Below are 67,500 nucleotides of genomic sequence, written 5' to 3'. Positions count from 1 at the left end.
ATCACAACCTCCTGTTTTAGTCCCACCCACCACCTCAAAATATTCCTGCACCCCTTGCCTATAGCGCACACCTTCTGTCACATCTTCCTTCCACGCATACCAATACTCACTACCTTACTCTTTTTCGCACGCACACACACACACACACACACACACACACACACACACACACACACACACACACACACACACACCTCTTGCCAATTCTACCCACCACATACACCAACACCTATTGCTGATCCACACCCTACCTAGACTCTCTCCCACATTTATCAACCCGACACTTCCATTACGCCACTCCACCTTCTACGCACACCAACACCTTCTACCAACCTACACTTCTACCCGAAGGGTGTACCCCTTCCCACCTGTATCGACCCGCACCTAACCTTCACCATTAACTTAGATACATGTATTTCCCACCTTCACCTTCTCACCTCACCTCATCTCACCACCATCACTCCCTATTAACCCGTGCCACCACCCAAAGCCCTCCATTCTTTATCCACTGACGATGTTGTTCAGAACAACGAAACGTCTGGAGAAGTATCGTAAAAATTTCTATCGTTATTAAATGTTATCAAATATACCACTCTTTGGTCTAGAAAGAATACTTTTTGATATACCGTTCATATCTGAGCAGAACCCGGGGAGCGCGGGTACTCTCGGATCAAAAACAATGGTGCCTTGCCTCGAGACCGGCCTTGCGCTGGTATGGACTGCACACATGATATCAGAAGATCCGATTACGATCGACCAAGACCCAATGCAGAGCTGGATCAGGCGTTGCACACTCTGGGGGGTTATGTACTCTTGATAAAACAAATGACACGGTGATGTTTTTTGGTCTAGGTCATCTGAATCATGAATCATAGAATAATTATGGTCTTCGGGTCGTTCATAAATAACGAATTTTTCATTGAATAGGGAACAGAAAGATAACGAACCATGGAGGAATTGAAAAAGAAAATGTACAAATATGGGAAGGAGCTAGTAAAAAAAGTGAAATAATTAGATAATAAGGTGCATCTAGCTAATAGATTTGAACTTAGATGTTGATCCAAAGTAATCATGGATAAAAACAAAGGAAAAAATGTTACGAGTTATGATTAAACTGTTCACCAGCGTAAAAGAAACCTTTTGTGTACGTGCTTTTCCTTTCATTTTTTTTCTTTTCTGCCGTGGTTGGTCTCACTCTCTCCTCAATTCAATTGGCTGTCTTGATATGGACAATATCCCGTGCTGCGACCCACAGTTAATGGGGAACTCGTGGCCTGGCACGAGGGAAACATGGATGCAGTGAATGGAATTTTTGTCTTTGACCACATTGCGGGTCGCTCTGATCTACTTACCTCCTATCACTTTATGATCTGCATCTGTGGCTTGATCCTTGAGGGTGGTGGCGTTCCTGTCTTGATCCTTGAGGGTGGTGGCGTTCCTGTCTTGATCCTGGAGGGTGGTGGCGTTTCTGTCTTGATCCTTGAGGGTGGTGGCGTTCCTGTCTTGATCCTTGAGGGTGGTGGCGTTCCTGCGGATGCGGGCAACTTGGCCTCCAGCCAAGTCTCACGCCAACCGCAAATTTTTTTTACCGTTTGCCGGTATGCAAAATATCAGATTATGAGATTTTAAGGACATGTGTGATTTTGTCCATAGGGCCTACTTTGTTAGATAGGTTTGCATAGTCCAATATCATGCTCTAGTTCATGCAGATAGGCTTTCAGTATAGATCAACATCTCTACACAACAAATTTCAGAACTATCACCTGCTGCAATCTTTCATAGCATCCCCAATTTGTGTTCGCATAAAAGTCATCGTGAGCACGGTGAAATAACAATAATGTCGCTGTTTTGCAGCTTCTTGCGTGTCAAGTCACACCCTTGCTCCGGAGGAAAGAGAAAAGGTTATAGGGGGTATTTAGGCAAATTCCTGCTGTAGAAACTTTCAATTCGGAAATGTGGTATGTCATTCCAAAACAACATGAAAAAAGAAGAAGAAAAAGTCGCTCATGAGGGGCTCGAACCCATGAACCGCAGAAAATAATGTCTCCACTCATGATCTGCACAGAAGGATGCTGAGAAGACCAGTTTGTGACACCCAATCGAGCTACCTTAAAAATCCTTCCTTATGCAAAGTTGTGTATGACCCACTGCCCCCCCCCCCCCACCCCCGCCCTTCTACCTCATTACTTGTTTCTATTTCCCCCGTACTTGTACAAATTAGAAAATTTAAAAAAATTCTGAAGAACTGCGTCTATTTAAGTATATAAAAATAAGACCTCACGTCTGTGTGAAGGGTACAAGTTGGTCAATTGGTCTACTGTCCATGCGTGTTCTACGTCATAGTGAATGACTTCTATTCCCAACAATTCATCCTACACTACTCGACATAGTGCACCAGGTGTAAGAATAAATGCAAAAATAAATAAAATTCCGCCCGCGTTCCTGACCAGCCACCCACTGTTTTTGCATCAGGATGGAATTTTCCCGAAAATTACAGATGACCCTGGCATAACTGAAAAATACTGCTCTTCAGTTTACTAGTATATGAATATCTCTAAAGTTTAAGTTTATGACAGGATTTATGCCATTAGATACTGAACATAAATTCATAATGGAGTACAGTAAACAAAATAACATGCAAACTGGAACAGTAGCAGAGTTCCTTAAAGTACTGCTGGTGGAGCTGCCCTTGAAAAGAGTTGTTCATCAGGATCTTATAAAATACAGCAATACCAACTTGCATTGAGACAAGGGCAATGTGTTGTGTTCATTTTGTTTGCAGTGCCGGAACAGTGGGAAGACTTTCTACAAGCCTTGGCAAGTGGAAAAAGCTGACGGCCAGTTCCAGTCATTGTTAGCATTCCTGTAGTGTTACACCACGCATACACATGCATGCACATGTCAACACACCTATATACAATAATTATTATGCATGACTGTAAGAGGTAATAATCAGTATGCATTTCACACGATGTTTTTTTGATTTTTCATTGCTATTGGAGTGAGCATTCTGACAACACATAGTGCCTATCGTAAATGCATTTCCACTAATATCTGTGAAGGAGTTTTTTCGCTGTGCACTGTTACATTTTGCCTCCAAGTTTATTTGTTATCACAAATCTATACTGTCGTTGATAAAGGTTGCTGCACTCAGCTAGACCAGTTGGTTTTCCATTGGCCGAAGAGAGCATTCTTACAACACATAGTGCCTATCGTAGATGTATTTCCACTGAAATCTGTGAAGAAGTATATCCTCTGTGCACTGTTACATTTTGCCTCCAAGTACGTTAGTTTGTCATGAGAGGAATCTGTACTTTTGTTGATAAAATAATGTCGCTGCACTCAGCTAGAACAGTTGATTTCTAATAATTGATATTGGAGTGAGCATTCTTACAACACATACTAAGTAGTGCCTATAGTAGATGCATTTCCACTGATATCTGTGAAGGAGTATTTTCGCCATGCATTATTGCATTTTACCTCCAATTAATTTGTAGTCACAAATCTGTACTTTCGTTGATTAATGTCGCTGCACTCAGCTTGAACGCAGTTGGTTGTCCATTGATCGGAGAGAGCATTCTTACAGCACATAGTGCCTATCGTAGATGTATTTCCACTGAAATCTGTGAAGAAGTATATCCTCTGTGCGCTGTTACATTTTGCCCCCGAGTATGCTAGTTTGTCATCAGGAATCTGTACTTTTGTTGATAAAATAATGTCGCTGCATTCAGCTAGAACAGTTGATTTCTAATTGTTATTGGAGTGAGCATTCTTACAACACGTAGTGCCTATTTTTGCCTCCAAGTATGTTATTTTGCCTATCATAGATGTATTTCCATTGAAATCTGTGAAGAAGTATATCCTCTGTGCGCTGTTACATCTTACCTCCGAGTATGCTAGTTTGTCATCAGGAATCTGTACTTTTGTTGATAAAATAATGTCACTGCATGCAGCTAGAACAGTTGATTTCTAATTGATATTGGAGTGAGCATTCTTACAACACGTAGTGGCTATCGTAGATGCAATTCCACTGGTATCTGTGAAGCAGTAAATTCTCTTTGTACTGTGTGTGTATGTGTGTGTGTGTGTGTTCGTGTGTGTGTGTGTGTGTGTGTGTGTGTGTGTGTGTGTGTGTGTGTGTGTGTGTGTGTGCGTGCCCTCTCTGGAAGTGCTGTACATACGCAGTTTGAAGCCAGAGCTATGTCGACAAAAGAAGCATATCAAGGTGCTGTGGCTGTTCAAGTCGCAAGCGGACTGATAACTTTCTCACGTGTTCGTTCTGGTACTGCATTCCCTTCATGTGTGGTTTGCCACAATTCTCCACCGCTCCATACGTTCTTGTGGTAGTGTAAACTTGAGCTGGGTAAGAATGTCCTTGCTGATTCCGCACCCCAAGTGTAAATTCTGGCTTCATTTTCTTTATCGCTCACTTTCTTTTTCTTTTTCTTTTTCTCTTTCTCTCTCTGTCCGTCCATCTGTTCATCTGTATTTCTGTCTGTATGTATCTCTCTCTCTCTGTCTCTTTCTCCTTTGTCTACCGGCATATTTGAGCATGCCGACTATCTCTGGATAATACGATTACAAAAATACGACTCAGAGTGCTAAATGGGGTGCATTATTCCCTGCCCCGACTACTTCTGACAAAGCAGTCTGCAACGTTATTACAGTGTACATGGAAACAAATGCTGCATGAACTGATCACATGTACTCTGTCATAAACTTATGGGTTTTCTTACCTCCAGTTGGAGTCATTAATCATTTATCTCTGCCAGGGAAATATGTTTCCTACAGAACATATTGATCAAGTACACAGAAAATAACATAACTGGAACTGAATACAACTGGAAGAGACATACTCAACTATAGCAGCAGAATAATTGCATGGCCAGCGCCCTGGGGCCGCTATCCGTGCGACCTGATTTCCATGTCCACGACAGTAGTACCATGCAGCCTGGTAGTGCATTTGGAGCAGGAAAGTGAATGGTATCACTGCGGTGGTGAACACATGAGCTGATGACAACCATTGTCGTCTTGTTGGTTTGTGTTGTCTCCAGTTCATTGCAGGTTTGAACGAGGAATGAACGTCTACTCTTTCTTTCCAAAACTGGCTGGGCACACGCCAATGAGACGGAAGCTAGTGCGAAACCAGTCCTTGGAAGTTTTGTGGTGCTGCTGGACTTTCAATCATCATGTAAAGTATATTCCGGTTTCTGAGTCTTCGTGTGCGCCTGAAGAGCTACACTGTGTAGAAATGTTGGAAGTTTATCCTGCTCACGACACTGCACCAAGTACAAGCACTTCCTCGGCACTGCCTGAGCCCTGTTCTGTGTTTACTGTGACCAGGAGAAGCAACTAGACATTTGGAGCTTGAGCTGGAACGCTGGAACGCTGGTGCTCTCTTTCTCTCTCTCTCTCTCTCTCTCTCTCTCTCTCTCTCTCTCTCTCTCTCTCTCTATTCTCTCTCTCTCTCTCTCTCTCTCTCTCTCTCTCTCTCTCTCTCTCTCTCTCTCTCTCTCTCTCTCTCTCTCTCTCTCTCTCTCTCTCTCTCTCTCTCTCTCTCTCTCCGTCACGTTCTGCCACTGTCCGAAACCGGTGCATGTGCTAGCATGTCGAAGCGCATTGTGTCTGAGTCACGTACTCACTCTCCTGCTCCTCCCTCATATGCCCAAGACAGTATGACCAACTGTGAATACAGTTCATGCCCACATGTGAACTTGTGTAATTCTCTTGTAGTAAGCTGCCACGTGTGTACTTGCACGTGTTGTGTACATGTGTGTGTGTGTGTTTTTGTGTGCGCGTGTGTGTGTATCTATGGGACTGCGTTCTCCTATTCTCTCTCCGGTGCCTTCGAGGCCCACGCAACCCTTGTGGCAGTGGCTCGACAGCACAGGGCAGGTGTGTGTGCGCGCGTGCATGTGTATATGTGGGTGGGTGTGTGTGTACGCGCGCGCGCGCGTGTGCATGCGCATGTGTGGGTGTGCGCGCGTGCATGCAGATGTGTGTGTGGGGGTGTGCGCACACTGATGCTCAGCTCTCCAGAATTATGTCCGTGTGCGAAGCCAGTGTATGGTGGCAACATAGCCTTCCTTCATGTATATGTGTATGCGCAAACTATTTGGGATGCTTTACTGTTTTTGGTGGGATCCAGTTACATAGTTTTCTGTTCAATTATTTATGTTTATACAGCTGCTGTATTTGTAGTGCAACTTTATGTCTTTCTGCTGGTCAAATTGTCGTCTTGATGGTGTTCTAATACTGATATACATAGAAAATATTACCCTCAGAAAGTGTGCTCGTTGTGAAGTTGCCATTCTTTGGGCTCAAACCATTGCTCGTGTATAGGTAGATACATATCAGTAGGTTCGATTGGTGGCGAGAGGTCAGCCTAAATTGTTTGGGGCGGAATTCGGCACGAAATCCACGCTGAGTACTTTTTGACGACGAGTTGCGTCGGTCTTGAAAACTCTGGCGAGAAAGCGAGGAAAATGATGTCGCTTGGAGCTTTCCGCGAAACTGAGGGCAGCTAATGCCCGCACCTTCCCAAACATTGCCTCGGAACAAGACGATACCACCAGGGAAGCTCTTGTGAGCAAGGGATAAAATAGTCTCTTTTTGGCGATATTGAGCTGAGTTTCAAATTTCCCGGGCCTGGGGTCGGATTTGGAAAATAAAAGTGCAACTTTTAGGGCTCTTTTTCGGTGCTTGCGCTTCGCCTGTATTAGCACGGTCTTGGTGGAAATCAATGCGGCATGTATGATATCTAGCACGTATTTTTTCTTGCCCTGTATGGATGTATTGGTTGAAAAAATATAAGCACGGTCTCCAATATAAGCGCGGTCTCTAATATAAGCACAGGGTAGAGGGGTGTTCAAAAAATATAATCACGGCGCTTATAATAGAGAATATACGGTATTTTCGCACCATGCCACAATGACGTCACACATACATTGGTATGGGGCGTGGCTAAAATTGAAATATCTCAAGAACGCTTTCTCGTAGAGACTTCGGACCAAGACCATTCGACTCAGCGCCCGAAACTCTACAGGCTATCAAATTTTCATTTTTTCGTGGAGTTCCCCTTTAAAAACAAAAAAGTCCTGAGCGTGTTTCTAAGATTTAAAAACGCCAAGTGTTCTGCTTGCTGCCAGCTGGACCCTTTCTCTTCTTCTTTCTTTTGTAGTTGTGTGGTTATTGTGTGAGTGTATAATTATGCAGGAGTCCGCGGTCATGTGAGGGGGAGTGATAAATGGAAGTTTCCGGAGGAGGAAGGAGGAAACTGTAGTTATCACCAACCCTCACCGCACCCAGCTCACGACGCTACGGCGTGCGACCTGAGCTGGGCGCCCTGCCGTGCAGTATGGAACTGTCCTCAAGCCAGTCACGTATTTGGCAGCCCAGTGAGCTGTCTACCGGATCCCAGCGTTTAGAACCGCCAAATGCGGCAGGGCCAGTCTCAGGCTGGTCGCGTAGGCGGCAGGCCGGCGGGGTACGGCAACTCTGCATTCGCATTTGGATCACCGAAGTGATACAGGTGCTTCCACTGCACCCTGTGGCGCATCAGGGAGGCACCTGGGGCCCAGGCAGCCCGCCCGTAAGCGCACCACCGTATCAGGTATGCGCAGGTGGAGCAGCAGAGCAAGATGTGTGCCGGACACCCGGCGGTACCCACCATCATCCGGTCGACTTCATGGTTGTGCGACTTTACACAGCCGGCACTCATTACTTGCTATTGCTTGCAGAAGGCCAGGATTTTTTTGTTTTCGCTCTTTCCCTTCCTCCAGGCACGGCTTCATGTTAGAGCAGTAAATAGCAGTTAGGAACTCATCAAGCTGGACTCAGCGTGTCAAGTTTGGCATAATACAAGAAGCGCGCTATCCCTAAACAGTTGTGTGGTTATTGTGTTAGTGTATATGCAGGAGTCCGCGGTCACGAGGGGGGGGGGGAGGAGTGATAATAGGGAGGTTCTGCTATACGTGAAACGTAGAGAAATCACGTAGAGAGCAGGTGTCTGGGTTAGAGTCTACGGCTTCGCGTGTTTTGGCTCCAGATTTCTACGCAGAGATGGGGTTCTCTACGTTGTGGCACACGCAGAGAAAATGCTTACGGATTTACTGGGTATCGAACAACTGCATGCAGAAAACTGCCAAATATGGAAGGGAAATTCCCAGTACACATTCCACGTGACTTCTCTAGGTGAAGCGTAGAGCAGAACAGCATTTCTTTACGTTACGGGAACGCGAAGAAAGTTCGCGTGATTCTTTGCGTCGCGTTTGCAAAACGTAGAGCAGAACCTCCCCAGTTAAACTTTTATCTCCACGTAGATTATTTCCGTAGTTTTATCAAATTTGTTGGAAGATTTGATATGTGTGCGAACTAAACCCGAATCCTGCCAAGCAAAGTTCCACGTCACATCGCACGTGTAACTTAACCTCTAAAAATTACACACAACGTGAGATTTGCACCACGTTGTGAAAAAAGACAAAAAACGTGCACTCTCTAGTTACACCAAAAAGCGCGAAACAAGACTTGATTTTTTACGCAGCTCTTTTAGAGCATGGTAATCATCATGTGCGTGTTTTGAAAATTTGAAATACCCACGGTGAAACATTCAAAAATGCAAACGTGCCTGTCGTCGATTGCAGCTGTGTGAACCCACAGAGTCACTTTTCTCGTATGTCACTCCCTGTAAAACGTGCAAGTGCCTGTCGTGTGAATACCCCATGAGGGTTATACGCCGTGGTTGGTTATAAAAACCCTGCAATCACCACTCCAAAGTGATCAATAGGGAGGTTTCGCTCCACGGAATTACGTAAGAAAATAACGTAGAAACTGCACGTAATTTTCAAACGTGAAATTCAGAGCTGTTGGGTTTCGCTCTACGTGATTTCTCCACGACTGCTAAACATGCCTTGTTGCTTTGGAGACGTGTTGGCTGCATGTGCCCACCGCATGCACCACGAACCGAAACCGCGTTTTCCATCGTATTTTGCATGTGATGTACGGTGTGTGTAGATCTACCTTGTGTTTCGCGCGGCTTGAACTTTGCCATGGACAAGTCCTGAAAATGCAAAAAATATTTCAAAAAGTCCTACGGAGGCCGTAACGTAGGAAACAGCTTTCCAACGGAAATCCGTAGAGAGTTTTACTTATGAAAGCGGCCCTCGCTCCCCGGCGTGGACGACATACGGATTTTCATACGTAATTACGTAGAGCGAAACCTCCCTATTGGCTGCCCCAGCCATGTACGAGTTGCTTGGAATAAAACTAATGATAGGGAAACTCCCTATAAACCACAACACAACCGCTCACATAAATCTCGAAGTACTAGTACCCGATTTTTTTATAGCAAACTACTAGCAACAGACTTGGAGGCGAAATGTAATAGTGCATTGAGAATTATACTTATTCACAGATACCAGTGGAATTGAATCTACGATAGGCACCACGTGTTGTAAGAATGCTCACTCCAATATGGATGAAAATCAATTATTCTTGCTGAGTGCAACGATATTATTGTATCAACAAAAGTAAGACTCCTAATGACAAACTAACGTACTCGGAGGCAAAATGTAACAGCGCACAGAGCATATACTTCTTCACGGATTTCAGGGGAATTACATCTACGATAGGCACTATGTGCTGTAAGAATGCTCTCTCCGATCAATGGACAACCAACTGCGTTCTAGCTGAGTGCAGCGACATTAATCAACGAAAGTACAGATTGGCGATTACTAATTAACAGACTCGTGCATGCTTCAATTCAATCAATGCTAAGTTTCCTTATCAATATTTCCTACCAATATATCCTTAGGCCAAGATTAGCTTCATGCAAGTAGCATCAAAGTACAGAGAAGTACCAACACGAAATGAAATCAAGGCATCAGGTGACATCGTGTGAAATGCGTACTGATTATTACCTCTTACAGTCATGCATAATAATTGTGTATAGGTGTGTTGACATATGCATGCATGTGTATGCGTGGTGTAACACTACAGGAATGCTAACAATGACTGGAACTGGCCGTCAGCTTTTTCCACTTGCTAAGGCTTGTAGAAAGTCTTCCCACTGTTCCAGCGCTGCAAACAAAATGAACACAACACATTGCCCCTGTCTCAATGCAAGTTGGTATTGCTGTATTTTATAAGATCCTGATGAACAACTCTTTTCAAGGGCAGCTCCACCAGCAGTACTTTCAGGGACTGAGCTACTGTTCCAGTTTGCATGTTATTTTGTTTACTGTACTAAATTATGAATTTATGTTCAGTATCTAATGGCATAAATCCTGTCATAAACTTATACTGGAGAGATATTCATATACTAACAGTTAGTAAACTGAAGAGCAGTATTTTCCAGTTATGCTAGGGTCGCCCGTAATTTTCGGGAAAATTCCGTCCTGATGCAAAAACAGCGGGTGGCTGGTCAGGTACGCGGGCGGAATATTTTTTTCGCATTTATTCTTACACCTGGTGCACTATGTTCAGTAGTGTAGGATGGATTGTTGCAAATAGCAGTCTTTCACTATGACGTAGAACACGCATGGGCAGTAGATCAACTGACCAACTTGTACCCCACACACAGACGTGAGATCTTACTTTTATATACCGTATTTTTCCGGTTGTAAGTCGACCTTTTACGACTTAAAATAGACGGAGAAAGGGTGGGGGTCGACTTACAACCGGGATTCGACTTATAACCGGGAGCTATCTGTATCTTACAAAAAATGATCTGCACTGCATGCACAAGTGCACCATGTGTACACATTGTTGCCAGTTTATTGGCATTTTTTGAAGGATTGGGACGTTATACCCTCCATTACCAACCACACAACAAGCCGACCTGTTTGGGAGCTATTACGCGTTGTATTACCAGGAGATAGGCAACAATTGCCGCATACAATAATGCAATATTCTGGTCCAATGCCAGAGCTAGTATTGCAAGCACCGCTGTGCGTTAGTATGGCCAATGCCGACACTAACTGGGGCAACAATTGCCCGGTGAGAATTCAGACGTGTCAATACACGAGCATGCAGTAGGGATGCACTTGTGGGCGAATATAGGCGCACTTGGCTCAATGCCGGCCTGACCCACGATCCCTACTGTTGAATTCAGATGTGTCAATACACGAGCATGCAGTAGGGATGCACTTGTGGGCGAACGTAGGCGCACTTGGCTCAATGCCGGCCAGACCCAGGATCCCTACTGTTGAGTTCAGATGTGTCAATACACGAGCATGCAGTAGGGATGCACTTGTGGGCGAATGTAGGCGCACTTGGCTCAATGCCGGCCTGACCCACGATCCCTGCTGTTCTCCCTTACGGGATGGCTTAAATGATGCACTTGCGAGCGAATATAGGCGCACTTGGCTCAATGCCGGCCTGACTCACGATCTTTACTGTTCTCCCTTTCGGGATGGTTTTGAATGGAATGCTAGTGGGAGATAATGGGGTGGGTGGTGGTGATCAGAAACTGGCCGCGATAGTCAAACAATTTGACCGTCAGCACAGCAAAGCGAAGAGCAAGAAACAACAGCATGGCGAATTGGAGTAATGCGCATGCTCCGCACAGTACCGTGCGGAAACGCGGGAATTCGGAGTGCATGCATGTTATGCATGTACAAGTGTTGCTTATGGCAAGGATGTTGGTGTGTTGCTAACTCCACTGACCGTGCCATGCACGGAAACTTATAATTAAGTAATGTTGACATGTTGACATGATTTTTTGATGTGTTAGTAGCAGGAGGTGGTTTGTAGTGCTTCTTTGGGTGAACACTTTAAAACGCAGAATTGAGACCTCCGGATACGGGGGTCCACCTATAACCGGGGTCGACTTACAACCCGTAAAAATAAGGTACTTAAATGGACGCAGTTTGTTTAAAATTTTCTAATTGGTACAAGAACGGGGGAAATAGAAACAAGTAATGGGAAAGAGAGGAGGGGGGGCAGTGGGTCATACACAACTTTGCATAAGGACGGATTTTTAAGGTAGCTCAATTGGGTGTCACAAACTGGTCTTCTCTGCATCCTTCTGTGCAGATCATGAGTGGAGACATTATTACTTTCTGCGGCTCATGGGTTCGAGCCCGTCATGAGCGACTTTTTCTTCTTCTTTTTCCATGTTTTTTGGAATGACATACCACATTTCCGAATTGAAAGGAGGTTCTACAGCAGGAATTTGCCCAAATACCCCCTATAGCCTTTTCTCTTTCCTCCTGAGTAAGGGTGTGACTTGACACGCAATAAGCTGCAAAACAGCGACATTATTGTTATTTCACCATGCTCACAATGACTTTTATGCGAACACAAATTGGGGAAGCTATGGAAGATTGCAGCAGGTGATAGTTCTGATATTTGTTGTACAAAGTAGGCCCTATGGACAAAATCACACAACATGTCCTTAAAATCTCATAATCTGATATTTTTTATAGCGGCATACGGTAAAAAAATTCACGGTTCACTTGAGGCTTGGCTGGACGCCTAGTTGTTCGCATCCGCAGGAATGCCACCACCCTCAAGGATCAAAGCAGGAACACCACCACCCTCAAGGATCAAAGCAGGAACACCACCACCCTCAAGGATCAAGGCAGGAACACCACCACCCTCTAGGATCAAGGCACAGATGCAGCTCATAAAGCGATAGGAGGTAAGTAGATCAGAGCGACCCACAATGTGGTCAAAGACAAAAATTCCATTCACTGCATCCATGTTTCCCTCGTGCCAGGCCACGAGTTCCCAATTAACTGTGGGCCGCAGCACGGAATGAGGCAAAATTTCCTTGTCAGTTTTGTGCGATTTTGTAGCACTCGATGACTATATTTGATTTAATTTATTTTAATCATAACTCGTAACATTTTCTCCTTTGTTTTTATCCATGATTACTTTAACTCAACATCCGAGTTCAAATCTATTAGCTAGATGCACCTTATTATCTAATTATTTCACTTTTTTTACTATTTCCTTCCCATTTTCGTACATTTTCTTTTTCAGTTCCTCCGTTGTTCGTCATCTTTCTGTTCCCTATTCAATGAAAAATCCGTCATTTATGAACGACCCAAAGACCACATTCTATGATTCATGATTCAGATGACGTAGACTAAAAAACATCACCGCGTCATTGGTTTTATCAAGAGTACATAACCCCCCAGAGTGTGCAACGCCTGATCCAGCTCTGCATTGGGTCTTGGTCGATCGTAATTGGATCTTCTGATGTCATGCGTGCACTCCATACCAGCGCAAGGCCGGTCTCGAGGCAAGGCACCATTGTTTTTAATCCAAGAGTACCCGTGACTCCCCGGGTTCCGCTCAGATGCCTAGTGTACGGTATTATGACCCCAAGATCCGATTCCGCTCGACCAAGACCCTATGCAGAGCTGGACCAGGCGTTGCACACTCTGGGAGTAATGTACTCTTAGTTTTATGCAATATGGATGCACACACACACACTCTGGTTTATGCACTCTTGCTGTTGCCTGTTGGCTTGTCAAATCTATACTAGTGCATACTAACAGCATGACGGCGCATAGGAGTTTTCGGATCATTCTGCAAAGCAGATTATTACAAAAGTTATCTGAAATGATAAAGGTACACAGTTCCCTTATCAGTTCAGAAAACTTTTGTAATGGCCTCATCATCAACATAGTCCGGGAGCAAAGTTCAAAAAAGTTCTTCTAAATGGGACTTTGCTCGCACCTCTTAGAGGGGACACTTTGGAAGGTTCTGTGTGCGTGCGTGTGCACTGGCTCATATGTGTGTGTGTGTGTGTGTGTGTGTGTGTATGTGTGCGTGTGCGCTGGCTCATATATGTGTGTGTGTGTGTGTGTGTGTGTGTGTGCGTGTGTGTGTGTGTGTGCATGTGTGTGTATGTGCATGCGCACCCTGGCTCGCGTGGGCACGCTCGTGTGTGTGTGTGTGTGTGTGTGTATGTGTGTGTGTGCGTGCCCCTCTGGAAGCGCTGTACATACTCTTGTGTGTGTGTGTGTGTGTGTGTGTGTGTGTGTGTGTGTGTGTGTGTGTGTGTGTGTGTGTGTGCGTCGCCAGTTTCGGAGGCGACAGGACCTGGAGCGCCATTTGAAGCACTGCCTACCTCTCCCCTAACCTCTCTGACAGTACCTCCCTTTGGGGAGCGGCGTGGCCATTTCTGGCAGCTGTCAATAGTAGTAGTAGTAGTGTGTGCGTGTGTGTGTGTGCGCACGCGCGTGTGCGTGCCCTCTCTGGAAGCGCTGTACATACGCAGTTTGAAGCAAGAGCTAAGTCGACAAAAGAAGCATATCAAAGTGCTGTGTCTGTTCAAGTCGCAAGAGGACTGATAACTTCATCCCGTGTTCATTCTGGTACTGCAATCCCTTCATGTGTGGTTTGCCACAATTCTCCACCGCTCCATACGTTCTTGTGGTAGTGTGAACTTGAGCTGGGTAAGAATGTCCTTGCTGATTCTGCACCCCAAGTGTAAATTCTGGCTTCATTTTCTTTATCGCTCACTTTCTTTTTCTTTTTCTCTTTCTCGCTCTCTGTCCGTCCATCTGTTCATCTGTATTTCTGTCTGTATGTCTGTCTCTCTCTGTCTCTTTCTCCTTTGTCTGCCGGTATATATGAGCATGCCGACTATCTCTAGATAAATACAATTACAAATAACCGACGTAGAGTGGCAAATGGGGTGCATTATTCCCTGCCCCGACTACTTCTGACGAAGCAGTCTGCAACTTTATTACAGTATACATGGAAAACAAATGCTGCATGAACTGATCACATGTACTCTGTCATAAACTCATGGGTTTTCTTACCTCCAGTTGGAGTCATTAAGCATTCATCTCTGTCATAGAAATATGTTTCCTACAGAACATATTGATCAAGTACAAAGAAAATGACATAACTGGAACTGAATAAAACTGGAAGAGACATACTCAACTATAGCAGCAGAGTAATGGCATGCGAGTAACACAATTATCTGAAAACTACAATACATGTATAGCACAATAATAATGACACAGAGCGAGATGGTGGTTAAAGCATACCTGGCGGTTAACATATTCAAGCCTACACAACGCTCTCTAAGCTGAAAACTTTTAAAAAGGTATGAGAGTATGGCGATATAGATGTGTACCTGCAGGCACGACAGAGGCTTTAATTCCCGTAGCTATGCAGAAGACGTTACTTCAGTAACGTCTGGCGCTAGCCAGGGTCCACACAGCTTTAATTCCCGTAGCTATGCAGAAGACGTTACTCCAGTAACGGCTGGCGCTAGCCAGGGTCCACACAGCTTTAATTCCCGTAGCTATGCAGAAGACGTTACTCCAGTAACGGCTGGCGCTAGCCAAGGTCCACACAGCTTTAATTTGGTGTTTGTGTGTTTGTGTCACGCCTGGCGCTATCCCGTATCTGTCCCATACCGTACCGTACCATCAAACACAGCTGGCCACATACAGCTGGCCGCAATATTCAAATAGGGCTTTCAAACGCAAGATCATAACCTGAAGCAACTTGGAAGAATGAGTATGGATGCGAAGTGTATGAGGGAATGCATGTAGGGCGATAGTGCGGGTTCGAATCCCAGGTTATGCTTAAAAAATAGGAGAATTGAAAATTTTATAACATCCCTATGCTTTTTTTGCCTAGGTCATCAAGGCGGTAGACGGTGTCTTATTACCCTCGACTGTACCTGTCCCGTACCGTGCCATCAAAGACGGCTGGCCACAATGCATATTCAAATAGGGCTTTCAAATTCAAGATCATAACGTGAACCAACTTGGAAGAATTAGTATGCATGCGAAATGTATCGGGGGATGCGTGCAGGGCGATAGTGCGGGTTCGAATCCCAGGTTATGTCTTAAAAGAAGGAAACATTTATATGAATTTATAACATCCGTATGCTTTTTTTGTCTAGGTCATCAAGGCAAAAAAGCATAGCGTAGGACCCTGAGCTTCCAAGCTCTCTCGTTTCTTAATTCTTTATCATTGACTCTCAGAGGCAGGGGCACTATTCGAGACAGGGGCACTATTCGAGACAGGGGCACTTTTCGAGACAGGGGCACTATTCGAGACAGGGGCACTATTCGAGACTGGGGCACAATTCGAGACAGAGGCACTATTCGAGACAGGGGAACAATTCGAGACAGGAGCACGATTTCAGAGAGGTCACTCTTCGAGAGAGGGCTCTAAACAAAATTCGGCTAAGAAGGTGAGTGATGCGTGCAGATATGTCCCCACCATCGCAGATTCAGAAGTGCCGCCTGCACAAAAGACCACCGACCCTGCCCAAATCTGATAATTGACATTTAATGCTGCAAGGGTTAACCTTTATCCTCCCAACGTTCCCATGCTATAGAGACATAGTGAAGTAATGCAACTTGAACTTACCCAGATCCAGGAGACTGTTTCTTTACCAGAGTGAACACAATGCCTCCAATCAATGCGACCAGCAGCAAGGTGCCTATGACTAGGCCTGCCACTTGACCACCGGTTAAGCTTGACTTTCCATTAGGAATATCCACTTCTCCAGTCAAACAAAGTCAAATGAAGGACACCAGACCAGAACACACACACACACACACACACACACACACACACACACACACACACACACACACACACACAATAACATACCAGCACGCATACACACATGCAAACACACACACACACACACACACAATAACATACCAGCGCGCATACACACATGCAAACACACACATGCACACACAAACGCACACACACACACGCACACACACACACACACACACACACACACACACACACACACACACAAACACACACACACACACACACACACACACGTATGCATGGCAACAAATCAACATGCCTGGGTGAATACAAATTACGCAAACCCTTCTGCACATGGTCATTTCCAAAACTGCAACAGATTGACATCAATGGCAGGAGTGGGAGTATGTACTCTTGCAATTAGCATACCAATTTTCAGCTAACTTGTCGTATGGGTCATAAGTTAAGTAGTGCAGGAATAACGAGAGCTTGCCTAACATACTCTTTGAAAAACGAAAAAATTACAAGAAGGTGCGCATGATGTCAACGACCATCAGCAACATGCACAGCCTCATGGTGGCTGTCTTCCTCACCGTCCTGAAAATCATACATACAGTAGAGTACAGAACAACAAGGATAGTCAAGGCTTGTTTGCTGCTACTTCAAGTTTCACACTCTCGCAATCATCAGGTAACAGAGGGGGGGGGGGGGGGAGGGCTGATGATTGTGAGAGCATGACACTTGAAGTAGCACCAAACAAGCCTTGATTGTCCTTGTTGTTCTCTATTTCGCTCTGCCTCAGCGGTGTTGGGTACATCCTTCGCTGACACAGTACAGTAAAAAAGAAGATTTTGTAGAATCTTGCACTTGAAAACACCGCCATTCCGGCAACAGGCTCTCAGCTGTACCAAATAAATAACTTTTCAGCGCGAAATATTGGCAAAGTTATTTATTTGGTGCAGCTGAGAGCCTGTTGCCGAATTAGCGGTGTTTTCAAGTGCAAGAAATGCGCTGCAATGGAGTTTGGGAATTCTGAAGAAACGTTTTGTAGAATCTGGCCATTCATTACGTATAATGTTGTTGATATACTTGTACAATCACTTCTTCTCATTGCCTCTGCCTCCGCCGGGCCCCAAAGCACAACCGTCCTGCTCGCCATCATCATCATCATCATCATCATCATCATCATCATCATGTGACCAAGCCGCTTTTACGGGCAACAATATTATGAATATAAAACGCAAGGTATTGTAAGAGCAATTTTCTGAAAATAATGTTAAAACACGAAATATAAAAATGCATTATCACACCGTAGCCACTTTTATGGGCAAATTCCAATACAAGGCAATAAGAAAACGAGGATGAAGTTAACCTTTTAACCCAAAGAAAAGACAAGAGATTTCAACAATCGAACTACAAATATAAAAAACAAATCATCATCATCATCATCATCATCATCATCATCATCATCATCATCATCATTGGAAACGGCCTCTTGTACGGGCTTGAAACGGTGATAACCGAGATTATGTGCAAAAATCGTGATAGATATTCAGGTAAAATATGACATTTAACAGTTGAATGATTAGTACCAAATAGATATTCAAATGCTGATTATTTTACCAGATAGATATTGAATGACAGATGATGTTACTTTACCAAATAGTTATTTTAAAAAATGTGATGTTATCCATAGTGATATTGTTGAGAGGCATAGCATAAAAATTCACTATGCGGCCAAACGACACTGGGCCACAAAGGAATCCACCCGCCGTCTGTTATAAGACCCTCGGCAACCACGAAAGCACGTAATGGCCCACCTCAAGAGGCAAAACGACAGGCGGGTACGCAACATACCCATGACAACAGGATATTTGAGATCCTGGCTTCTCTCTACAAAGAGAGAGGCAAGAGACTTTAGGAATTGAGTTGTCTCAGGCCCGCTGAAACCATAAGTCGAGAACACCAGTGGGGTGAACGATCCTCGCTCGACATTCACAACGCAGCTGGCATATTGATTCTTTTTTGCCCGTTCATGGGACTTCAGCTGACTCAAGGCTTTTGATCGAGACAACACAGACGCTGCGGGATGGGTAATCCGCACATCAAAAAAAGCGTCTTGTTGCCACGACCAAAAGCCCCGAGCCCGCACGTCAAGACGAGCCTCAGTACTTCTGTTGAGCGAACGCCCTCCTGGTAGATCCTCACCACCGCACGGCAATAATCTAGGCTCGGTCTCGACGTCAACTACACCTGCCTCTCTCAGGAGACCGGCGACAAGGTCTCTCACCTCGTTGTGCCTGGCGATTGTGTACCCACCAGTACCGCAAGTGAGGGCGTGTGCGGGACTGAGATCCACTCCACACACGCATTTCTCCGGCAGTCCACTCAATCTGTGACCATACCGGATGCATAGAGCGTCCCGGAAATCTGATTTCTTTAAAATTGTTCCATGCTGCCAGCGGGGAGCCACCGTCAGCCACGATGATAGACCCTTCTCATTTGCGACTTCTATCAAAAACTGCTGCTCGGCAGTCAAGCATGGCTTGATATCGGCTTGGCGACGACACACATCCCCGATCCTGGCCGCACGCGTTGTTCTTGCAATGTGCCGTGCATCGCCCACTGCATCACGAACCGGATCATGTGTCAAGATTAATTGATCCGGATTCGCCAGCACACCAATATTTCCATCGGGCTGTGCGATTTTCTCCTGGGCTTCCATCTGTGGCACACAGGAAACGTCAGGAGGGCTTGTGTAATTGCCGGTCAGCAGCAGCTGTACCAGAGGCTTGGTCACTGCCCTTGACGCAATAAATTCAGCAGGTGCACTAGCCGCCAGAACGGGAATGGCAAGGCCACCATACCGGACGGGGAATGTCAACAGCTCTCTCTCAGGACTATCAGGACGGACACCATCGCCAAGTAGGGCCGGAAGCAGCCGTCAGGAGCTCTGGAGAACATGGCGAACAACGAATGTGATAGGTCCAGGAGCTCGACAAACCTTTAGTTAATACGCTATAGGCTGCCTGTGGCTGTGTGGTTGCCATTGAAGACAATGTATCCAATACCCGTCCCCACTTCTGGACACGCCGCTCCATAAAGGAAGAACAAAAATCCTCGCTGCCAATCACGCCTCCAAGATATCGGTTACCATCAGTTGTGATGACGACGCCAGAGCCCTGGAACTGTAGCCGAGCATCCTGTTCATACTGAGGCTTTACAAGGAGAACGGTTTTCTTGGGATTCGGGAAATACCCATAGCCTGGACCAATCTGACTGATATCATTCCAATATGACCATAGTGATGGTATCCTACCTCCGGCTGAATCGTCATCTGCATACCATCCCTGCTTTACTGATACGTTGGTATCCCGAAGTCGCCTGATCAACGGGACTGTCGCAAGAGCGTAAATAGCCATGGCCAACGGATCCCCCTGGCAGGTCCCTTCGCGGGACAGAATCTCACCACCTCCCGAGACAAAGAGGCGGATCGGGCTGCCATAGGTGTTGCTGAAGATCTTGGACATAGCAGGGCACACGCGCGGTACATTATGCAGAGCCGCCTTCCTGTTGAGTGAATTAAACGCATTGCTAGCATCCACAAACAGGACGCCCTCAACGTCATCCTGTTGGAACAGCTCTTGAGCCGCGTGCACACCAGCCTCGCATGCGAATGGAATGCCGATGCACAGCTGGAAAGGAGCCGTAGCCTGGCGTACATCCACCTCAAGCACTCGCATGACGGCACGGCACACAATCCGTCGAAATGCCTCCCCTACGGCAATTGGGCGTACACCAGGGCGCTTGTCCAATGGGATCAGACGAGCAGCTGTAAACGCCACGAGATGCTCCGAGTCGAGGGTCTCTGAGCATAAACAATGAGCAAACTTAGCGAGGGCCGTGCAGAGGCTGTCTGAGGACTTTCGGTAACAAGTGAGCATTCTACACCATGCCTCAGAGTCCAGTCCCGACGGTCCCGAAGAGCCCTGCATCTGTCGAGCAAGCCGTCGGATGAGCTCTGGTGTGATCTTCTGGAATACGATGTTGTTAATCTGGTCAATATTGTTGTCAAGGAGAACCGAAGCAGGCGGCTCAGCAGCAGGCGGATGTTTTTGCAGCAGAGTCTCCTGCACTGTGGCTCCAGTCTCCTCATCCACCACGTCTGTCATGCCCATCACGCTACTCGAGGACTCACTTGATCATCATCATCATCATCATCATCATCATCATCATCATCATGAGAAAAGCCTCTTTTACGGGCAAAGCAAATGTATATCATTACAATATGTAAAGTGAACATGGGAAATCAACATAAAACCAACCGGAAAATGATGAAACACAAAAGCAGTCAAGGAAGTAAATCATCATCATCATCATCATCATCATCATCATCATCCTCCTCCTCATCATCATTACCACCTTCACCTGTCAAGCTCAACTCTCCTAGTACATGTAACAGATCACCTGGGTTTTCATCGTTGCTGTACACTCCGCTTCTATACTCCTCTTCCCGCTGTCATGCAAGTTGTACTTTCATCATTTCCATCAGTCACGAATTACATTGATAATTGTGGCAAGATATCGTTTAGAAAACTTTCAATTGTTGCTATACTTGTGATATGAGTGCTCACATAGTTTATTTCATTACTGGTGAGTGCGTATTATGTGACCCTGTTTTATGCAAGCAAAATGAAAATGTTGTAGCACTCACACTTTTCAAATAATACGCACTAACCAGGTTTGTCCACACGCACTCACAGCTGCCACATTCATCTACTGCTACCATTCTCAGATACACTGCAAAGGTTCACACTACACGCGTTATGCATAACCGCAAGCTGTGCTGCATTCTCACGCTTCTTTTCATATTACTCTAGCTATATAACTGGTTGTTTTAGTGATTCTTACTATGTGACGATGTTCCACTGATGATAGTCACACGAAAACATTCTGGACTTAATTCATTATAATTGTTTATACATGGTTATGAGTGCACAATTGATATTTTGCTATTTTTGCTATTCTGCTAAAGTTTTCAGTTTTCTAGTACCGTAAAGTCCGGAGCAAACGCCCACCCCATTTTTGCAAGATCTGCTGGCCTGTACACACTGACCCCATGCACTGTCACCCCTACTGTACGAAAGTGCATCTCACACCGTAGCGGGAAGAGCACTTTGCTACGGTAAACTATGTCCACTTTCCTGGTTTCAAAATCTCTTTGTGCACTAGCGCTATAGCCACGAGCTAGCTAGCTCGTAGTGATTTTATAATGATGGTTGTTTTATTTCGCAAATCCGAACGGGTTTTCTTCGGAATAACAAGGTACCGAAGAACAGAGTATTGAAGGAACCAAATACACTTCTGACGGTGTTTCAAGCCATCATTTCGAGATCACACAGCGCCCAAAGGCAAATGTTTTTCTTGGGCACTTCGGAGTTTTCAACAAGTTAGCAGCGACGTTGTAGGTGTAGCTTCTGTTACATACCCTGTTCGACTTGCAACTGCAATATTGGGACCAGTCAAGCCGTTGACTGACGCTTCATCAGAACAATTATTGTTCCTGACAGCGCGACATCGTGGCACTGCACAAATTTATGCGGCATTACTCGTACCACATGGAGAACGAACTACCACATTTATTGAATGAAAGGAAATCTCGACAGAAGTTATTTCTTTGTAGGAAGATAATGACAATCGCTTTTGCACAGCCTCCTGGTAGGACATAGGCAGTTTGTAGGCATTACAGTCGTTCTCGTACGCATTCGACCTTCATGCCAGTTGTTTACAACTATATTGACCTGAAAAAGACGAAAATAGTATGGACCCGCTGGGGTGGGCGTTTGCTGCGAAGTGGGCGTTTGCTCCGGACTTTACGGTATGCTCAACAAAGTAACAAGTTAAGGCCGATTCACAATACAACTTTCTCAGACGCGACACGCGATTTGCGACAGTTGCGACAAGAAACTGCCTGTCCCGAGCTGTCGCAAGCCGTTGCAATGCACCTGTCGCAGAAGTTGAAGAAAGTTCAACTTTTGCGACATGCGACACGCGACATACACAAATGTAGTACAGTTGCGACCCTGGGTGCACGTGCACACATAGCACAGGTCTGCTCTCGATATAACAACTCTCACTTGCACATAAACCTCGCTAGTACATAAAAAAATCAAATCCCGCGCCGAAACAGCATCACTCCCATACAAATTTTGTTCTACACAACGTAATCCTACATAACATAAACCTCGACATAACACATGCTACGGCGGTCCCCGACGTGCGAACTCTCGATACAACATAAATTCACTTGCACGGTACGATCAAGCGGTAGCTGTAGCTAGGCAGTTTAGGCCAGTTTAGTCCTACATAACGTAAACCTCGGCATAACGCACCCTACGGCGCAGTCCCCGACGTGTGCACTCTCGATACAACGTAGATTCACGTGCGTGGTACAATCAAGCTGTAGCCGTAGCTAGCCAGTTTAGTCTTATTGTGCATATATTCTGCGGCATTGATGGTATCTGATGTCGATGGTGGTACAGTGTGTATATGTTTGCACGGTTAAACCCGCCTTGTAATACCCTTCATTTTGAGGTGCATCTTGTATTTTACACACGGTTTTCTACATAACATAACTCTCGATATAACATACTTTTTGCGTGGTCCCAGAGATTACGTTATATGGAGAGTAGACCTGTACTACTTGTGCGCATGAGGCCGTCGCAAACATGCAGAATATTGTGAACCGTGTGTCGCTGCCGCAGCTCGTCGCATGTGTCGCAAGTCGCATCGCAGAAAGTTGTATTGTGACTCGGCCTTTAGTTTCAAATTCCAAATAATTTCTCGATCGACGCATTCTCTGTGTATACTCAAATGTGGCCGGTTCTCCACGGGACCGAAGTGGATCGACAGCGACATGTCTCACCTTGACGAAGAATCAGATCATACTCGTCTCAGCAACATATGAGCGACTTCAAGCACCTAAAAATATATCGATATATTGGTCCTTCATCCTCAAAGAGTTAAATATTATTTTACTCTCATCATCAGTGGATAATTAGATGACGTGGAGGAGTTTCTACGCATCTTTTGTACGTCGTTTTCGAGCAGTGAAATGTTCCCGAGTACGGAACTTGTGTGTTTGCCGTCATTGCCAAGGTTACGATCGCAAACACGCCACATTCCCGCGCTATGCCTTGTTATTTTGAACATTTGTACCGAAATTAAAAACCCCCGCGGAAAATCGATGTTTCTCGTACCAAATTTGGATGCGAAAAATCTTTCTGCACCCGATGACGCAAAATCTCCATACAAAACATGATGGTGATAATCAGAAGTCTGTGTTTCACCGACATTTGTCGCGCACGATATGCTCGACAATTACAGGTCTTTGAAGCTGTGTGTATTCGTCTGTATAAGTCAGTTCTGTGTAGGCATAAGAAGCATGTAGTAGCACTCAAGTTATTATTCGCAAATTCACATATAGTCGTGAGTCAGTTAAGTGTCAAGTAAAGTCGGCGGAATAGCGCGAGCTCCGGTGTGGGGAGCAAACCCTTTCTTAGGTTCATATATTGTTTATTTTTGTGTTAACGTATATGGCTCATAACTAATATCTCAAGTCGTTGTTCACGCTCCTTTTTTTGAGCCCTTTTTTGTATAATATTATTGTATCACTCCAAAAATCATTTTTTCCTCTGCTACACACTATTATTCTTTAGTCACAAAAATCCACTGAAGAGAGTGACAAGAAAATCGAGTTTGATTAAACCTCTTTTAGACTTCTTTGCTGTGCGGCATGACCACGGAACTAATATTATTCATTGCAATCATTAAATGGGCCGCGATCAGCTAAAACATGTCTTTGGGGTTTCGTAAAAAAGTTGGGAAATGACGAAATGAAAAAAATGTTTTTTGGAGCGCGTTCACTCTGCAATTCATTCATTTTGTGGCAATCATCTTCTCAAATTTTGTTCAAACACTTGTTTGGCGGTCTAGTTCAAGTAGCTGGCGAGAAAAGACTGACAATGTCCGCATCTAGTGATACTAGAGCAGCTCGCAGGGCCAGACGATCGCTGTGCATGGCCCAGGTTTGTTCAGGTGCCTGCAAGTCCGTGGCGGCGGGTCTGCAGAGCGCCGCTGACAATTTGTTGGGATCTCAGTAATGTTGATGTCGACAGCGAAGCGGAATCGTCTCCGTCGTCTCCAGTAGCGAAGAGGCACAAGTTGTGGGCTAGGACATAATCATTAGGCGGCGAACCGGCTGCCTCACGACGTTACTTGCGTTCAGCTCTCATGAGTCGTCTGATGCAGTCTCAGACGCGCAGGCTACGATCGAAAGTGTCACTGCCAGAATCGAAAGAGTATGCAAGTGCGACGCCGCCCAGAGCATCGTGTTACTTTCCAGGAAGAACTTGGGCCATGCCTTTAAACTGATGTCGTTGACATGCTCAAGTCTGTGTCAACATCTTTAGTTCCGTTGTATTGTGCTCCGCCGCAAAAGCCACTAAGTAATAGTTGGTCTCTTTGTGTCAGACTGTGCGAAAACTGTCATTTTCTATTTCAAAGTACGTATTTTGAAAGCGGTGTTTGGGGCACTTGTAGACTACTTTTCTGCCTTGTACTTGGTCCGTTTCATCGCAATTGTCGCTTATCTATCGCAACTAAGAACAGGAGTTATTTTACCGCTCTGTAAAATTTCCAATACGCATAGTGAAGAAGCATGATACAGGATTCCTGTCCGCCACAAGAAAGAAATTCAGTGATGGAATCTGATGAAGGAAGTCGAAGAAAGGAAGCAAGGTTACAAAAAATGTACAAAAAGAAAACAGCGTTGGAGCGCCTTCTTGCACTCACGCTTTAGTTTATCCGACTCTGGCTCTGTATCACTCGAGCTGATGCCACTTGAGCTAACATTCGCTGGTGTGTATAGCGGCTCGCTTTTGCTTTCTCCGCTTGGCGTATGGCAGGGATGGGAAAGGAACAGTCGTGGTTGTCACTTTGGCACTTGGAGGAACGAGGGCAGCGTGACCCTTCTGTCACTACAGTACTGTGTGTTCAACAATGTTTTTGAATCAGGCACACATCCCTCTCCAGACATCTGTCATACGCTCTGCTGGATACGCTGACCACGACTCTTGTACTGCCGCTGCCAGGTCGGACAATGTCTTATTTGCCACCATCTCGCCATCAGTTTGCAGGCTTGCAAAGAATACTAGGTCATTGCAGTTCAAACGTGGCGACTGCGCTGGCTGGCCTGGCCGTGACTGTCACGCTCTCCAGGTCAGGATGTCGATTTCCCCTGCTACAGTTCCGGTCTTTGAGCTGCGCTTGGCTTTTCGCTGCAGTGAATGTGCGCATTCACTGCAGTGCATTCACTGCAGCGAAAAGTTTCCCACTTTCCCATCAAAATTGTATGAATCGCGATACCACTGGCGCTAGTCGCGAACGTTTTTTTCTTTCTGGTCTCCTTTGATCTTGCCATCACAACCTCCCAAACGAATGTGAGTTAGATATCGAGATCGGACTGGGTTTTACCTGTCAAAAGGTGCGTGGGAGATAAGCGACAATTGCGATGAAACGGACCAAGTATCACCTTCAAGAGGTCAAATAAGGTCCCAAGAACTGTTTTCTGGAGGAAAACAAAATTTGAAAAATTTCACTCTAAGACATGTTTTAGCTGGTTGTGGCCCAAATTATTGTCTCCTCGTCGCTTAATTATAATAATAATTATAATAATTATTAGGGCTGAAACGATTATACCGACTAATCGAGTACTCGTTTGATAACTCTAACGATCGAGCAATCGTTTAGATTACCGATTACGATTATTTTACGTTTTTTAAATTTGTGTCCAGAAGGTACTGTAAACCCTCGTTTTGTGAAGTTAGAATCAGTTTCCGCTGGGAGTATGCAGTTGCCAGGGGTATGGTTCATGTTCTGAGGTTAAATTGACTTCAAAACTGCCATGTTTCGGAGCTACCCTTTCACTAATGCAGATTTGTTGGTATTATGAAGGCATAGTTAGTGGAAAGAGAGGCCGTGATCGTTTGGTCGGATCCAGATCCAGATCCATTGGATCCACTGGATCTGCAATGATCGATTGGTCGAATCCAGATCCAGATCCTCCGGATTTGGATCCGAGCAACCCTGCCCCTGGTGCAGGGTTGACTGGATCCATCGGATCCAAATGTGACCTTTGTGCGTATATGGCAGGTAAAAATCATTTTTCTACTCATTGTCGTACGTCTAGTGGACTTTTGTTGACTTTTCCTACGCCGCACGCGATCAGTACGACTTTTGCCTTTTTTGGGTGACCTGTCAGCGCCATTTTTTACTTCGTCAACATGGCAACAGCCAAGGACCGCAAAAAAGTATTCAGTTGATTCTGAAGGATCCGACGGATCTGAGATTTGGATCTGGATCTGGATCCGACCAAACGATCATAGCCAGAGTAATGTTTGCACAGAATTATGACTCTGATTATAATCGAGTACTCGATCGTTAAGCTAAAGAGTAATCGATACGTGAAAATCCACGATCGTTTCAGCCCTAATAATTATTAATTATACAACAGAGAAAGACCAAGGAACTACAAGTTACGCTATACTGTCCACTAACACCACCAGTTACTAAACAATCAGCCCATGCGGTAACATTGCACGACACTGACCGACGGTACTGACGTTCTACAACTAACTGGCTAACAGCTCTAGCACATCTTGGATGCACACTCCAACAGCCTCATAGCCAGCAATCGCATGTCATCACGTACATTCAAAATCAACATAATTTTGCTATAAATCGACCTTTTTTCAGCATCACTTTTCAACGAGGACGAAGCAAAGTCGGCCGATCGAAGCTTAGAGGAAGTAAATCACCCCCTCCACTTCACCATCACGATACTGACATAGATACGAGACGAAACAACTAAAAAATGCACAAGAATCCGGATCCAAACTGCTAACCAGTGTACTTACCAGTGCAAGAAGGTGCAGTTCCATTATATCCCGTTTGGCATTCACATTTGTAACTCCCAACTGTGTTGGTGCAACTGGTACTCTTGTCTTTGCACATAGTCAAGCATTCATCGAAATCTGCAAAAGGGCAAACATGGATTATTTGAGAAATACAAGAACGAAAGGCGAGAGACAGTCAGAAGGCTACATCTCTTAGTTCTCAAGCATTTGTTTTGTCCACATTGCCCTTAGAAATCACACCTAATATCTCCTCGTCGGTCACATCCTAGATTTTTCAAAATTGAACTCGGAAAAGAAAAAGAAAAAATTCAGAGTATACAATGACAAAACAACAGGGAGAGTAGGGGCTGCAAAGCAAGCCTGTGCTGGTGAGGCAAGCCCACAACACCGACCTATGAGAGAGAGAGAGAGAGAGAGAGAGAGAGAGAGAGAGAGAGAGAGAGAGAGAGAGAGAGAGAGAGAAATAGAGAGAGAGAGAGAGAGAGAGAGAGAGAGAGAGAGAGTGAAAGTGAGAGAGAGAGAGGGGGTGGTGGGGGTGGAGAGAGAACAAGAAGAGAGAAAAATAGATTCAAAGGCAGTTCAGATGCAGTGAACATGATGCAATGCTTGGGGGGGGGGGAGCTTCAGGATGGTAATAGTTCTGAACTGTTAGAGGGAGTCTGTGGCCCAAAGCCACTGGCTTCTGCGAAGATGGTAGTGGACGTTCACTTTGAAGGATTGTAGGCCCTTAGGAGGTGGTGGTTTGGTGAAGAGGGAGGATGGCAGCGCGTTCCAGGTGTTGATGTTGTTGTATGGAAAGGGGCGTCTTAGGTAGTTAGGAGCGCCAGGAGGGAGAACATTTTCCAGTTGGAAGGAGTGTGGAGTAAACTGTTGGCATTGTCTCCGGGTTACAGGTGCGGCATGGTGGACGACGAGAGGGGGGACAATGGATCTCAGCAGAGGAGGACCTGGTTGGCCCAGTAGCTTGTAGACGAAAGTCAGTGCTGCCACTGTCCGTCGGGCCTCTAGGCTCTGTTGCAAGAGGTTGGGTCCCAGGATGTGGAGGGCACGCCTCTGCACTCTGTTATGGTGTTCAAGGTTAGTGGGAGCAGCTCCCATCCAGACAAGGGGAGCGTACTCGAGCAGGGGCCGGACGAAGCCGTGATACACGGCCAGCATGCCACGGCAGTCCAGAACACGAGCCTCAGTTTCAGACAGTTGGACTGAGTTTTCAGCATCCGTCGGAACACCACCGTCCTTCAAGGATTAAAGGCACAGATGCAGCTTCTAAGGCGGGGGGGGGGGGAAGGAGTCTATCAGGTTTTTTTTCAGCATGATCCAGAAACTTTTGAAGCAGCACATGCATTACTTCGTCCAGAATACTGATCTCACTCGCAGTTTTTCGCAATGTGACGGCAGAAGAATCAAGATCACAGAAGAGATCACGGAGAAGCTGATCAAAATACACAAATGCTCCTGGGTCGCCTATCAGGTGAGAAACTGGTTGGAAAACTGAAATGAACAAAGAGGGATTTATTCTTCTGATATGGTGTGTGGATGGTGCGGAGTTCTAGAAGCCATGAGGCCTCACCGCTACATTTTATTTTTTTTGTTTTTTTCTTATTTTTACCAGGGAATTCCCAACAGGCGTCATCATCTTCTTACAGGAACCTTAAGAAAGTCTTGATGGATGAACAAAATTCAGCAGGTGAATTAGAAAGGCGGTAAGCAGGTGGCAGTGCATTCCACCGGTCAGCGCCTACGTAAGAAATTGCACTGAAACCATAGCGTGTGCTAGCAGGGGGTAAAACAAGCGCGGCAGACACCTGACCACAGGTAAGGGCAGCAGTGTGAGCACCGTGAGCACGAAGAGTAAAGCGGTCTCATAGGAGAGAGCAGGCAAGGCCATTCAAGCAGTGATACACAAATACATAGGTCTTGGAATTGAGGCGTTGTTCAAGGGTGTATACATTGGTGTTACTGTAGAGAAGGGCAGTTGGAGTCATTCTATCCAAGGAAAAAAAATTATCTTTAGCGCTAAGCGGTTGGCAGAAAGAAGTTTGTTATAAAGAGCTTGCGACAAACAGTGTACGTATGCGGTGCTGTCACACTCAAGTGTAGACTGAATTATAGAGAGGTAGAACAGTTGCTTGCCAAGATACTGATATTCTGTTTTGCATGCACAAAGGCTCCTACTTTCTTGTTAAAAGATGTACACACCGCTGGTATTTGGTCGGAAAAGGATAGATGCTCGTCAACTACTTCAAGTAATATTCCTAAATAGCCGGCGGAAGCAGAGGGGGCAATGGGGGTGTCACGACAGAGAATTGCTGTACCAGGTGGCTGCTCTTTACCAGGGCGGCAAAGTATTAAAGCCTGGGTCTTAGATGGATTCAATAAAAGTCCTTTCCTTTCAAGATAGCCATCGAGAGCAGCGAAGTCCTCGCTCAGTCGAGCAGTTCCTGTTTGACAAGAATGGCTACGGATATGGAAGGTTATAACATCTGCAAAGAGTTTGTTAGATGAATGCCTGAAGCATTGTGGTGCATCGCGGGTGTATATACAAAAGAGCAGTGGCCCAAGGACAGAGCCTTGAGGGACACGTCTTGTGCATGGACGGGCATCACCGAGTGCCTGTCCTACTCGAACTCTCTGAATGCGGTTTGTTAGGTGGCTTGCAAACCATGCAAGGGCGGTGTCAGCTACATCAAGCTTATCATATTAAAGCTCTGTCACAATATCACTGGTCTCCAATGCCAGTGGTCCATGGATTTGCACAACAGGGATGAGCGATCATAGTCTGACTGTGCGACACAGTAGGTGGCGCTCGGTGTGAGAAGTGACTTTTTTTGATGTGTGGTGGTGCACCTGTTCACCTCATTTGAAGGCATCCTTGGCATGTTGGTCAAACTCACCTACAGCCACCAATCTGGCAGTCACACTGCACGAGCAAGAGATGAAGGCGATCGTCAAAACCTGGCGTACGGAGTGAAAAAAATATAGGCAGTGCTGGGTTGAACACTGATTCACATCTGGAAGTGGTTAAAAATCACCATGATGATTTCGGAAAGCGACTCATATTTGGTGGCACATGAATACATGTCACTGTATCCACGCTATTTACCAATAATGTGTGTTGCAAAGAGAGGAGGGAGGGGAGGGGGGGGGGGTGGCACTGAAAGCAAAAGCAGCACTTATTTTGTACTTGGTCCGCGTCAGCGATATTGTCGCTTATCTGTCAGCTTTGTTTATATGTCGCCAATGCTTACTTGGCAGCCCATTTCATCCCAATTTTGGTTAGCAAGTTAATTTGCTAGTACCTGAAAGGTCTAGCTAGAGTTCGAGTGGATTTCAAGAGCGACAGGTGGGCGATTCTGGTTGATACAGCGCCGCATCAAAATAGATTATCTTTTTACGCTGTTCAGGCAAGTGCAGCGCAAGCCACAAGAAAGTAATCGGCTACTCGGAATCAGCTCCATTTTGCTGAACGGCCGAGATCGCTCACCTCAGGGATCGCTTATCAAGCTGAGATTGCAGCTCCCTTACCTCCAGCTCAACGTTCGGAGTATCCAGCGCATCGTGGAGATTTGCAAGTACTGTACGCGTCGTCGTCGTTCAAAATAAAATCTTGCACAGAACGGCGTCTGATTTGAACCATACAGGCTGTCGTGCTGCCCACGCGAAGTCCTATAGAGAAGGCAACCGTCACGATCGACTTCTCTTTAGAAAATAGCCAGGCAGCGGAGAGGAAGAGAGATGAGCTTGCAAAAGCAAGAGAGTCGATCCCGAGCAAAAATATTTGTCGCCAGCGACGAGAGCAGCGACGAGGAGGACCGAAAAAAGTAGGAACCCTTCCTTGGACAATAAATTCCTCGCAGCTAGTTGTCATTCTATACCTTACCGTCCATCGTACCAAGTTTTATCACTTCAAGTGCACGCGTTCATGTCCAAAGTCTAAGTTCAAATTGTCGAAAGATAAGCAACAATATTGCTGACGCGGACCAAGTAAATGTTTTTTTCACCTCCAAAGTGGTTCGAGTAACTTCTTCCGGACTAGAAAATTAATTCTGGAATTACACTCCCTAAAAAAAGATCTAAGCACACTGACTTGCTGGCAGCACTAAAACTGTTTAGAGCATGAATACATGTACTACATTGGTCTCGTAAAAAATCAAGTCTTTTTTCGCGCTTTTTGGTGTAAATGTACTCGTGGACGCCAAGATTCTCCTGAAAGTGGGCCCCAGCTCGCTTTCACTTTTCAGCCACTTTCAAGCACTTTTCTCGTTCACAGGTAAAACGCCATAGCACCGTTCCGGTGCAAGTGGATTTGCCTGTCGTGTGAATACCCTATTAGGGCTTGCTGTTTAGAAAAGTAGACTTCAGAAACAGAGTTGGAAGAGTATTCCATAGGGATTACAGAAAAAATTCATTTATGGCCAAAAACTAGCAGTCCATCTTGTTATGAATGGACTATAATGTAATTGCTACCAACAAACGAGACAGACAAAGGAAGCACATTCACAAGCTCAATGTTGTTCATCAGTCTCAACCACCAGCACATGACCAGTGTAGATTGCTATGATGCACTCATCTTACTACAGTGCTCTGAGAAAATCTATGTACAGTATATCACACCATGAGTATGTCATATCCGTTTATCTGCACAGCTTGCTAATAGCACAAGTCACTCAGCTGTTGATCGTGCTGCCGTCGAACCTGTTGCGGCGGATGTTGCCCATCCTATTGATTCAGTACATATCAGACTGGGGTGTAGTTGCTGCTGATGTTGCCCATCCTATTGATTCAGTACATATCAGACTGGTGTGGAGTTGCTGCTGATGTTGCTACTGCTCTTGCTACACTATTGCTGGTGGCCCTGTGCTTGCATCAAGACTTGGTGGACTCAAGGGTCACTATCCCAGTATGTCATCTTCTTCCACAATGGTATGAAGAAGATGCTAACAATTTGCTGCCCAAACCGAAGTTTGGACAGTCTAGACTAGATATGAGAAGTCTTGATATTTCGGTTTTTGCAATTCCTCACTTTACCTGTACCTATCCCTCTAAGGTTAGGGTTAGGGCTAGGGTTTATCGGGTGTTAGCGGCCGTCGTGAGTTCCCTTTGGGAACGGATACAATAATTTACTTTTTTTACTTTTTACTTATCCTCTAAATCCTGTATAGTGTAAATATCATTGTTTTTTTGCTTTTCTGAACCTCATAGACCTCTGGGATCAGGATAGAAATCAATATACCATACTGAATTTTTGAAAACCTCTATTTGGACTGTTTTTGACGGGGGTGGGAGGGGGGGGCAGTGTCAAATGCATGCACGTTAAAGACATTCAAAGGAGTTACACGCTTACCAATGCAGTTGGTACCATTAAACCTGTATCCCATGTTACATGTACATGTCAAACTTCCCATAGTGTTCTGGCACTGAGAAACATGACTGCCAGAACACTGGGTCGAACACTCATTCACGTCTGTAGCAAAAAGAAGGAATGATTTTCTTAGAAGAACAGGCAAGCTAATGAATGGTGGCCAAAGCAATATTGTCCAACTGCTGAGGAAGTCCGGCTTAGGGTGAAAAGCACTTTATTCCTGTAGTGATGCAAAAGACGTTACTTGAGTAATGTTATGTTATGTTAGCTTTATTTTACTTCACCATATGTACAGGCATTGCTGCCTTCTTGCTGTGGATCATTAATGATGCCACAGCTCCTAGGCTATGATGAAAATTAAAAAAGATTGATATAAATGTGGTATAGCAGTTGGTACATCTAAAAAAGAACTGTCCAAGACCAGTATCAATATGGTGTGCATGTCGAAGTATCACAATCACAGTTTGTCTACAAAACAAGGTATTGCGGGCAGAGATGTGAAAACTACACACAGAACTTTATCATGCAAAACAGCAGACAATGCGCTGCAGCTCCCAGTTGAAACAACCGCATGCACGATCAGCACGCCTACAAATATGCACATTGGAGGGTAAACCACCACGTTACAACGACAATGTCAGACTCTGCCAATGCTAGCCCTGCCAGCTGCTTGCACATAACCAGCTCCACCACCACCAACCATGCCTCTCTTGTCATCAAAACTGTGATCAGCCCAATAACCTCGTTCAGCATTGACTGACTACCAAGCCCTTTAAAAATGACAGCATTCCTGGCAGAATCTTGACACAGTGTGCAATTAACTTTACGTGTGTGTGTGTGTGTGTGTGTGTACTGTGTGTATATGTTTGTGTGTGTGTGGACTGTGTGTGTGGACTGTGTGTGTGTATGTTTGTGTGTGTGTGTGTGTGTGTGTACTCTGTGTGTGTGTGTACGTATGTGTGTGTATGTATGTGTGTGTGTGCTTGTGCGCGTGTGTGTGTATATTTGTGCGTGTGTGTTATCTCGGTTGTCATGTTACGCCAGACGCCCGGAGCTCATTTGATGTATCTCGGCAAGTTGCTGCTGCATCGGGTGCGTTCTGTACACTGCCGGAGTCGGTTTCGACAGTGATGACTTCAGCATCGCCATCAAGCGCATTGTGTATGGAGTGACTGTCCTGGCGGTCCTTCTTTATGGATCTGAGAGTTGGACCATCAGGCAGCGTGATGTCCGTCGCCTGGAGTCCTTTCACCTGCAGTGCGTGCGCTCCATCCTGAAGATAAATCGTGGCCGGCAGATCGAGGAGCACATCTCCTCTCTCCAGGTTCGCAGGATGTGGGGCGGTATGGAGGAGATCGCTAGTTAGAGTCCGCCGACTTCGATGGCTTGGCCACGTGTCCTGCATGCAAGATCGGATCCCTCGTCAGCTGCTGTATGGCGCGTTACCCTCCAAACGTCCACCGCATGGACCCCGCAAGCGCTGGAAGGACTCCGCGAAGTGCGACTTGATGGCTGTTGGCGTTCCTCTGGAGCAGCTTTGTGACATCGTCCAAGATCGACAGGGATGGTGGGTCACCTGCCGTGATGCTGTCGATGCTATTGTCCAGTCCGACATGGAGCCTGTGGCGAAGCCCCTCATCTGTGGCACTTGTGCGCGCAGTTTTCGTCGGCCGCAGGATATTGCGAGGCACAAGTGTAACGCTGTTCGAGCGGCCCGCGCGCGCTGAGTATGGCGTTCCCCGCCCGGTGGACAACACGTCTGCTGGTCTGCCCCGTATGGGGCCACATAGCCAGTCATGGCAGTTGTAGAAGGAAGGAAGGAAGGAAGGAAGGTGTGTGTGTGTGTGTGTGTGTGTGTGTGTGTGTGTGTGTGTGTGTGTGTGTGTGTGTGTGTGTGTGCGTGTGTGTATGTTTGTGTGTACATGTATGTGTATGTGTGTGGGGGGGGGGGATACTTGTTGGTAATCTAGACCCGACGGTGTTCCAGAGGTACAAAGGACATGTATATTACCGTACATACATACCTGTACAAGCCGGGAGAGGTGTCCACATTCCATTATATTGACATGTTATTGTGTCAATGGAACTCGTACTAGCATCCACAGTAAAGCCAGCACGACATGAAATTCCCAGAACAGTTCCAGAGGCATTGGAGAATGTAGCATTGAAATCATGACCAAGAGAGGAATCTAATACCGGACAGGATGCTGAAATCACAAGAATGAGAATTGTTCACTTTTTATTGGCTTCAGAAGAAATGTAAGTATACAGGACTACCGCAAAACCGATCAGAGGAATTTATATATTGGATGAAGTGGTGCTGAGGCTTCTCTTTGTCATTGAAATCCCAGAGCAGAATTGTCTCACTCTGTCCCTCTGCCCCTTTGGGTGCTAAGGATACAGCTAGAGTTGGCGGTGCTGCTTGAGCGTGTCCATCATTGCATAACCAAAAGAAATCTGATAAGCTCAATTGACTATACACAAACTGTACCCTTACCATACACTGCACACTTCTATTTTCATTATTCTATTAGCTTGGAGAGACTCCCATGGTATGCATACATTTACCTCGGGAGAATCCGTAAATAAATGTAATAAACAATACAATACAAAACTTCGAAGTAAAAAAATCATGATGGATGATGGTGCAAGTTTATAGCTGTGGCACTCATGGTATCAGTGCTACGTATAGGGATGCAGCAGATGTGGTGTCAGTGGAGAGTTGGGAGGGTGAAGTGTAGACTCAGCTATGTCATATCATGCCTAAGCAGAACAGTTCTCTGCACAAGAAAGTCTCTCGTGTACAGATCACCAATTGCAGGATAATCTCGCTCCTCTGCAAAGTTCGGGAGAGGATTATCCACCAACGCCTCTAAACGCACATCTAGCTCCACCACCTGGCCGACCAATCTAGATTTCGATCTAAAGACAGCACTGAACTTCAGCTCTCCCGCCTAGTTCACCACATCTTTGCCGGCCGAGATGCCGGTCAGGCAGTGTCGGCGTTCTTCTTTCATTGGTCAAAGGCTTTTGACCGTGTCTGGCGTGCTGACCTCCTGGCCAAACTCGAGCACCTTGGTGTCCGTGGCATTGCCCTGAACTTGTTCACACGCTACGCGACTCGCCGCCGTCAATGCGTCAAGGTTGGTTCCGCTTTGTGGTCGTGTGAATCCATTCCAGCTGGAGTACCCTAGGGCTCTGTCCTAGGGCGTCTTGGGTTCCTGGTGTACACGATCGACCTCCCCCAGCATGTGCAGACTTGCGCACCAAATGCAGTCAGTTTGCCGATGACACGGCACCGATTGCAACACACTACACGAGGGATCTATCTCCTGCAATCCTCCAACGTGCCGATTAGCAAGATGATGGTTGAAGGATTGTCGTCATCTCCTTGTCAACACCACGAAACGTATCGTCCTTTCCTTCCTACCCCACCACAGCATTCATATCACACTCCACGTGACTCTCCAGCTGTAGGCCCATCAACATAGGCACCTTGGAGTTACACTGCAAGAGGATATGCGACGGACCCAACACATTATGCAAGCTGCCAGCAAAGCCAAAAAAATTACATCAACTCCACAGGACACGTGGCACACTGAACGCTTGCAGCCTATTAATATTGTATGGGGTTGGGTGGTATGGTGTGGTATGGGGTGGTGTCGGGTCGGGTGGGGTGGGATGGGGTCAGGTGGGGTGGTGTGGTGTGGTGTGGTGTGGGGTCGGGTGGTGTGGGGAGAGGGTGTGGTGTGGGGCGAATCAAATCTACTTTACGGTATTATATGTTCGGCACAATATGAGAATTTGCGCTATCTGGAGAATGCGCGCGAGAGAGCTTCTGCTAAACTTCTGGGAGCACAAGCGGTACCGAAGTACGGGTGGTACAAAATTCACATGCGCCGTTCGTGCAATCTGTGGATTTCTCTCAAAATCTAAAGGGCATAGCGAATTCATGTGGAGCGCAGTCTGTGGGTGTAATCTGTGGATTTCTCTCACAATCATGAAGAGAACAGTGAACCAGTGTGGTGTCAATCTGTGGCCCGATTTCGCTGAAAACGGATTCGCTGCGCTCTTCATGTTTATTCAAAGAAATCCACACATTGTGCCCACACAATGTGTCCCACATGGATTCGCTGTGTTCCTTTTTTTCATGGAACTCAGGCCACAGGTTGCGCCACACACGGATTCGTTGTGCTCTCCATGATTTTCAACGAAATCCACAGATTGCCCCCATATGGATTCGCTCTGCTCTTCATGATTTTCAACGAAATCCACAGATTGGACTCGCCGACTGGGCCCACATGAATTCGCTGCAAACTTCCCACCGATTGCTTCAAGGGGAAGAAAGGTGGGACAAGAGAGTTCTCACTTCACTTCTATTGTCTATTGTCCCACCTTTCTTCATTCGATTTTAGCACTCCATTTTGTTCTCGTAGCACAATATTGAATAATCGTCGAAGTCACACCAACCTCTTCTTCACGTTATTGAACGTATATTTTAATCATTGTTCAGCATGAATACTCTTCAGTCAGGATAGTCCACTGATGAATGTGACAGGAACATCGATTATGGAAAGCTTTCATTCAGGGGTGAAACAAAGGTGTCAAAGGTTCGAAGAACCTTCGTTTTTATTTGAAACAAACCTCCGTTTTCAAAAGAAGGCCAACACATGATTTCTTCATGCAAGCAGGCACTGATCTTCCCAGCATACACGTGTACTGTACTGTACTGTACTGTACTGTACTGTACTGTACTGTACTGTACTGTACTGTACTGTACTGTACTGTACTGTACTGTACTGTACTGTACTGTACTGTAGACTGTACTGTAGTCTGTACAGTCAACTACCGGTAGTTGTGTGTCCACTTGACTCCCGTTAGGTGCCACTGCAAGTGAATAGTACTAGTACTAGTAGGTCAAGGACTAGGCTTGAGCGAGTGCCAGTCATGGTCACGGTGTGCAGAAGTAGCCTTGGGCAGTTGGTGACGCAATCAGCACATAGCAAAAGCTATTGGCTTGTTGTGACCGTACAGCGGAATGTTTGTGTACAGTTCTAGTAGGGCACATCATGCACAGTGTTCGCTTCAACGGGAACTGTAAACTGTGAACTGTGAACTGTGAACTGTAAACTGGTACTTCAAGTAAAAGAATCCTTCGCAACGTTCGTTCGTTTTGATGAAGGTTTGTTTTGCAAATTGAGACCTTCGTTCACCCCTACAGTTTCATTACTTTGTTGTAGTGTGGAGATAACAGCAGAAATTTGTTATCTTTATTGCTACTTTAAAAGTATTGTCTCCGCGTCCGATTATTTGCAGGTCCTTGAATAGCTAGTATTTTCATGGGGAAAATGCAACTTCTGCAGGTGTCGAGGTGGGGAGGTGTTCAGGGTGGTTAGATATGCCCGGATATACCATGTTGCCACACGGGTCTTTGAAAGCCGGCGTTTTCAAATTTCCCGACCCAATGATGGACTCAGCGTAATTTTTGAACGAATTTTTCTGGGCGAACTGCACACAAACCTTGCATGTTAGGCACTCCTTTCATGGCACGAACGTCTCACGGCATCTCTATACTCCAACAACACGGTGTTCAAAGGTCATTGTCATACTCAGCATTCCACTTGTCACAAGTGGCCGCACGCCTAGCGCGGAGCTTCTTGCCAAGAGGAGTGCCATCGTTGCCACCTTTTCTCTTCCCTAAATTCGCCATTTCTGTTTGCTGCACACACACACACCTGCGCAGAGCTGGCCAGGGAGTCCCTGATCAGATAAAAAACTGTTTAGATGATTATGTTTGTCTCGGAAAATGGTCGGACAATGGCCGATGTCCGAACGTTATTTTATGGACACCCTCGCTGGGCTGGCTATTGGCCACGGTAGCCACTCGTTTGATTGCCCCATGGTGGTCAGCTGTGGGCTAGCTCTTGGTGGCCCATTTTGTGAGTCTGCTCTCGGCGGGCATTGTGAATCACCGATGATCGGCTTTCTTGGAAACGGTCTATTGTCATACTATTTATTATGTAACCCCTCTGTTTTACTATTTATATACCGGTATACATAATTATATTAACCTTTCCCTGCTGCAGGGGTGTGGAAACAAGCTCTGAAAAATGCCAAAAATTGGGCCAATGGTCAACTCCACAACTTTATAGTCCAGGCAACTGGGTTGTTGAACTTTCGGGTAATGAAGGCCAAGACAATCAATATCACCCCTCCGGACTGGATAAGTTTTCCAAAAAGAGATACAAAGCGGTATACGACATGTACATTTGGTGAATTTGCATAAAAACGGCAAGGTCGGCAATTGCAGTTGAAAAATCAGACGAAAAAAGAGAAGAAAAAAAACACACGACCTAACCAAGCTGGATCCGATCCCCCAACTCTCGTGCAGGATGCAGGGACTGTAACAAATGACCTGGAGTGACCACACACATGAGCACAAGCCTAAAACCAGGTATTTATACCATGACACACAAGTACGTCATCAGAGCCTGGACGTCATTCTTGTAATTACAGCTCGTCCTCCGTTAATACGAGTCCCATCAGTGCATAAACCCAGTTTGTACAAAAGAAACCTCAAGTCCCGGACGAAACATGGTCACTTCAATACAAATGGTGTCGGTAGTACATATTTCATTAGAAACTTAGTACATAACATGTCTCCGTACCTGCAGGCCACCTGCCTCAATAGTACATAATTTGATGGTCTTTTGGCCTTCCAGAGGCACATCGTGTTCTAGTTTCTACTTGTGGACGCAATTAGCTCATAACTCAGAGCTGGACTTTACACTACAAGGTCAGCGCCCAGGACATGCTCTCACGTTGCTCAGCGGCAAAATGCGTGTTTCTCTGAAAAAGGTTCACGTCAACAAAAAATTCCGCCATGCAGGAGAGATCCAGAGTTGCACACTCTTGTTTATCTACTCTTTTGTGACCGTTATATCTGACCGCTATATCATAATTTTTGTGTTATATTGAGGGAATCAAGAATATCTCGCAGCCTAGTCATGGTAGCAAGAAACACGTGAAAAATTGAAAAAGTGAAAAATTCTGGTACACAAGCAAGTTATGTACACTTTCGTTTTGTACATAAACATAAACCCGGTCAATACACTTGTCAAGTCCCAGGGATGATGTATTAACGACGGACGACCTGTACACACCAGCACGAGTACATAAACCAGAGTGTGCAACTCGGAATGGTTCCTGTGGGAGCGTAATTTGCGCAGTGCATCATTTCTCACGGCATGATAAGCCACAGGTACGGAGAAAAGTTGCATAACCAGCCATGATCGTGCAGGTGACTGAGTTTGTCCTGATTTTGGATTTTTGATACAGATAGCCTTTTGAATTTACTTGTCGGTTGATGTACAGAGTCACACAAAAACACCGAAATCCTGAAAGAGAACGTCTAAAATCAAGCAAACTTGGCTGATTTCCGGGCTATGAAACACGAAATTTTGGGGGAGTTGGCGCCGGCCCTGGATATGGACAGTTGCACACTCTGGTATATGTAGTCTTGATACCAGTTGTAAAAAAAACCACCTCTGTTTTTTACTAGTATGTACTTCCTTGGCGCAACCGAAATTGTCGCTCATCTTCACACAATGTATACATGATGAGGTTCTTCATTCGAGTGATCGTTTAAAAAAATCAAGTGGAAGAACATTAGTACTGTACAGAAGAAGTGGTCCGAAAACAAATCTCGAGTCAAACTGTCCTGAAGACATTGGAACTCACCACCGAAGTTAGCTCTCACTTTCGCAGTCACACTCATCACTCATCACTTTCCCATGTTGTACTGTTAATGTCAGGATGCACCTTTTCCAGAGCATTGGGTCAGGCAATTTCACTCGCGAGCAACATTCTCTACTTCTTTGCACGGGTAGGATTGGGCATATTTATGGCCTTGCCTGTCGCACTTTGCATGAGCTGTATGACTGCTGGTGTGATGGCTGTAGGTGTTTTTGCCCCTACTCGACAAATTCCCCTTGAAGGTTGCAAAGAGAACCATCCACACGAATTTCATTTGCTCGATTGGATGCTAGTTCCAGCAAAGTTCGACGATGCTGATTAGCTTCTTCACATTTTCCTTTGTGACGAGGTCTGCGTCGGACTGCAAAGAAGCGAAGAAGGCAAGATCGTTGCAATGTAGGCAAGGGGACTCCGTTGACTGTGTCACCACCGCAATCTTGAAGCCGGCCTTCGCTCCATGGCGAGCCCAGTATTGTTGGTTGACTTTCACGGTGTGGGTTTTAGCCCCCATCGCGCTGGTAGTACAATGTCCCCCCCCCCACCTTTCTGGTTTCCCTGAACCTCGCTTGAACCACTACATCTCCGTTCTCATTGCATCAAAACACCGTCCTTCTTGAGCAGCCCTTTGCGATACTCCGCGGCACTCACGACCACGCTCTCGATCACGTCAGTTTCGCCAGCCACGGTTGCGGTGCGTATGTTCGATTACTGTGCTTTGCGCTGCACTGTGAGCTGCCATAGCCCTACCTTGCCATCCAACTCGTACTGAACGCGTGGAGTTGGAGGAGGAGTGCTTGCTTTCAAAGGTGTCGCTAAGCCTTTCAAACGGCCAACTACTGTAATTCAACAAATTTTCGCCGGTGAAAAACTTTCGCCGATCTCCAAAAAACACTTTTCGCCGCCACTAAACGTTCGCCGTGCGCGTGCAAGAGTCCAAAAAAAGTGATCGATGTTTCATGCACGAATGTAGTACAAAGGTACGCGTACTGTAAAACAACAGATTTTCGCAGGCGATTTAATTTCGCTGATTGGCATTGACAGGCCAAATCAGCGAAATTAAATTGCCAGCGAAAATTTGTTGATTTACAGTACTCAGGCCACACGCTGAGTTTCCCTACTTTAGTAGTTATATATTTCGATCCGTTCTGTGTGTGGATCGCTCTAGACAGATCGTTGTGTTTCGTGTGTGTGTGTGTGTGTGTGTGTGTGTGTGTCCTGTGTGTGTTTGTGCTGTGTGCTGTGTGCTGTGTGCTATGTGTGTGTGTGTGTGTGTGTGTGTGTGTGTGTGTGTGTGTGTGTGTGTGCTGTGTGTGCTGTGTGTGCTGTGTGTGCTGTGTGTGCTGTGTGTGCTGTGTGTGCTGTGTGTGCTGTGTGTGCTGTGTGTGCTGTGTGTGCTGTGTGTGCTGTGTGTGCTGTGTGTGCTGTGTGTGCTGTGTGTGCTGTGTGTGCTGTGTGTGCTGTGTGTGTGTGTGTGTGTGTGTGTGTGTGTGTGTGTGTGTGTGTGTGTGTGTGTGTGTGTGTGTGTGTGTGTGTGTGTGTGTGTGTGTGTGTGTGTGTGTGTGTGTGTGTGTGTGTGTGTGTGTGTGTGTGTGTGTGTGTGTGTGTGTGTGTGTGTGTGTGTGTGTGTGTGTGTGTGTGTGTGTGTGTGTGTGTGTGTGCATGCATGTGTGCACATGTGCATGCGTGTGCGTGCACAAGTTGCTATGTTTAACACAGCTGTTCGCTACCATTGCTCCCGTGATGGGCATATCTGAGTCTGAGTCTGAGTCTGAGTGTGTGTGTGTGTGCAGGGTGTGCGTGATGTGTGCTGTGCTGTGCTATGCTGTGCTGTGTGTGTGTGTGTAAGTGTGTGTGTGTGTAGCATTATAGTAATAATGCAGATTAATATGTGCACGCGGCTGCATCGTGCTACCACTCAAACTATGCTGCTATGATCGCTAGCGCTTTTACTGCATGCTCATGCTTTGCTGCTGGCTACAGTCACGTGCACTGTACATCACGGTAACCATGCTCACATGGTACTCTATGCGTTGTGGCATTCTACGTGTCATTCAACGTGACACTCCGCGTGGCATTCCCTCATGCGCGACGCATGAACGTAGGCGACATGCTTCTCGGGCACTCCATGTGGCATGCTAAAGTCTGCCCAGTTATATATTTCGATCCATTCTGTGTGGATCATTCTTGTCAGATCGTTGTGTTTCGTGTGTGGGTGTGTGCTGTGTTTGTATGTGTATGTGTATGTGTATGTGCGTGTGTGTGTGTGTGTGTGTGTGTGTATGTGTATGTGTATGTGTGTGTGCTGTGTGCGCTGTGCGGTGTGAGTGTGTGTCGGGGGGGGGGGGGGGGCAAAGACCAGGCTAAATAGTGGCAGGCAATGCTTCAGCCTTGCAAGCTGTTGAATGATGCAATCCCAGGACAAGTTGATATGGCTTTTGCTGTAGCATCGCCTCTGGCGATGGGCATCAAAAGGTCAAACGGTGTGTGTGTGTGTGTGTGTGTGTGTGTGTGTGTGTGTGTGTGTGTGTGTGTGTGTGTGTGTGTGTGTGTGTGTGTGTGTGTGTGTGTGTGTGCATGTGTGCGTATCCGTGCATGGGCACACGCGATCATGCGTGCGTGCATGTGAACCTGGGTTTGGTGTTATTTTTGAGGAAATGATGGACTCTGTGTTAAAATAACGGCAGACACAACTTGGTGCTTACCAACTACTGGAACAGTTCTTGTGTGTGTGCTGGTCTTGGTAGTATTACTACACTGTGTCTGTAATGTTGAATTCTTAGTAGCAGTACAGATGAATGGTGGTTGGTCGATATCCACAGTACAGGCAATGTTGATGGACTGGCCAGGTGTGTAGTCACTACCATCTAGAGATGCTGTTCGTATCTTTGTACACACACCACCTGTACACTTGTTGGTATCACTGCCTGTCAATACAGTACCGTCAACCATCAATGTTACTGTGGGTGCTGGGTACCCTTGACCGGTACAGTTGATGTTGTATAGAGTGTGGTTATACACTGACACTGGAGTTTGAAGTACCGGCGTTGTGGGTGGAACTGTACATAACAGAGCAAGAAAGCGTTGGATTACGACCACAGTTAGACACAGGTGCCTAACCGCAGAAAAGTGGACAAGATCTTAACTCACATCCCGCAACGACTTGTTTTGCACGTTTGAATATTCTCCAACGGCTCTAACAACTGGAAAGTCTTCATCGATGGCATGCAAGCTGATAAATAGGATCGAAAATGGCCTGGAACGCCGAGTCAATCAACCAAATGAGATTGCAAGAAAATGGAGTGAAACAAAGTTGGATTGTTCCAAGAAAACATAGGACCTGCTCCAAAATGCTCCAAAACTCTTTTCGTTTTCTACATTAGATAAGATTGTGCTCAACCAGGAACATGTTCAATGGCTGGATGTTAGGTTAGGCCACCCTTTCTTTATTCATTGTTTAACGTCCGCGCCCGCGTACCTTTTTGCCTCCGACCGGAAAAAAAACAAGAAAGCACCAGCGCCCGCGCACGCTAGAAACGCGCGGTCCGACGTTACTGGGTTCTAGCACACGCGCGCCAGGCCAAACTACCACAATCAAGAGTACTAGTAGATCTACAGTACAGAGTACATAAACCGCTGGGGTTCATGTACTCTTGCTACAAATGTAGTATAGCTGCCAGTGCAAATACATGTAGCTAGTGCTGTTGTAGGTCTCGAAACCTTTTTGGAAAGTTGCGTCAAAAAGTGCTTCGCACTGCAAGCTGCACTGTACAGTGCAGGTCGTCCGGCAGTTCGTTGTCCAGTCGTCTTGTTTTTATTTCTGTAGCTGGCGTAACGGCAATGTCGTAGCGAGGGATGGCGGAAGTAGACAATGAAACTGTCCTGGCTTCTGTCAGGATAGTTGAAGGTCGTTCTATTCCCTTGCCATGGACCGTGCGTGAGGTTCGTGAGAGGACGACGTTTGGATCGTTTCTAGAGAAACTGTTTGAGGAAGTACCTGTTATCCGCCCGGGCGGTGAAGTGAAAGTATTCTTGAGCATGACGATGGCGACATCTGAAAGGTCGGAGGTGGGCACAGGTCTGGACGTCGTGCGATGCTGCCAGAGTTTTGGAAAGTTCATCACTGTTGAACTGCCGATTGTTGCGGAAGTTTCCCCTCCTACGCCTGCCGCTGTGAACGCTTTCTCGGTGATGATGGGAGCAGCGAAAGTGTTGAGGGTGCCGGACCTCATGGGCACGGAGGAAACGAGATCGTCCGGAACGTACCGTGGAGATTGGCGGATTTTCAACGATACTGTCGCGCTCCTTGGTGACCTTGAACTTGGCTTCACGAATGGATGTGAAGGAACCAGCGGCGTAAAGTTCGTGGCAGCTGTTGCAAATGCGCTTATCGAAATCTTGCCAAAGGCTCGTGCTGAACGATTGCAACTTCGGGGCTTTCACCTTCCCACGTTGTTTCAACCTCTCGCAGAGAAGGAGCAAAAAGCCAGCTACAACGATCCAGCTTCACACAAGCACGGGAAACTGCCACCACTCTGTCGGGAGACATTGGATCAAATGGTCTCTGCACTGTATGATGCACGTGCATCTCCTTGGTTTTCCCATTCACGTTGGAAGGCCATGGCAGGGGCGATTGATGAGCTGGCATCAGGGCTACACAAGTACAGCCTATACTTGAAGAGCACATCTGAGAAGGTTTCTGCAGGTCACAAAGCAATGGATGAGGTGCGGAGTACAGATGATGGGACGTCGTCCTCAGTAACAACTTATGAGTCAGCTATACGCATAGATCCCACCAAGGTAGCTCGCTATTCGAAACTTGAAGAACGGATGTGCAGCATGACCGAGTATGGGGATCCTGTTGAACTTTCGGAGTTCCTACCATCGAGAGAGAGAAGAAGAGACCGGTGAGTTTGAAACTATGCTTGTTATGTTTGCGCAGCTGCTGTGGATATATTGTAACATGGTTGACTACCAACATGTCCTTACCACGCTTAGTCGACAGTGGCCTCAATGCACTGTCGTTGACTGATTGTCTCTCCTCCCAGTATGTTATGAGGCCACCCATAGTGTGAACATAATTGAGTATGTGCTAGCTAACCTGTTGATTGGTGTGCGTGTGTGTGCTGTCTATTGTGCTCACAGCTATATCTACCTGAAAGAGTTGCAACTTCCATTCTGCACTGAGATTTACCAGTATGACCATGGCAACTTCATGGGCAAGCTGTCTTGGATGTGGAGAGTGCCTGGACTGCCCTGTGATCGTGATGTAAACAAGACAACGCAAATCGTGGCCAGGATTTCAAAGGATATACCAAGTTACCACTCCCGTGCCATGAAGAGAGCCTTCACTGACCGGTATGAACTGATTTCCAAGGCTACTCCGACTGTTCTGGCTGACATGTACCAACATCTAACTGGTGATGCATCTGCTGTGCCTACGCAAGCGAGCAAGAATGTCAGGACCCGGCTCAATGTAGCTTTGGATGCCCAAGACCCAGACCTTGTTGTCGACCTTCGTGCACTCAATGAAGGCAATCCAGAGAAGTATGAAGAGTTTTGGAGAGCCGCGGAACAATTCATCGAGAAGTCGGCACTGAATGCTGTTGACAGTCGGCGCCATGGGAAGGTGTGCCATTTCGCCATGGCCTTCTCGGTGCCAGACTTCATCCAGCAAGTCGCGTCAACGCTAGCTAGTGATGTGCCCATACCAAGTGAGTCATGGGTACGCTTTCAGTTCTGGCCCAAGAACCCATACATCGCAACGGCTGTGCAGCACACCGGTCGCCTGAAGATACGAAATATGGTGCAAGCTCGCCAGCTCAACAGTGAGCATATTGATTCACACTATGCTGCTGCTATATTTAGATACCTCCGTGAGTTGGCTGTGCTTCATCGTGACCATGCATCTCTTCTCTGTGTTGACGACAAGCACAACATCAAGATCGGGGAGCCAGGTTGTCCCGTCGCTGCCGTAGATCGTGGCAAATCTGTCCTTGTGGCAAAAGATGTCGAGTTCAGCGTGTCCGACCATGATTTCACCAAGGCCAAGATCACGCCGTCAGTGAGTCTCTTGTGTGCAACGCCTAGCGCGATAGGCGAGTCGTTCTACAGTGGCCAGGTCACAGTCACGCTGAAGGAGTCCACTTTCTGCCCGTCAAGCCCTCTCCGCCATGCCACAGAAATCGTGCAGTTGCTTCGCAAGCAACAAGTCAATACCGTCCTGAAGCCGATTCTCTTGCTATATTCAGATGGAGGTCCAGACCACCGGGTGACGTACAGCAGTGTGCAGCTGGCGCTCATATGCATCTTTCGCCGCTTGCAGCTGGACTACCTTGTTGCAGCTAGGACCGCTCCAATGCAGTCATTTCGAAACCCAGTTGAACGGATGATGTCTCTCCTGAATCTTGGTCTCCAGAGTGTCGGCTTGATGCGACAATCCATGTCCGATGACAATGAACGATTGTATGCCAAGTGTAGCAGCATGGCTGACACCCGCGAACTCGCAGACAAGCACCCGCAACTGAGAGATGCCCTGCTGCAGTCTGTTGAGCCAGCTAAGACCATGTTGGAAGAGGTGTTCTCAAGGCTCAAATTGCACGATGTGCCAGTTCAGTCGATGAACGCATGTTCGACAGCTGAAATGGAGGACCTATGGACAGAAATGGGCGGCATCGATGACACAGTGTTGCCGGGTTCCACAACGCAGTCAGAACTGAAGAAGGTCAAGCTGCAGGAGTTTATGGCACACTGCTGTACGGCTCGCCACTACTTCTTCGCAATCAAGAAGTGCGGAGCGGTTGAGTGCAACATCTGTGGCCCCCCAACGCTACCACCAGAGGAGTTTGCCAGTCTTTGCCGCTTTCCAGACCCTGTCCTGTCCGGTGACCGCTTTCTGCCATTTGAAGATGTATGGGGCCAGGAGACAACTGAGAAGTTCCGTCCGTCTTTAGCAACAGCCAAGGCTGCGAGTGATACGCAGCTGGATGGAGTCCCGTTCACTGCCAAAGCTGAAACAGTGCGGGCATTCGTGACATGTGGTGAATGCAGCAAGCCACGGTGCGTCCACACACGCAAGAAGCTACAGCCTGACCAGGTGCAGGCACTAGCTCAAGTGAAGGAAGACCACCTCTACATCTGTGGTGCACCATTGGCCCCACCTGAGTCCTGTCTGACGGGCATTGCAGGCATCCGCAGTGGGCTCACCTGCAAGTCCCAAGTCTCCCGGCACTACTACTCTAGTAAGAAGTTCCAGCTTGTATGCTACAGCTGTGGCTCTTCGGACCCTCTGGAGATCCCGGCGGAACTTGCTGAGCGCTGTCAGACCGTTCACCCTGTGTGTGCTGGTTGCAAAGCAGCAGGCACAGCTGAACGAGTTCGTGGGGAACAGAAGGTTGGCCGTGGCAAGAAGCGTAAGCATCCGTAGTAAGCAGACGGTTGCCATTCGTAGTACTTCAGTGAACACATGTCTAGAATAACCGTAGTGGCACAACAAGGGGACTGTGATAGCTATGGTTTAGTGTAGCTTATGAGCCTCTAAAGAGAGAATCATGTTTCATGTTGGCTGGGGTGCTCGTGCCAGCAGTTTCCCGTTCTATATCTGTACTATTGTGTTGAACAATGTTTTTTGTTGGCTTTTAAATATCGTACGGTGTGTGTCCTAGTAAAAATCCAGATGTAATGAATTCATGACATGCTAACTCCATGCTATGTACCTGTTTTGTTGGATTCATCAGGCATGTGCTCCAATGTACCATCAAAGAGTGTTGTTCTATGCCTGCAAGTGCCGTTAGACCCAGAAATATTGTATATATCACATGCTTTACTGGTCAAAATGTTTGATTGGGGTTTCCAGTTTTTGGAATGGGCTTTTGTTTTTTTTCCGCCCTCCCGCGTACCTTTTCGCGAAAAAAAGGACGTTAAACAATGAAATAACAAAGGGTGGCCTTATGAAAGTTTTTTTCTGATCAGTGCAGGATTCCGCTAGGGCGAGGGTCTGGTAATAACAAGCTTTTACTGCAGTTCTGAAAATCCCATTATGTATTGCGGTAAAATCATAATTTTAACTGCGACCGCTGTACTTTCAGGACGTAACATGTTGTAATCGTCACAAGAAAGGCCATTCAATATGCACGCGTATATCGATCCAAGGAAGTGTACTCTTCTTACAACCAGTCCAGATACTCTTCAGTACATGTTTGTATACACAGCTTCATTTAGATATTTCCACAGTGGCAATGAGGACCAAAACGAGGGTTGGGTATACTAGGACCAGAAAAACTTAGTGTTTCATGGAGTAGAAACCTATAGATTATAGAAATACTTGATGTATGGCAGATAAATCATTCAATAGCTGGCGCGAATGTGTACTCTCCCAGTTAGAAAATAGTATTCCCGACCACACTCCTACACCCTTTAGCCAAGCAGTGCAGTGCAGTGCAGTGTGCCCTGATGATAGCATCACTACACAAGTATTCTGAGAAAGAAATTGCTTATCCTGTTATCCCACTGCACCCTATGTGTGGCTTGTTATCCCACTGCACCCTATGTGTGGTTTGTTATCCCACTGCACCCTATGTGTGGTTTGTTAACCCACTGCACCCTATGTGTTGTTTGTTATCCCACTGAACCCTATGTGTGGTATACCTAAAATTAAGTGCCTTGCTGTACCTGGCATCTTTGCTGAAATTAACAAATTTGATGTTACAACGAAATAGCAGTGTCGTACAGTATAGAAGTATGCCACAAACATCCAGCACAAGTACACAGCTAGTTGGTCTGTATTGATACTTCCTACTTACCCACGACATGCAGTTGATAGGTATGTCGTCCTGTCGTGTAACCCGTTATATCCGATGTACATCTGTACAGTCCAGTGTAGCTTGAGTTGAGAGTGGGATGTAGGGTAATGTCCCATCCAGTATTTGTATAATGAATGATACTGTCAGCAAATGGTTGGGTATGCTCACCAACAACCACACCAGTGTTAGTGTTAGTCAGTTGAATAAGTGAACCAGTAACACCATTAGACTCGCATAATGGTAAATACAGTAGTCCAATCTGTGATGTACTTTGTCCACTCAGGTAGTAAGCTGTGTACGCAGTACTGGTACCTAGACGATCAGCCCTCAAGGCAAAAGATTGACCTGCACAGAAAAGCACACACAACAATGCCGATCATTCCAGTCTCTACACACAGAAAGAAGCTACAGCGTTCAGTGAAGCAAATCTGTTGTAGTACGTTATTTTGTGTACGGTGCTGGTGCATGCGCGTGCTGCTGTGGTGTGAAAAGCAGCCTTCGCCTTAAGTTTGTCATGTCCAGTTCACGGCTGTTCACGTGCAGGCACTTATCAATATGGCGTCGTTCGGTGCGATTTATGTAACATTGTGCGAATAGTACAAATACGCGATGAGTTTGCGTTTTTGCAAGAAACTCATGTCGATCCTCGCGTGGTTCCACGATTTGGGATGCGAAACCAAGAGAAAAGTTTTGAAAGCGCTCGAGCGAGATACTCGACTTTTCGGCAATTTGAGAGAGAAAGAGGGTGGAAAGGCGTCCTGGCCTGCCCAGTTAGCTGTCTTTCCGCTTCAAACTTGCTCGAAGTACTCCTGGCAGTCTGGAGATTGATCTCGCCAGTGATTGTCAGCCTCTGCTTGGCGTGCTCGCGTGTACAACATTCAAGTTAGACATTTCGTAATCGTTCAACGCACAATAGGGTAGATATCACAATTTCAAGCTCACTTGGCCGGCTGCTGTCTTCTTCTACAATATCCCACATGCCGACTAAGCAATTTACAGCAGGAAGCAGCATTCTACACTCAACAGCAACTAAAGGGCCACACCATTTTGTCTTCCAAATCAAGAGAAAACAGGCTCCTGACTCGTCGCGCGTATTTAGAAGTTCACGCGTGTATTCTAATGACACTTGGGGAAGACAACCAGAGGATAGTCCTCTACCTGGGAAAAAATCGATCTAAGCTGGGAAAAAATCGGGAAGGGCTTCTCGGAGCCGAGTTTGTCAGCGACGACACAAGGAGTATTCCAGAACGAAGCCAAAGTCGCACGACACAGAACAAATGTTTCTTGAAGGAAAGGCAGTCATGTGAGGTACGAGCGGAAAGCTTGAAACAAGACGCAGATGATCGGCGTGTTCCCCGGGCTGTCCGGGCTGACTAGTCTCCAAAATCCAGGGGAAACCATGGCCTACTCGTGTTCTGACGATTTGAAAATTCAAATTTTCTTGCCATTGAAGCCCAATCGAGACTTTCGGCGGCCATATTGTTAAGTGGCGTGAAATCGCACAAAAAACAGCCGTGAGTTGTGTTTCTTCGTCGTGTCAATACGTCTTTATAAATCTAGTAATCTTGTCGTCCATTGTATATGTGTGGAGATGGCACGTGGTTGGGAGCAGGTGGAGAAAGTCCACATACAGTCAACTTTGCTTATAACGACACTCGGCGGGCATCAGAAAAGTGCCCCTATTCGCGAAGTGTCGTTATGCCCGAAGTCTCATTATATGTGTCACAGTGGAATGGGACTTTGCTCTGGGCAAGACAATTATGTCGTTAATCGCGAATTGTCGTTTTATCCGCAGCCGTTATTCGCAAATTGTCGTTATATCCGCAGTCGTTATCCGCGAATTGTCATATTATCCGCAGTCGTTATTAGCCAAGTTGACTATACAACATTGGTGGCGGTGGTGGTGGAACTCTTGTATACTGCAACTTCTGGATTCGTGTTGCGTGGCCTTCGCTCCCAGTTTCCGTTGTCATCGGTGCGAGCTCGCGCGCGCACGTGCGTGCGTGCGTGTGTGTGTGGTGTGGGTGGTGTGTAGCGTGTGTGACGTGTGGCGTGTGTGACGTGTGTGGTGTGTGTGGTGTGTGTGTGTGGTGTGTGTGTGGTGTGTGTGGCGTGTGTGTGGTGTTCGTGGTGTATGTGGTGTGCGTGGTGTGTGTGTGTGTGTGTGTGTGTGTGTGTGTGTGTGTGTGTGTGTGCCAGCTGGTTCGGTTATGCCTGATTGTGTTGGGCCTGTTGCCGAGCCAATGGACTCGGCTGCTTGAAGGTGTAATGTTGTATCTGCCACCTTTGTTGGTTCCAGGGTTCATATACTTTCTATTTGAAGTATACCTGTTAACCATGAACTGCTTCTGGCTAGATTAACTCTTGTGTAATCAATGGTGCTAGTGAAGCTTTTATCAGATCCACTCTGATTTACCCACCCACACTACAGTCCATTTCAAAACTATAGACGCGGCGTAGTGTTTTTGAAATATCTCAAATTTGGCTGGAACGTTTTGAGAATAGTTTTCGGAATATTGCTCAGGTCCACTCCACAATTACTCTCATAATAGTTTCTAAACGATTGGATAACAGACGCCCAATTTGGAAAAATCTATGCACAAGGTGATCACAGATTTGATGTGGTATAGATGCTGGCATAACGGTTTTTGCCTATGTACGCGTCTATAGTTTTGAAATGGACTGTAGTAGCAAGTATTACCTTCACTGGGGGCAGGGGTAACTGTAGTTGGATCCAAGGACGGATACCCTGATGCTGTCAATCCTCTTTTTGCACCCTGTCCTCACCCACTTACTGAGGTGTGGTGAGCCCATAAGTGAGATCATTTTCAAGTCCACCAAGAGTTTTGGGGATTTCAGGGGGTGTCGGCTGTTGGGCGGTTCAATAGCCAATTGAGTCATCTTTCCAAGATTCCTTTTGAGTCTCCCTCCCCTCTCCCGGGAGACACACGTGACCAGTTTGGCAGTGAGCAACAAGTAAGTACAAGTACAAGTGTGTGTGTGTGTGTATGTGTGTGTGTGTGTGTGTGTGTGTGCGTGTGCGTGTGTGTGTGCGTGTGTGTGTGTGTGTGTGTGTGTGTGTGTGAGTGCGTGTGAGTGAGTGTGTAAATTTGTATTTGAATTTATGGATTCTCCACAGGCCTTAGCCTAAATCGAGGGAGTCTCCGTCAACAGCTTATGAAGAAGAAGCTGAAGAGAGAATTAAAAATAACTTTGCTTGCGATAAGCAAACTGGCTGTCTGGCAATAGCTGGTGTGTCTCCAGATAGGCAGTGAGCTGTCTCTTACCCATTATCTCCAGAATACGGGAGATAATGGGGAGGAGAGACACTGGACGATAGTTCTGGGGCAGGGTTGGGTCGCCACTCTTAAATAGGGGACTGACATGTGACACTTGAAGGTTGGCGGAACCTGTCCAGTTCTAAGAGACAAATTGATAATGCTGGTGAGATTCGGTGCAAGCACAGAGGCATGTTGCTTGAGCAGGAAACCGGGGAATCCCATCACTGCCCGTGGCTTTGCTTGCAACCACTGATTTCAGGCATGACTCGACATCTGTCACTGTTACGGGCTGGAATACATTTAAGCTGCATTGGAGGCTTGGGCCCAACGCCAGCTGGAGATGGGGTGGCCGTGTTGGATCATTCACTACTCCGCCAAACACTCCACTTAGCTCTGGCAAAGGCGCTTGAGGGATTTGCGATTTCTTCCTTCCGCCGGTGACAGTATTTAGTACCCTCCAGAGTTTCCTCTGGTTGGTAGTTTGGCATTTGGTGGTAAATTACTGGCTGCGCAGTTTCCTGTCAAGCTTCCTAGCCACAGAACGAGCGGATTTATGTTCCTCACGTAATCTTGCATTACCCTGGTCCCGCATCAACTTCCGGTGTAAGCCATTACGCTTCCGTACAGCCACAACTAGTTCATTTGTCAGCCATGGGCATGGGAGACGTCGATGAGCACGCTGAGCAACTTGAGGCGCATGGTGGTCTAATGGTGATAGAAGAGACTCAGTGAAAGATGTAATCATGTTCTCCAAGTTGCCATTGTCAGGAAATGCCTGCTGATTGCGCTGGACATCCTTGCTGAAGCGGTCCCAGTCAACTTTCCCTTGCTCTTGTTGGTCGCGTTATGGCCGACTGCCTTCGCTGCCACCATTGAATGCGTTGATCCGGATTTATTAACGATCTCCGTCAGGGAGGAAACTAAACTGGCAAGGTGGTCGACAAGACTACGCTCCCTTTCCATTTCTTCGAGGATTTTGAAAAAATGACTTGCACATGCTGAGCAAGACTGACGGAAAGAATCTCTGCGCACGGGGTCTGGAACACCAAACTGATCATCCACTGTGATATCACAACATACATTTGTGTCCATCGTGCTAAGCCAGCCCCTGAGGGGCAAAACTGCAAGATTTACTGAATACAAGCGGAGCCCAAAAATGGCAAACCGCCCCCTGCAGCTACTATGTCCCTGTGTGTGTATGTGTGTGCATGTGTGTGTGTGTGCATGTGTCTTTTTGTCGATTCAAGACAAGATTGCACCTCAGCGGTTGGAGTAGTTGGGGCATGTGGCGCGGATGCCGGACAACCGCATCCCGAAACAGGTACTGTTTGGCTCCTTCTTGCAGCGTCGCCCAGCACATGGCCCACGCCGCAGATGGAAGGACTGTGCTGTCCGGGATCTACGTGCCCGTGGCGTAGAGGCATCATGGTATGATGTTGCATGTGAGTCCCGCTCGGAGTGGCGCAGCACCTACCAAGAGTCTGACAATGCGCCTGAGCCTCCGCCCCGAGTGGTATGTACGGTATGCGAACGGGATTTTGCACGGAAAGGAGACATGGCTCGGCATAAGTGTCTGGAGGAGTGTGCGCGGCCTGTGTCTGAGCAGCGGGGCGCCAGTCAGGGCGGGCGGTGTGGGCAGTGGCTGAGAAGCCACGGTGGCTTGGTCCGGCATGTGTGTGCCTCAACGGTGGATGCCACAGTGCCACCTGGAGCGACCGGAACGTCGGCACCGGAGGAGGGATGTTGTGCCGCGCATTGTGACAGGTGTGGTCGCTGCTTTCGCGGTGTCCGGGGACGGGGCAGGCATCGCTGTTCAAGGGTGGCGCACAGACCAACAGCAGAGGAGCGCTCAGCGTTCCAGCACGTGTGCATATGCGGCAAGCAGATGTGCACGTGGAGCGTCATCGGGCGTCGTGTCCTCTCTCACTCTCTCTTCTCAAGTTTCCCAGGATCACGTGACCCTTTGACGGCAGTGACTCTACAGGACAGGTGTGTGTGTGTGTGTGTGTGTGTGTGTGTGTGTGTGCATGCATGCGCAGTGTGTGTGTGTGTGTGTGTGTGTGTGTGTGCGCGCACACACGCCTTGTCGAGCTTATGTGTGTGGTGTGGTCGGAGGGCAGTGTTGTCGTTGACTGGCGTGATGCAGTTATCGTACCCATCCCCAAGAAGGACGACTAACACCAGTGCGACAATTGGAGAGGGATCAGTTTGTTGGACGTTGTCGGCAAGCGTTTTGCCCGCGTCATCCATGACCGCCTGCAGACTATCGCCGAGTCTATCCTTCCTGACTCAGTGCGGTTTCCGTAGGGGTTGTGACTGCATGGATATGGTCCATGTTGCTCGCCAGTTAGTGGAGAAATCTGTTGAGCATGATGTGCCACTCTACGCGCTGTTTGTTGACCTGAGGAAGGCATATGACTCGATCCCGAGGCCGGCGCTATGGGCCCTCCTGTAAAAGCTCGGCGTCCAACCCACAATGCGTCATCATTTCACTGTATGAGTCCATGCAGGTGAAAGTGTGCGTGAGTGGTGGCCTCACATCCAACATCAACGTCAACAACGGCCTGCAGCAGGGCTGCACGCTGGCCCCTGTCCTGTTCAATTTGTACTTCTCGGCGGTAGTTGACCACTTGCGTCCTATGTGCCCGGACAGGTGTCGAGCTGCGGTACAAAATTGGAAGAAAGCTGGTTGGCGACCGAACTTCCAAGTCACGTCTGCAGCATCTCACTGTAACGGAGTCGCAGTTCGCTGGCGATGCTGCACTATACGCCACGTCCAAGGCATCCTTTGATCGGTGTTCGGAGACATTTGTGGCCTTTGCTTCTGATTCGGGACTGACCGTCAGCTTGACAAAGACCAAAGCTATATCAATCAATACTCCCAGCAGTGTGCCGGTTCATCTCGGGAATGGAATGGAACCATTGACGCCGTTGACCAATTCACATATCTTAGGTTCGTGATTCACTGGGATGGTCTCTGTGCCCATGATGTGCCTTCACGAATTTCTAAGGCGTCTTGAGTGTTTGGTTGCTTGCGGGCACCTTTCTTCGGGAACCGCTCCTTGTCCCTCTGATGTCGACGTCGTGTCTACGTGGCTCTCGTTCATACGACTCTGTTGTATGGAGCAGAGACCTGGACGACCAAGGCTCCTGATCTGCGCCGTCTTAACGCATTCCACCATCAGTGCGTGCGGGCTATTGTCCGCATCTCGAGACACCAGCCATGGGATGATCGAGTCACTCCTTTAACACTGGCGAAGACCCTTAGAATTGATTCGGACATTGGCGACATCATCCGCGAGCGTCGGCTACGATGGCTCGGCCATATTGGCCACATGGACGATGACCATCTGCCCAAGTGTACCCTGGTTGGGGAGCTCTCTGCAACTCGACCTCTGCACGGCCCACGCAAGCATTGGCAGGATGTAGTTGTGGATGATTTCCACCGCATTCATCCACCTGTCTCGGAGAAGGAATGGCCCGACACTGCCCAGAACCGCTCGGAGTGGAGGGAGGTCATCCACCAACGTCCTCAGCCTCGTGATGTCTCCGCCGAGCCAGAGTACCGTTGTGCTTGCGTTAAGACATGTTGCCGCCCCGGCGATCTTAAGCGCCACGAATCTTTCTGCCTTTTACTGCCGAATTAGTCCTTTCGATAGCATTGCCTACAGCAATGGGCAAGTTCAAGGTTCGAGATGTGTGTGTGTTGTTGTTTCGTGTGTTGTTGTTGTTTCGTGTGTGTGTGTGTGCGTGTGCGTGTGTGTGTGCGTGTGCGTGTGTGTGTGTGTGTGTGTGTCTTCCGCTCTCGTTCTGGTTTGAGCCGTCATCACTGTGACCGTGCGAAACGGATGTCACGGGCAGCCAGGAACAACTGCCGTCATGAATGCGAGCATTGCGAAAGACGGTTCTCAAGGCCACAGGACTTGCAACGCCATGCCAAATATTGTTGACTTTGCGATTTCTCTCTCTTCTCTTCTCTCTTCTTGTCGTTGTCTCCCGCTTCTGGGAGCGGCGTGGCCCGATAGGGTAGCTGTACATAGTAGTAGTAGTAGTAGTGTGTGTGTGTGTGTGTGTGTGTGTGTGTGTGTGTGTGTGTGTGTGTGTGTGTGTGTGTGTGTGTGTGTGTGTGTGTGTGTGTGTTGTAGACCAGGCTGAATAGTCTCGATCAATTCCTCAGTCTTGCAAGCTGTTGAATGGTGCAATCCCAGCACAAGCTCCTTCTGCTGTAGCATCGCTATCATCGCCTCCGGCGATGGGCGTCCAATGGTCCAATGGTGTGTGTAAGGCGTATGACTCTGTCAGCCGCCAATGCCTATGGATTATCCTCTAGAAGGCAGGTGTCCCTGAGCGCCTCATCAACATCATGCGCTCTTTCCACACCAATATGACAGGAACGTTGAAGATCCCGGGAGTTGATGCGCCACCAATCGAGGTGCAGAACGGTCTCCGACAGGGTTGCTGCATGGCACCGATACTCTTTAATCTGTTCATGTGGGCCGTTTTCCAGCAGTGGCATTGTGCTGTTGCCAACATTCCTAGCATTGGTATTCCTGTGGCAACAAACCCTGGGGTCTTCTATTCAGTCGGAAGCCAACAGACAAGACCAAGGTCCATTGTGAGTGTCCATTTGAGGATGACACTGCTTTGCTGGCTACCACTCATGATGGTGCCCAGTGGGCCCTTGACCAATTCATACATGTAGCGTCTTCTTTCGGCTTGACAGTCAACCTGGAAAAGACAAAGGTGATGGCTGATGGATATGGACTCACGGAAGCAGACCGGCTGCCCCTGGAGGTGAGGTGGTCGAGAGTGTAGATAATTTTCATTATCTTGGCTCTCTCCTTCACACGAATGGCCGATCCAACCCGGATATCAGCTTGCGCATTGTTGGTGCATCACGTGCATTTGGAGCAATGCGCCAGCCAGTTTTCAATGACAGCAACCTTTCCCTTGCTACGAAGAGGCTTGTGTACGAGGCATGCGTGTTGTCTCTGCTTCTGTACTGTGCTGAGTGCTGGGTGCCGTTGAAGCCCGACCTTGATGCACTATGCTCTTTTCATCTGCGCTGCATCCGTTCCGTAATGGGTATCAGCCAGCGGAATGTCTGGGATGAACGACTGACCAGGGTTGATGTTCTGGCCCAATGGAATTCACATCAACTCCGTGATATCCCCAACCTGCTGACATCACACTGCCTGGAGTGGCTCGGGCATGCTGTGCGAATGCATGAAGAGCGTGTCCCGCATCAGCTACTGTTTGGCACCCTACATTCTGTCCGTTCGAAGTGCGGCCCGAGGAAAAGGTGGCGCGATGCTGTGCGGAAGGATCTGGCACTGTTGGACATCGACAAATGGTACGACTTGGCCGAGGATAGACGAGAATGGCGGGCTGCTTACAATGTTCTTCCGTTTGTGCTCCTCAGCGGGTACCTTGTGCAGAGTGTGGTCGTCTCTTCTCCAGGAAGAGCAATCGCGGTCATCCGTGCTTTTATAAGAACGAAACGGCGTTTTTAGTGACTTTTCCATACAAATCCCTATCAAGTAGGGCGCAGTCACCCAGTTTCGGTGGAAGTGCGCGAGTTCGATTGGAAATAAAGGAGGAAGGGAGCGTCTCAGCATCCTCGGACCAGGACCATTCGATTCAGCACCCCAAAGACAACTGGTGAAAATTTGATTTTAGGGTATACTTCCCCTTCAACCCTTTACCGTTTTAGGTATTTGTACAGCAAAAACCAACCGTCATTGTTCATGCCGTTACTTTTTTTAGTTTTCATTTTTGTTATGTACAAGGGGCGATTCTGAAAGCAAAAACCCTCAAGAATGCGATGCAACAACTTTCAAGTCCAGAAAACGAACACAGATTTCACTAAATAATTATTAGTGCTAAATTTTAGCACTAATAATTATTTGGATTTATTGCCGATCGGGCAAACTGTGGTGATATGCAATAAATCAGATCCTTGCCCTGGGTGGCTCTCTCAGGTAAGTGGATACCAGGTTCGTTCTCTGGGTGGAATGCAGGAGTGTTACCAGTCACAGCAGTGTCAGCATTGTCCCAAGTATTGCAAATATCGACTAGTGCAGGTTGCACCGCTGGCCGTACATAGTATCTGTGCACCACGACCTCTACCGTGACGACGGCCTATTCCACGGCCGAATCCTCTCTCTCTGCCACGTCCCCTTCCACCATTAGTGGCACTCATATCAGCGACACTGCCGTCGTCTGTGACATCCATGTCACTCTCACTGGCGCTGCTTTCACTCGCCATGTCATCGTCGCAGTCGTCGTCAGAATAAATATTTTCATCAGGATTGTCTGGCTCCACAAACTCATCTTCGCTGGATGAGGCAGCGAGAGAGTCGTCAAGAAAGGTCTCCAGAAGCGAAAGAGCTTGTTCTGCGTCCATGGCTTGCACAGGAGGGCAAACAGTCGTGAGGCCAGCTGAAGCAAAAGTCGAAAACATCTGCAGGCAATACATTAAGTCGCAGGGTACGCACTTTTTCCAAAGCGCATTTTTCAATTCGCGATTTCCGCGATTTTTTATATTACATCAACCAAAAAAAATTGTCGGCACCCCCTGCACGTAAATCTTGGCTACCAGTAGGGAAAATCCCAGCTCTCTGCGGTGAACCAATCCAGCGCTGTGCGCATAGAAGTCATCGACCGCGAGCGGTCGAATTTTGTACGTACAAACAGTAAAGGGTTAAACAACGAAAGGAATGCAAGCACAAATAACTGACTTCTTCCTGAAACTCAAACAAACACAAAATAAGCTCATGGTCAGGATCGCCCTGACCCGTGGCAAAGCGGCTTCTATGACGTCACATACACATAAACATCAACATAGTTAATTCTTGAAACACCACCCATTCTCCATCCAGAAATAGCTAAAAGAGAAGAAAAAAACGCAGCTGACCATAAGGAAAATCGTAATGGTTGTCGAGATACGTTATTTCATGGGATGCTGCCAAATATCGACCAAACTAAGGGGTCGTCGCAAAAGTTTTCTGTCGTCCCTGAAACGAACATCGTTCATTTCGTACTTGGACCCCCCCCCTTCCCTCTGAAACGAACACAGCTTGCTATGCTGGACGACGAAAATCGCATGCATGTACATGTCATATGTACAGTGTCGGTCGACTTGCGATTTTTGCTCGCACCCCCCCCCCCAAATGAATCATGTTCGTTTCAGGGACGACAAAACCCTTTTGCGATGACCCCTAAATGGAAACACGGGCAAAGCAGTGTAGTGGACACACATCCACCTTTGAAGTTAGTTTATGCACCTATGATTATTGTTTCCGTTTATGCCACACATAATCCTATTTAGCCTCTTTGGTGGCCGCGTGCTGTCCGGCATGCCAGTTGTACCGTACTCAATTTAGCTGTACCTGCCCGGTTTGCTCTTCCTTTCATCTCTCTGTCGTTCCCTGTGCTCAAACACACTTGTCAGTTGTTGTAGACAAAGCTACTTCCTCCGCGTCATTAAATTGTCGCTTCCCAGAGCGATTTTTCGAATTTATTTTGTCCACTCGAAGGGCAAAGAAATCAGCTAGGTATTGAGGTAGAGCATTGTCGACGGACCAGGCTTTAGTTTGTGGCCTCCCGCTTCGCTGAACTTGCAGCTAAGGCCGACGTCTTCATCAGAGTTTGAGGCAGACCCTTCAGCACTCAACAATACGTTGAACAAGATGCGTGTTCAAATCCAGGTCACTGAAAAGCTTTCTTTTTCGAGCCATCCATGCCTCCAGGTGGCAGGCGATGAAGGCAAGCTAGCATTTTTCAAGTACACTGTAACGACCTTCCAGCGGGATAGTGTAAGCAGTTCCGCACCTTCTTTCCTTGGCAAGCGCTTTGCTGATTTTGTTGGTGTTTTCAGACCTGCTACCTTCGCAGCAACATGCACCACAAGTTGCGCATTTTAGGAATTTGTGAACACTTTGTTCTTGCCATCGTCAACTTCAGCATTTCGTATTCAGGAGAGATGCCAGGATTCTTATACCGAGCTTGCAGTCGTGATAAACGCCCACGCAAACGAGGTGGGACAGCACGAACTCCAGAAAAACGATATGCGCTCTGGGGCGGAATAGTGCGGAACGCAATGAATTTGCTTGGTGCGGAAGAGAGCTCCGACAAAGTCCAAGACCACCACGGCTGCAGTAACAAGTAGACATTGCGCAGGAAGGATGGCACCAATGTTCGAACACAGAAAACAGCGACTCCGACAGTCTGACTAAGACGAGCCAAATCACAAACATTGCGATGTGCGAAGCGACAATTTTAATGACGCGGAGGAAGTAGTCACAAGACGTCTTTGGTAAGCTTGAAGAACGACTACAAGCAACATGTAAATGTTGTGCAGACTGCAGTCATGGCAGGGCAGGATGAAGGTTCACAACACTTCTTACCATTCACAGATGAAATTGCAGCGAAGCCAACCGCCAAGGTGATGAACAAGTTGCCTGCAGATGTCCAAAACACAAGGACAATATTCTGATACCGGTGTGTGTAAACTTTGAACTATTGGATTGTCCCCATTTTTCAGTTCTCCCGTCACTTTTAAAATTAAAACTGTGTGGACCCTGGCTAGTGCCACACGTTACTGAAGAAAAGTATTATGCATAGCTACGGGAATTAAACCCTTTACCCACAGAACTCAATGTATGCAGAGCGTTCCACTGTCTAAATTTTACTTTGAATTGGCCACAACTTTGGTTTTCCTTGGACAATTGTCATACCGTATGTCAGTGCCTTTAAAGCCATAGCCTTATATTCGAAACACCGCTGCTTCCCTAGCTATTTTAGATGCAAAAAGACTCACCCACTACGCCATGCCAAATCCACTTGTTCACCCTTTCTGCTGGACTGTAAGTTTGTTAGTATAGTACTTACTCCTTTATTTTTACAAAACATACTTCAAATATCATTTTTATCTATGAAGCCTATGGCTTTATAACTGAGACTGGCTTTATAATCGAGTATACCACCATGGCTTTAAAGGTGCGGATACGGTAATATCTTCCTCATGAAAGGAACACATTGTGAACTCGAACTCCATTCTATGAGATCCTCTGGCTCAGCGCTGCAAGCTGGCAAAGCTGTTGCAGGGCGGCCCCGCACTGTCAATCGATCTTCATCTCGCATTTTGTTCTTCTTGCTCGTATCAAGCTCATTCTTTTATAGCCACTCGCGGGAATCCTTGCTTGAAATTGAGTAAGTCTATCCTTTCCAACAGCTGACATGGGCAGGGAAAACCCCGGCTGTTCTTTTCACACATTAGGCCCTGAGCGTAAATTGACTACGACCAAAAAGAAAGAAAAAAACCGGACTCGGATGGAGAGCCAACGATAAATTGATAGAAAAGAAAAGGGGAAGAGTGTGTTGCTCCCTACACGGGAGCTCGCGGTTTTCCTGCCGACTTGAATTCTCACTTGACTGAGTCACGCTTGCCATCCAGAGCACGCGAGAAGTCCATCGAACCGTCCACTCGACAAACCTGCAAGAAAGCTCCACTCCCTGCTCTATATGCAGTGTTTTGGGGAATTCACCCCTCATCAGTTGAGCTTGAGTAGGCTGAGGAAGATGGTGCCTGAAAAGCACCACTTATATACTGCTCTCCAGGCACAAATATCACCAGGGATACAAAATTAGAGAGACGCTCCATTTCCAGTGCGACAAACACCTCGTGAACACCAGATAGTCAGTGTCGGCAGGAAAACCGCGAGCTCCTATGTAGGGAGCAACACACTCTTCCCCTACTATCGCCGACGTCGCACCAACCTCTTCTCCACATAGAAAAGAAAAAGGACCAAGGACCAAGGAGCTACAAGGTACACTATCAGGACTGCCACTTGCTCCGATTTTTCGGAACTCGTCCGATTTTTGATCGCCTGCCGGACAAACTGACCGATTGTGTTCCAAAAGAGAGACAACGGATTATTTTATTTGGAGCGCTTTTTAGTCCAGTTGGCCATTCGGCGCTTCCAGGTCGCGTTTGGCCGGTCATTAGAGAGGTTCCGCATTACGTAAAGTTGAGCAACTTTACGTTAGTGGGCGGGGAAAACCCGTGAATTCGCGAGTTTGCACTCCACTTACGGAAAGTTGTCTACGGAGAGTACGTAGATAGGGCTCTGATAACGTAGCTGGTCCGTAAGTGGATTGGGGTACAAATTTATGACTCTCTCCCCAGGTTGATCTGGTCGTACACTGCCGCGTTCGGAGTTGCCAAGGGCAGCTACGTGATTTGAAAACTCCGTATGGCGGAACCCAGATCCGCATGCAGTTTACGTAAGACTTTCCGTAGATCGACTACGTTTTTTACTAACGTAATTACGTTATGCGGAACCTCTCTATTGTACATGTACATGTACACGTAGCTGTAAAATGCATGAGTGCTTGCATGTGTATGGACAGTTAAAATGTGTTTTGGGGCCCCAACAGCAAGCCATTTTCCTAAAACATTTTAACGGGGGACACCCCGAACCCCCGTCAGATTTTTCTCCCTCCAAGTGTGGCAGCCCTGCGCTATAATGTCCACTAACACCACCAGTTACTTACAATCAGCTCATACAATAACATTGCACGACACTGACCAAAAAAACGTGTCCGATCCCCTACAAAAACTTCTATACATGATCGCCCAGTACATACGAACAATTTACAGTAAAACCCAATTTTAAAAGCCTGACGTAAAAGTCTGTTTTTTGCTGATCAAGGCTCATATTTCAGTTTCTCCAAACTAATGACATTCGACTTTAATAGTCACAATAGTGTGAAGATTTCGAATTTTATCAATCTCCCATGCCCGATAATAGTCGATAAAAATACGGTCTTTCCTCTCAAAGAGTTAAGAATAGAAAACCTCGTCCTTTTCCGGGAAATGTACTTCATTCTTTGTTCGAGTCTGTATCCTGTTCGAAATCATAGTCAAACAAAAAACTTGAAAAGCGAAATGCATGACGAGGTTTTATTCTCAACACTGTATCTGCTTGCCTTAATCTCAACCATGCATTCTCTGCTCCATACAAGGCAGCCTACTATCTGTGTACATAACACAGTCTTTGCACAGGACTGGTCATGTTATTCAGCATGCATCGCACACCTCTCTACTCATACCAAAGGCATATTTGGCACATCATCTGTAGCAACTGCACCAGTATATCAGGCTCACACATAGTACCGTATTTCCTTGAACACCCGCCGCCCCTTGATTACCAGCCGCCCTTGAGTAAGCGCCGCCAGTTTATTTGAACTGAGGGTTATTGGTACACAAGTGCAGAGCAGTTCACAATTTATACGCAATTTCACAGGTACGAGATGACCTTCAGCTACGATGTCATACTCCTTCACATGCAGCTAGTGCTGCTCTCTGTTCGGACAAAGGACTCAAAGGCGATCTAAAGGGAATTAATCGAACACGCCATGATGATGATCTCTCACAACATAGCGAAGAGCAAGACGAGTTATTTTATCGACCACCAAAAAAGAAAATGGGAGGCGAAACAAGTAAACGGATGAAATGTAAGACGCACTGAGGATTGTCAAATCTAGAAAACCAAGAGCTCGGATCTGAGAACTTGTCTAGGAGAAAGTGGACACTGACGCTATGAAAGAAACGAACGCAGAAAGAGAGAAATCAAACAGGAGAGAACAAAACTTGCGCGTCCTTTTTATTATTGCATCCAAAATGTTCAGCGTCGACGTCTTCTTGAAGCCCCTCTACTTTATCCTCGTCGGCATGAGGGACTGCTGCTGCTGAACATGCAACTAACTTGCTAGTCGAGCCTCAAGCTCTCTCGCCATGATATTCTTTCCAGCGCAACAGGAAAAGAAAAGAAGATGCCCTAGCCTACAGTGTAGCTGGACAACAAAGGTTCAACAGTGCACATCGTACGTGAACTCTACGCCTACAGCACGCACATTGCGACGTAAAACTATTTTTCAGGGCCACACCCGTTTTGCTAGTTTTGAATACAGGCCGCGGCGGCTGTTCAGGGAAATACGGTACAGAAGTAGGGGTGAAACGATTAGTTCGAATATTCGAGTAATCGCTCGAAAATTTCAAACGAGCGAGTATTCGAAATTTTGCACTCGATTTATTTTATTTTATAGAATTGACAGTCTATTTTTCAAAAGCTTTTGTTGTACCATTCGTCCACTGGTACATGGTATGCATACATTATGCATGCCTCTGAGTCAATATTTTATGACTTGGACGATGCGATCACCACGGCAAGTAAGGCCACACGTTTATATTTCTATGCTTCTCGTCACCTGGAAATCTAAAAACGTATGTGAGGTGGAAATTAAAAAATGACCGAAAAATAAAAAAAGTTCATTACACCTTTGGACACACTAAAATCCACCAATACACCATGCAAAATAGCATCCATAGTCAGCAACTAGTATGTGGTGGGAGCTTCTGTCACAATCTGTGAATGTGCAGCTAGATTGCGCACAAAAATGGCGACCTCGCATCATGTGTCGCGCAGCCCAGGCCACATTATGTACATGTGCATGAGCGTGCTGGTCCCCACATGCACAGTCAGTGCAGCACAGTCTTTTTTCAGACTCCTGAATCATATGCGTGCGGGTGACGAGAAACATAGATATAAAAACGTGTGGCCTAACGTAAGTTATGAAGTACGGATGAAAATCGGTACTTTACACTCTGTACAAGACGTTGGCGACTTTTGTTCTATGTTTACAGATAATTTCTTCCGAGTCGGTCAAGAACTCACAGATCTAGCGCTTTTGAGTTTTGATAAAATACTCGAAATAATCGGATACTCAATCGAGTATTATGAATGAGTGATCGATTGGTCAAAATAGATACTCGTTTCACCCCTACACAGAAGATAAGGCCGTCATTTTTTATATCTATGTTTCGCGTCAGTTCAACTTCCAGAATCATATGCGGGAGGTGGAAAAAAATAAAAAAGTGCAAAATAAAAAATAAAAAAGGCTCATCAGAGGTGTATAACTGTACATAGCACAATAGCTCGTGCATGGTGTACATTCGAAAGAAAAATCGTACATCGAAGCACAAAATCTGCTTCACTTTGGACAGAGGAGGCAACCGCTGGTGCCCTTGCTTCGCTGGATTATTGTACTCAGCCTTCAGCAGCGGTGCAAAGAGCTCCGGAACGACGCATCCTCTCAGCTTGAGGCGATCGATGCGTTCTGTTGTAAGCTCATAGAATACTGCTCGCAGATGCCGAACAAACGATTTACCAACGCTGGCCTCGAGGCCATTTCTGAATCCCAGCTTCGCTAGTATGCAACCAGTCCACACTGATGACTCGCACGATCGTACACTAACTGTGCATGGTTGTTTTGTTTTTTTCCGAAAAAAATCAAAACGTATGCGGGCGGACGACGCGAAACATAGATATAAAAAATGATGGCCTAACACAAGTAATAAAACGTACCTAGAGACGCCATTTTGTTTGTTGTCGGAGTTTCAATATACTCTGGCTGGAAGTATAAAACCATCAAAAAACATGAAGAACGACATGCACACACACACGCAGACACACACACACACACACACACACACACACACACACTTATACTTGTATTTCCCTCACTGCCAAATTTGGTTAGAGGAGAGAGACTCAAAAGGGATCTTGGAAAGAGGACTCAATTGGCTATTGAACCGCCCAACGGCCGACACTCCCCTCCTCTCCCCCCCCCCCCCCCTAAACACACACAAATCCCCAAACTATGGCCCGGTATGGGTGGACATGCGAATGATCTCACTTACGGGTACACCACACCTCGGTAAGTGGGTGAGGACAAGGTGCAGAAAAAGGATTGACGGCATCAGGGTATCCGTCCTGGGATCCAACTGCAGTTACCCCTGCCCCCAGTAAGGGGTAATACTTGCTACGAGTGTGGGTGGCTAAACGAGAGAGCTTAGAAGCTCAGGGCCATACGCTATGCTTTGTTGCCTAACTCATCGTGCATGTTATTAGAACTGATTGAAATGTTTTTTCCTTTGATTAGCTACATCATTGTATTGCAAAAACTTTTTAATGAGTTACTGAAGTAACGTCTTCTGCATAGCTAGGGGACCAGCGCTGACTCTGCCGATCACGGGCGTTCTGGAGTTGACGGCATGTCTGTCCAGACGTTTCCTGGGACCGGCGCTGACTCTGCCGATCACGGGCGTTCTGGAGTCGACAGGATGTCTGTCCTGACGTTTCCTGGGACCGGCGCTGACTCTGCCAATCTCTCTTCCGACGTTTCTTGTGACCGGCGCTGACTCGCCCGTTCACGCTTATTTTGGAGACGACGGGATCTCTCTTCCATAGTATGTTTTTGCTAACGCATCCTATCACCTATTCGGCAACTAACGTCCATTCTACATGTAATAGGGAGGTTCCGGAGTACGACTTTTCGTGCCAAAATCCGTGGAGGCGCTACAGATTTTTTATACGTCGTTTTCGAGCAGTAAAAAGTTCCGGGGTACGGAACTTATGTGTTTGCCGTCATTGCCTAGGTTACGATCGCAAACACGTGACATTCCCGCGCTATGCCTTTATATTTTGAAAATTTGTACCGAAATCAAAACTTCCCGCGGAAAATCCATGTTTCTCGTACCAAATTTGTACGCGAAAAATCTTTCTGCACCCGATGACGCAAAATCTCCATACGAAACATGGTTCGTGTGAAAGCCAGTCCACACGGATTCTCCGTGCCGAAAAATCGTATGGAGCAAGCCTGAAAAAAAATCCGTAGCGCCCACACGGATTCTGGCAAGGAAAATCGTACCCCGGAACCTCTCTAATAATATTGCATTTCCTTCTCGTCTCCCTATTTCGTTCCTGAAAATC

At 46.8% G+C, this 67,500-nt stretch overlaps 4 long non-coding RNA genes across 4 annotated transcripts in view; 1 reads left to right on the top strand and 3 right to left on the bottom strand.

The window, feature by feature from the left end:
• The window catches only part of LOC135812648 (uncharacterized), a 6,053-nt gene extending 2,696 nt beyond the window's left edge, over window positions 1–3,357 (top strand). Inside the window, exon 2 of the long non-coding RNA XR_010552896.1 lies at window positions 2,783–3,357. This is a non-coding gene — a long non-coding RNA (uncharacterized LOC135812648). The remainder of the gene's footprint in view (window positions 1–2,782) is intronic.
• A 5,974-nt stretch (window positions 3,358–9,331) lies between these two features.
• Window positions 9,332–16,527, bottom strand: LOC135812647 (uncharacterized). The gene is made up of 3 exons (XR_010552895.1): window positions 16,351–16,527; window positions 14,778–14,826; window positions 9,332–10,077 (listed from the first exon to the last, which is right to left on the bottom strand). It is a non-coding gene; the product is annotated as an uncharacterized LOC135812647 (long non-coding RNA).
• A 10,937-nt stretch (window positions 16,528–27,464) lies between these two features.
• LOC135812646 (uncharacterized) lies at window positions 27,465–49,488 on the bottom strand. Its single transcript, XR_010552894.1, has 5 exons — window positions 49,383–49,488; window positions 43,287–43,640; window positions 34,854–35,036; window positions 32,812–32,931; window positions 27,465–27,584 (listed from the first exon to the last, which is right to left on the bottom strand). It is a non-coding gene; the product is annotated as an uncharacterized LOC135812646 (long non-coding RNA).
• Window positions 49,489–61,069: 11,581 nt separating this feature from the next.
• Window positions 61,070–67,500, bottom strand: part of LOC135812644 (uncharacterized) — a 22,461-nt gene continuing 16,030 nt past the window's right edge. The window contains exons 6-7 of the long non-coding RNA XR_010552893.1: window positions 66,094–66,139; window positions 61,070–61,125 (exon numbers count right to left, since the gene is read on the bottom strand). This is a non-coding gene — a long non-coding RNA (uncharacterized LOC135812644). The remainder of the gene's footprint in view (window positions 61,126–66,093; window positions 66,140–67,500) is intronic.

This window comes from Sycon ciliatum, chromosome 3 (assembly GCF_964019385.1).
Source record: "Sycon ciliatum chromosome 3, ocSycCili1.1, whole genome shotgun sequence".
Taxonomy (NCBI): Eukaryota; Metazoa; Porifera; class Calcarea; order Leucosolenida; family Sycettidae; genus Sycon; species Sycon ciliatum.
The sequence above is the reverse complement of the archived record's forward strand: the minus strand, read 5'-3'. Positions and strand labels throughout refer to the sequence as shown.